The sequence below is a fragment of the Suncus etruscus genome, assembly GCF_024139225.1.
Source record: "Suncus etruscus isolate mSunEtr1 chromosome X unlocalized genomic scaffold, mSunEtr1.pri.cur SUPER_X_unloc_2, whole genome shotgun sequence".
NCBI lineage: Eukaryota > Metazoa > Chordata > Mammalia > Eulipotyphla > Soricidae > Suncus > Suncus etruscus.
In genome coordinates, this window is record NW_026060315.1 from 322,656 (window position 1) to 393,572 (window position 70,917).

The following is a 70,917-nucleotide window of genomic DNA, read 5'->3' on the forward strand; positions in this document are numbered from 1 at the left end:
CATTCATCCTTCCATCTATCTATCATCTCTCTACCTATCCATCCACCATCAATATATTTATCTCTTTCTGGATCCCATTCTATTTAAAATTAAATAAACATTGATTGTTAGATTAATCACACCATACAGATACATACTTAGATACATAGATAACATGTGATGAGTGAGTGAGATGGAAACCTATACATATGTGGGTGAGTAGATAATGATTGATGGATAGATAATGGATGAATGGATGCACTGGTGAATAAATGGGTGGATGGATTGAATGGATAGATTGATGGGTGAGTTGGTGGGAGATGGGTGAATAAATAAATAAATGGATGTTTGGATGGATAGATGAATAGATGGATGGATGAATAAATGAATGGATGGATAGTTGGATAAATGGATAGATGGATGGATGAATAGATGGATGGATGGGTGGTGGATGGGTGGATAGTTGGATGGTTAGATGAATAGATGAATGGATGGGTGGATGGATAAATGGATGGGTGGATGGATAGTTGGATAAATGGATAGATGGATGGATGAATAGATGGGTGGATGGGTGGGTAGATGGATGGATGAATGGATGGGTGAATGGATGGTTGATGGATAGTTGGATGGATGGATGAATAGATGGATGGATGGGTGGATAGATGGTTGAAAGGATGGGTGAGTGGATGGATGGATGATTGGATGGATGACGAATAAGTGGATGAATAGATGGATGGGTGAATGAGTGAATGGACAAATGGATGGATAGATGGATGGACAGGTAGATGGACAGATGGATGGATGGGTGTATGATGGATGGAAAAATGCATACTACAAGGCTAGAGATACAACAGCAGGTATGGTGCATGTCTTACACAAATACAACTCAGATTTGATCCCTGAAGTGGGTTCGATCCTGACACCCCAGAGGGTCTCCCGCGCCCCAACAGGAGAGATTCCTAAATGCAGAGCCAGGAGTAAGCCCTGAGCACCAGGCTTAAGCCCTAAGCTGGGTGTGGACCAAAATCCAAAAGGATATATTGAATAATAGAAGCACGAATCATTTCTGGAACAGTGTTGTACGCCCACGTTATATTAGGAACAGGTGGTAGTAGACTCACAAAACAGTGCTCAGGGATGCTTCCGATAAAGTACTCAGTAATACCCCCAGTACTGTGCTGACAGCTTCTCCTGGCGACATTTCTGCCCCCCTTAGGCCACATCTGTTGATTTTTCTTGACTCAAATTTCTGCTTCTATTCACAGAACCCACCAAGAAACCAAGTTCAGGTGAGTGATGGATCGGGGTGCTAGAACAGGGTGGGTTTGGTGACCCTCTACGGAGTTGGGGTCCAGGGCTGGTTGGCAACAAGGGTGTCAGGGGGTGGGCGGAAATGGGAACAGGTTGGTAAGGGTCTTCCCAGAAGGACATCGAAGGAGTCTGCCAAGGGTTAATGTTATTTGGAGAGAGAGGAAGGAAGGAAAAAAAGAATCAATGGAATGAAGCATAGAAGGAACGAAGAAGGAAGGAAAATAGTTTGAAGGAAGGAAGGAGAGGAGGAAGCGTGAAAGGAAGAAAGGAGAGATGAAAAAGGATGGAAGGGGGAAAGATAAAGGATGGAAGAAAGGAAAGAGGAAAAAGAAAGAAGGAAGGAAGAAAAGGAAGGATAGAGGAAAAGAAGAAAGAAAGAAAGAAAGAAAGAAAGAAAGAAAGAAAGAAAGAAAGAAAGAAAGAAAGAAAGAAAGAAAGAAAGAAAGAAAGAAAGAAAGAAAGAAAGAAAGAAAGAAAGAGGGCCCGGAGAGATAGCACAGCAGCTTTTGCCTTGCAAGCAGCCGATCCAGGACCAAAGGTGGTTGGTTTGAATCCCGGTGCCCCCTATGGTCCCTCGTGCCTGCCAGGAGCTATTTCTGAGCAGACAGCCAGGAGGAACCCCTGAGCACCGCCGGGTGTGGCCCAAAAACAAAAACAAAAAGAAAGAAAAAAATGGAAGGAAGAAAAGAGGAAAGGAAAGGAAAGGAAAGGAGGAAGAAAAAGGAAGGGAAGATAATTGGATGGGAGAAGGCAGGGGAAGGAAGAATTGAAGGAAGAAAGTAAATAAAAGAAAGAAGGAAGGAAATAGGAAAGAGAAAAAAGAAAGGAAGGAGGGAAGAGGGAGGAAGAATGAAAAAAGAAGGGGAATAAAAGAAAGATGAAAGAAGTAAAGAAAGAAGGAATAATATAGGAATGGAAGGAAGGAAAGAAGGCAGAAGATAAGAAAGGGAGGAAGGAAGGAGAAAGGAAAGAAGAAAGGAAATAAGGAAGAAAGGAAGAAAAGAAAGAAATAAGGAAATAGGAAGGAAGGAAAGAAGAAAAGAAAGAAAAGGAGGAAGAAAAGATAGAAGGAAAGAAGAAAGGATATAGGAAGGAAGAAAAGAAAGAAGGAAAGAAGAAAGGAAATAGGAAAGAAGAAAAGAAAGAAGGAAAGAAAAAAGGAAATAGGAAGGGAGGAAGCAAAGAAAGAAGGAGGAAAATAGGAAGGGAAAAGGATGGAGGAAGGAAAGAAAGAAGGGGAAAGAAAGGAAAGATGAAGGAAGGACAGAAAGAGGGGAAAAGACCGTGACCTCTCACCTGTGCTGACCTCTGACCCTCACCCCATTTCACTTTTCTTCCTTCCTACAGACATCTACCCCCGACCCAAGCCACCCCCTGTCCACCCCAATCCCGGAGGTTCCGAGGGAGGAGGTAAGTGGAGTGAGACAAGGACTCACTTGGGGGGGGGCCCATTTTTGGGGTTCCTGCTATGAATTCATGATTTCTAAGGTCCCTGCCAAAAAAGGGGGGGGAAGCCGCCTCTTAGAATACAAAGTACTTATGTGTCTGTCTTCTTGTGTCTGTATACATGAGGCCTTCTATTTATTTATTCATTTATTTATTTATTTATTTATTATTTTTGGGTTTTGGGGGTCCCAACCGAGGACTGTCAGGGGTTCCTTCCTCCTGACTCTGTACTCAAAAATCACTCTTAGCTTTTTGGGGGGAACCATAGAGAAGGCCAGAAATCGAACCCAGGTCTTGTAGGAAGAATTATTTGAACGAGTTTCATGAGAATAAATTTTTTTTATTATTATTAAGATGAAAATTTGAGGGGCCAGAGAGATAGCAAGGAGGTAGGGCGTTTTTTGCCTTGCATGCAGAAGGATTGGAGTTCGATCCCCGGCATCCCATATATATATATATATATATATATATATATAAAATCCCCCCGAGTCTGCCGGGAGCTATTTCTGAGCGCAGAGCTGGGAGGAACCCCCCCTGAACACAGCCGGGTGTGACCCCAAAAAAACCAAAACACAAAATTTATGAAAATCTGAGAGATGTCCTCTCATCAAAATGGAGCCGTCCCAGGGTCACCAGAGATGTCTCATCTCAGGGTCTCTGTACAAGCCTTTTTCACCCCAAATCCTTTTCGTCTCTTTCCTCAGGACTGTACCCCAACCTGCCCAGGCCACAGCCAGACCGTCCGGACAATGGGGGAAGTGAGTGTCCCCCCCCAAAAAAAACCCTCAACCCCTCACCAGTCACTTCTCAGGAGCAGAGCAGAGCCGCAGGGCTGAGTTCTGAGTTTCTGGGCTTCCTCCTTCCCCCAATTTTAGGGATAAACGGATAGATAGCACCCATGGCCAGGAAGGGGGCAGAAAACTTGGGGTTCACCCCCCAAAACTCAGGTCTTTGTAAGAGTTTGATGTGGCCCAGAGCTGCTCCTTTATGTGCTCAGAATCCAGGAATTTGGGGCTTTGGGGGTAGGGGAAAGGGAGAGATGGGAAGGGGGAGAGAGTAGGGTGGAGGGAGGGAAGGAAGGAAGGAAGGAAGGAAGGAAGGAAGGAAGGAAGGAAGGAAGGAAGGAAGGAAGGAAGGAAGGAAGGAAGGAAGGGAGGAAGGGAGGAAGAGAGAGAAGTAGAGGTAGGGTAGGATGAGGAAGGAGAGGAGGAAGGAAAGAAGGAAAAATAAAGAAAAAGAAGAAAAAGGAAAAAGAAAAAAGAAATGGAAAAAGAAAGAAAGGGAAAAGAATGAAAAAGAAAGGAAGAGAGAAAGGGAAGGAAGGAAATAAAATAAGAAGGCATGAAAGAACATAAAGGTAAAAGAAAGATGAAAAGAGGGCCCGGAGAGATAGCACAGTGGCGTTTGCCTTGCAAGCAGCCGATCCAAGGACCAAAGGTGGTTGGTTCGAATCCCGGTGTCCCATAGGGTCCTCCGTGCCTGCCAGGAGCTATTTCTGAGCAGACAGCCAGGGGTAACCCCTGAGCAATGCCGGGTGTGGCCCAAAAACCAAAAAAAAAAAAAAAAAAAAAGAAGGAAGGAAGGAAAGAAAAGAAAGGAAAGGAATGAAGGAAGAAAGGAAGAAAAGGGAAGAGACTGAGAGATGGAGGGTAGAAGAGAAAGAAGGAAAAAAGGGAAAAAGAGGAAGGGGGAAAGAAATGGAAGGAAATAAGAAGGAAGGAAAGAAAAGAAAGAGCAAGAAAGGGAAAAGAAAGAAAGAAGGAAAGGCAGATAGAGAAAGGGAGAAAACAGAAAGAAAAAGGAAGGTAGGGGCCGGGCGGTGGCGCTGGAGGTAAGGTGCCTGCCTTACCTGCGCTAGCCTAGGAGACGGACCGCGGTTCGATCCCCCGGCGTCCCATATGGTCCCCCAAGCCAGGAGCGACTTCTGAGCGCATAGCCAGGAGTAACCCCTGAGCGTCACCGGGTGTGGCCCAAAAACCAAAAAAAAAAAAAAAAAAAAAAAAAAAAAAAAAAAAAAAGAAAAAGGAAGGGAAGAAAAAAGAAGGAAGGAAAGAAAAAGAAAGGAAAAGAATGAGAGATGGAGGGTGAAAGAAAGAAAGAAAGAAAGAAAGAAAGAAAGAAAGAAAGAAAGAAAGAAAGAAAGAAAGAAAGAAAGAAAGAAAGAAAGAAAGAAAAGAAAGGAAGGAAGGAAGGAAGTAAAGGGAAAACAAGGAAGGAAGATGAAAGAAAGAAGAAAAGGAATAAAGAAAAAATGAAGAAAGGAAAGAAAAAGAAAAGGAAGAAAAGTTAAAAATAAATTAAAAAACGCAAGGGAAGAAAGGAAGGAGAAAGGAAGAGAGGAAGAAAGGAAGAAAAAAGAGAGGGAAGGAAGAAGGAGGCCGTGACCTGTGACCTGTGCTGACCTCTGACCTCACCCCTACACCCCCTTTTTTTTTCCTTGCAGACATCTACCCCAGACCCAAGCCGCCCCCTGCACACCCCCAGCCCGGAGGTTCCGACGGTGGAGGTGAGAGAAAGCTAGTGGGTCAGAAATGGGGGACAGACCTTGAGGGGTTGGTTTTGGGGTTCCTTGCTGGCTTTTGGGGTCACCCCTTCTCTGCTCTGGGTCCTCACCCCAGCTCCCAGAACCTCCAGAAACAACCCCTCAAACTCTAACAAGTTCAGGGCCTGAGAAAACCCCCATTTTCTGGGACCCCCAATTCTCTTTCTGCCCCGGAGGAAATGATCTATAGAATCTCTTTGAACAAATTATGGGGGGCCAGGGATGAAATCTCACCTATTTTTTTGGGGGGGGGCTTCGGGAACCATAGTGTGGGCTGAGAACTTCTCAAGCTCCCTAACCATTGCACTAACTTTCTGGCCCCTGGGAAATTTCTTCCTTTTTATTTTATTTTTGGGGGGCTCTGTTTTGTTTCGAAGCCACGCCCGGCACTGCTCAGGGGTTCCTCCTGCTAGCTTGAGACCCCCCCCAACCTGTGGTCCCCAATGTCAAATTTTCTCCCTAACCACTGTACTATCTCTGTGGCCCCCGCAGGTTACTATCATGATGGCCATGACGATGGCCGCTACCCGCCTAGGCCCAGGCCGCCGTCAGGTATGTGCAAAGGGGTACAGCCAGGTGTGACCCCAAAACTAACAACAACAACAACAACAACAATAAAAGCTTTATAATAGGGGCCAGAGAGATAGTCTAGTGGGTAGCGCGTTTGCCTTGCAGGCGGCAGACCCGGGTTCCATCCCCGGCATCCCACAGGGTCCCCCAAAGTCTGTGAGTCCCCCCCAGACTCATTTTCCTTTTAGGGGTGTTTATACCCCAAAATTTCTTCATCTGTATTTGGGCATTTGGGGGATTTCTATATCTAGATTATTTGCAGAAGATTAGAAGCTATAAAGTAATTTTATTCTGCTTTTTGGGGGGTCCTGGACCCCAGAAACTTTATGGACATTCTATTCGAATTTTGTGGGAGCAATTTTAGAAGCTTTGGGGTAATTTTATTCTGATATTTTTGGGGTCCTGAACCCCAGAAACTTTATGGAAAATTTATTCTACTTATTGGGGAGCAATCTCAGAAACTTTGAGGTCACTCTGTTCTGATATTTTTGGGGTTCAACCCCAGAAACTTTATGGAAATTCTATTCTAATTTTGGGGAGCAACTTAGTCATTTTATTCTGATTTTTGGGGGGGTCCTGAACCCCAGAAACTTTATGGAAAATCTATTCTACTTATTGGGGAGCAATCTCAGAAACTTTGAGGTCATTCTATTCTGATATTTTTTGGGGTTCAACCTCAGAAGCTTTACGGAAATTCTATTCTAATTTTGGGGAGCAATCTTAGTCATTTTATTCTGCTTTTTTGGGGGGTCCCGAACCCCAGAAACTTTATGGACATTCTATTCTGATTTGGGGGGATCAATCTTAGAAGCTTTGTGGGTCTCTTAGTCCGATTTTTGGGGTGCGCTCTCCAAATCCCATTCCACACGATCTGCTTTGTTTGGAGGGCTTTTGGGGTCTGCCCCCCCCCCAGTTAACTACCATCGCACCCCCAAACCAACTCAATCCACATGTTTATCTCTACCGCAGGCGGCGGAGGAGGCGGCGGCTATCATAACCCAGGACATGACGGTTACGGGAATACGCACGGTATGTGGGGTGCTCGGGATGGAGAGGGAGAAAGACAGAGACACAGAGAGATGGAGACAGAGAGACACAGACACAGAGACACAGAGACAGAGAGATAAACACAGAGAGACAGAACGAGAAAGACAGAGACACAGAGACAGAAAGAGACAGACACAGAGACAGAGACAGAGAGATAGACAGAGAGATGGAGACACAGAGAGATAGAGACAGAGAGACACAGAGACAGAGAGATAGACACAGAGAGACAGAACGAGAAAGACAGAGACAGAAAGAGAAGGACACAGAGACAGACAGACAGACAGACACAGAGAGAGAGACAGAGAGATGGAGAGACAGAGATACAGAGATAGAGACAGAGAGACACAGAGACAGAGAGATAGACACAGAGAGACAGAACGAGAAAGACAGAAACACAGAGACAGAGATAGACACAGAGACAGACAGAGACAGACAGAGACAGAGAAAGACAGAGACACACACAGAGACAGAGAGAGACAGAGAGACACAGAAGCAGAGACAGAGAGAGACAGAGTCAGAAAGAGACACACAGAGACAGAGAGAGACAGACAGAGGCAGAGAGACACAGAAGCAGAGACAGAGAGACAGACACAGAGACAGAGAGACACAGAAGCAGAGACAGAGAGACAGACACAGAGACAGAGAGACACACATAGACAGAAACATAGAGACAGAGACAGAGAGATACAGAGAGACAGAAACAGATTGAGACAAAGTCAGAGAAAGACAGAGACAGAGAGAGATAGAGAGAGATAGAGACAGAGAGATAGAAACACAGAGACAGATACAGAGACAGAGATAGAGAGAAACACAGAAATACAGAGACAGAGAGACAGACATAGAGACAGAGACACAAACATAGAGACAGAGACAGAGAGACAGATACAGAAAGACACAGAGAGACATGGAGGCAGAGAGATAGACACAGAGACACAAAGACAGAGACAGACACAGAAACAGAGAGAGACACAGAGAGACAGATGGAGAGACATTGGGAGGAGAGAGAGGAGGAGACGCAGAGACAGAGACAAAGAGAGAGACAGAAAGAGAGAGAGTGTGCAAGAAGAAAGAGATATCAAACCTATCTGAAAAGGAATCTTAAAAACGGGGAACGTTCCCAACACCCCAAAATTTGGGGGGACACTTCCTCAAAGCAGCCCCCCAAAGCCTTCATGAAACGCACCCAAACTCTGTCCCTTGTAGCATGTCATGGCATGCCAGAGCATGTCAGAGCATGTCTGGGCATTGTGCATGGAGTTGAATGGCTCGACCCCTTGTAGTATGTCGGGGCATGTCACAGCATGTCAAAACATGTCAGAATATGTCAGGACACAGTGCGTGGAGTTGAATGGCTCGGTCCCTTGTAGCATGTCGGGGCATGTCAGAACATGCCAGGCTGTTATGCTTGCAAATTTAATGTTTCTGTCCCATGTAGCATGGTCAGGGCGTGTCAGAGCATGCCAGGACATTGTTCATGCGAGTTGAATGGCTTGTCCCTCGTGGCATGTCAGGACATGTCAGAGCATGTCAGGGTCTAGAGTATGAAGTTGAATGGCCCAGTCCCTTGTTGCATGTCAGGGGCATGTCAGAACATGTCGGGGCATGTCAGGCTGTTATGCTTGCAAATTCAATATTTCTGTCCCATGTAGCATGTCAGGGCATGTCAGAGCATGCCAGGACATTGTGTGTGTCAGTTCAATGACTCTGTCCCGTGTAGCATGTCAGGGCATGTCATAGCATGTTAGGGCATTATGTGTGTTTAATGGCTCTATCCCTTGTAGCATGTCAGGGCATGTCAGAGCATGTCAGGGCCTTTTGCGTGCGAGTTGAACAGCCCTGTCCCTTGTAGCATGTCAGGGCATGTTAGGACATTGGGGGCCGAGCCAGTCCTTAAACGAGGGGGGGTTTCTCTGCTTCCCCCCCCTCCACAGGAGACGGATATGCGACCTACGGAGACCAACATGGTAAGGCCTGGGGGTGACGCTCGCATACCCCTTGGGGGTCTTATGCAGATGGGGCCCCCGAAACAGTCGCTCTCAGGGGGTCCCCCCAAAATATTGGCTATTTGGGATGCCCTAAAACAGATGCTGTAGAAAGGTCCCCCAGAATAATTTCTCTCTAGGGCCCCCCAAAAAGCAGTTTTTTATGGGGTCTTCAGAACTGACAAGCTATAGGGGTTCCCCAGAAAAATTGTTCTCGGGGTACCCTAAAGCAATTTCTTGATAGGGGTTCCCCAGAACCAGTTGTTTATGGGGGTATTTCACCTGCCAGGCATCTGGATGGTGGGGACCCAACACCCCAAAACATCCTCCTTCCTTCCTCCCCTCCCTCACCCCTTCTCCCGTCTCCACCCCGCAGGCGGCAACACGGTGGCTAAGGTGGTCTCCCCTATCGTGTCCATGGTGGTGGTGACTCTCGTCGGGGCGGCCGTCGGCTACTACAACCGGAGGGGCGGCGCCGCCTGCTGCCGGAGGAACTCAGGTTCGATCCCCGGCATCCCACATGAGAAGGCCCGATTTTGGGGTACAAAGGAGGGAAACCGGGCCCCCCCAATACAGTCATTCCAACCCTTGCCTTGGCTTCGAGCCCTAACAAGCACCCCCAAACACCCCTGAATGTACCCCCCAAAAATAGCAGAAAAAAATGAAACCCCCCCAAAAAATCCCAGTTCATATTTCTATAAAATCTTTCATTTCTTTTATTTTCTGATTTTTATTCCTCCCTTATCTTGCAGCCCCAGAAAACGTCTGAAAACAATTCGTGGAGATAAAATGACCCTGGCCGGAGCCTTTTGGGGTCCTATGTGGGTGGCAAGGGGTCCGACTCCTGGGTCTCGAGGTTGATGGTTACAGTACTCCTCGACACAGTGCTCCGGAAACGGAGAAGGCCGGCAGGGTGGTGAGACTTCGTGTCAGTTGGGCCCCCACAAATCATTACTTCTCTCTCCCCTATGTGACTAAGAATATTTTTGGGGGGGTATGGAGGAGGGAGTTTGGGGTGAAGGGTCATGTATCGGGGTTGACTCCTGGCTCAGTGCTCGGGGAGGACTCTTGCCTCAGTGCTCCAAGTTTACAAGATCATATGAGATGCCAGGCATCGAACCCGAGTCCTCCTGCAAAAAAAGCAAAAATGCTTTTTCTCAGTCCAGTTTTTTATTTTATTTTATTTTTGTGGCAGTTTTTATTTTATTTTTTAATTCGCTTTATTTTGGGGGGGGAGATTTGTTTTATTTTTTTTTTCTGCCTAATACATTTTTTTGTTTTTACCCCCCCCCAAAAAAAAAACTGACTGGCTTGGGGGGAGTTGGAGGGGTTGTAAATATCTCAATAATTCTGTATTTTTCCCCCAGGGAAAGTTTAAATTTTGGTATTTTCAAAAAAATATATAAATAAATAAAAATAAACTGGCCCCCAAAAATCATGATGATGTTTGTAATTGCGGTGTTTGAATTTTTTTTATTTATTTAAATAAATTTAAAATATTTTTTAAATGATTTATTGGAATAAATTTTATCTTCGAAATTAAAAGGAAAGAATGATTTGAAATTGCAAATGTGAAGAAATACATTTAAGAGATTTTAATTCGATTTAAAATCACTTGAAATTGCAAATATAAGCCCACGCCAGCACTGAATTTTGAGCATCTCTGTCTCTTTCTCTCTGTCTCTTTCTCTTCATCTGTCTTTTTCTCTCTGTCTTTCTCTCTGTCTCTTTCTCTCTATGTCTCTCTTTCTCTTTGTCTGTCTCTGTCTTTTTCTGTCTCTTTCTCTGTCTCTGTTTCTTTTTCTGTCTCTGTCTGTCTCTCTTTCTCTTTTTCTCTCTGTCTCTCATTGTCTCTGTTTCTCTTTGTGTCTCTTTCTGTTTTCTCTCTGTCTGTCTTTCTCTGTTTCTCTTTCTGTCTTTCTCTCTGTCTCTGTCTCTTTCTGTCTTTCTCTCTTTCTCTGTCTTTTTCTCTGTCTCTTTGTCTCTGTCCCTTTTTCTCTCTGTCTCTGTCTCATTTTATGTCTCTGTCTCTGTCTTTCTTTTTCTCTCTTTCTCTTTGTGTCTCTCTGTTTCTCTGTCTCTTTCTGTCTGTCTTTGTCTTTTTCTGTCTCTTTCTCTGTCTCTGTCTCTTTTTCTCTCTGTCTCTCTCTTTCTCTTTTTCTCTCTCTTTGTCTCTTTTTCTCTTTGTGTCTCTTTCTCTGTTTCTCTGTCTCTCTTTTTCTCATTCTCTCTGTTTCTCTCTGTCTCTCTTTTTCTCTGTCTCTATCTCTCTCCAAATATTTTATTTGCTGCTTCAATGCACAAAATCTAGCCTCCACTTATCCAAAGTGCAGCCTAGGCAGATGGGCTAGGACTGTGTGATTTTCACAAATAAAAATGATGATTTTCACAAATGAAAATTGTGATTTTCACAAATGAAAATCGTGATTTTTCACAAATGAAAACTGTGATTTTCACAAATTGAAAATTGTGATTTTCACAAATGAAAATTGTGATTTTTCACAAATGAAAACTGTGATTTTCACAAATAAAAATGATGATTTTCACACATGAACATTGTGGTTTTTCAGAAATAAAAGTCACAATATCCAGAAATAAAAAAAAAAAACAATGATTTTCACAAATGAGTGGAGGAAAAGAAATGAAATCCAACAGAAATAAATGTTTAGACAATTTGGGGATGAATTCTGGGTCAGGGAAGGAAAATCTGGGTGACTCTGGAGATGAACTCTGGGTCAAGAAAATTCTGGGGCCAAAAAACAAACAAACAAAAAAAAGGCCTTTTCTGGTTTCTGCCAATTTTTGAACTTTGTGCAAAAGAAACTCAGCTAGATTTTGCAGGTAAAGGCCCCACAAGCAATTTTTCTGGGGGGACCCCACTTTTCTCACCAGCGTACCCAAAAAGACAGAAGAAAAAAGTTGAAAAATTTGAAAAAGAAAGAAGGAAACTGCATATTTGGGAATGAATGAATGAATGAATGGATGAAGTCATTGAAATACTGGTAAAAGGTTTACTAGGGCATATAAGAGTCTGGTTGCTAAGGCAGATAAGAGTCTTGTTGCTAGGGGAGTAGGATGTCGTTGCTAGGATACACATAACAGTCCTGTTGCTAGGACAGATAAAAGTCCTGTTGCTCGAGGACATAAGCATCCTGTTGCTAGGATGCAGGCTCTTGTTGCTAGGATACATAAAAGTCCTGTTGCTAGGATACATAAGAGTCCTGTTGCTAAGATGCATATGAGTCCATTGCTAGGATACATAAGAGCCCGTTGCTAGGAGACAAAAAGAGTGCCGTTGCTAGGATATGTGTCCTGTTGCTAGGATACATAAGAGTCCCGTTACTAAAATACAAGAGTCCCGTTGCTAAAATACATAGGAGTCCTGTTGCTAGGATACATAGGAGTCCTGTTGCTAGGATACATAAGAGTCCTGAGACTAGGATACATAAGAGTCCTGAGACTAGGATACATAAGAGTCCTGAGGCCAGGATACATGAGTCCTGTTGCTAGGATACATAGAGTCCCTTGCCAGGATACAAATGAGTTCTGTTGCTAGGATACAAGTGTCCTCTTGCTAGGCTACATAAGAGTCCTGTTGCTAGGATACATGAGTCCCGTTACTAGAATACAAGAGTCCTGTTGCTAGGATACATAGGAGTCCAGTTGCTAGGATACATAGAAGTCCTGTTGCTAGGATACATAAGAGTCCTGAGGCTAGGATACATAAGAGTCCTGTTGCTAAGATACAAGAGTCCTGTTGCTAGGATACATGAGAGTCCCATTGGTAGGGCACATAAGAGTCCTGTTGCTGTTGCTAGGATACAAGAGTTCTATTGCTAGGATACATAAGAGTCCTGTTGCTAGGATATATAGACTCCATTGCTAGAATACATAAGAGTCCTGAGGCTGGGACACATAAGAGTCCTGTTGCTAAGATACAACAGTCATGTTGCTAGGATACAAAAGAGTCCTGTTGCTAGGATACATAAGATTCCTATTGCTAGAATACAAAAGAAACCTGCTGTTAGGACATAGAAGAGTCCTGTTGCCAAGGCAGATAAGGATCTTGTTGCCTGGACAGGTAAGAGTCCTGTTGCTACGATGAGAATACTGTTGCTAGGATACAGGACTTCCATTGCTAGGATACATAAGAGTCTCGTTGGTAGGATACATAAAAGTCCTGTTGCTAGGATACATAAGAGTCGCATTGGTAGGTCACAGAAGAGTCCTATTGCTGTTGCTAAGATACAAGAGTTCCATTGCTAGGTTACATAGGAGTCCCATTGGTAGGATACATAAAAGTCCTGTTGCTAGGATACAAGTTCCTGTTGCTAGGATACATAAAAGTCCCATTGGTAGGATACATAAGAGTCCTGTTGCTGTTGCTAGGATACAAGTTTTGTTGCTACGATACATAAGAGTCCATTGGTAGGATATATAAAAGTCCTGTTGCTAGGATGCATAAGAGTTTTGTTGCTGCAATACGAAAGAGTCCTGTTGCTAGGATACAAGTGTCCTGTTGCTAGGCTACATAAGAGTCCTGTTGCTAGGATACATGAGTCCCGTTAGTAGGATTCATAAAAGTGCTGTTGCTAGGATACAAGTTCCTGTTGCTAGGATACATAAGAGTCTCCTTGGTAGAGCACATAAGAGTCCTATTATTGTTGCTAGGATACTAGAGTTCTGTTGCTAGGATACATAAGAGTCCCATTGCTAGAACATAAGCATCCAGTTTCCTAAATTATCTCTCTCCTTATTCCTTAAGAATGCTTATTGTTATTATTTTTATTATTATTACTATTATTGTTTGGGTTTTGGGGCTTTACTCCTGGCTCTGTGCTCAGGAGTCATTCCTAGCAGGCCTGGGGGATCATATGGGATGCCAGGGATCGAACCGGGGTCCTCCGGCTCCAACTTTACATTTTTGTTTTTTATTTCATTTCATTTATTTATTTGGTTTTGGGGGGGTCACACCTGGTGGTGCTCAGGGGTTACTCCTAGCTCTGCTCTCAGAAATCGCTCCTGGCAGGCTCGGGGAGGACCATATAGGATGTCGGGGATCGAACCCCGGTCCATCCTGGGTCGGCCGTGTGCAAGGCAAACACCCTACCGCTGTGCTATTGCTCTGGCCCCAGAATCTCTCTTCTAAATGCAAGCTTGGGAGTTGAGGCTGGGTATTTTCCTTCTGTACTATGACTCCCATCTCCAGTGCTCCCTCGGGGACAAAGTCCCACCTCTCTGCTCCCCCCAGTCCTGCTAAGACAGCTGTGGATCAGACACTGTGATTTTGGGGTTCACGTCTTCTTGGCAGGAGCAGAAAGGGAAAATTCCACAGCACGGCTGCAGCCACGGCTTCCAGGCGATATTACCGGGGGAAAATTGTGGGGGGACGGGGGTTCTCGTTCTCTGGTGCTCGGCCACCGCTTGGGCCACCCGGTCCAGCACGGTGTGAAAGCGAGGCTCAGAAGTGGGGGACAGAGGCCGGGCCTCAGCCGGGTCGCCGGTGAGCTCGAAGAGCAGAGGGGGCTTGTGATGAGAAACCCCGTCCCCCGAACAAGGGCAGACGCCAAGGCCGTAGCAGGCACCGGCTCCTTGAGGCTGGAACCGTGGGGTTGTGTAGTGCAGTTTCCAGAGTTTTCCGCCTTGTGGGAGAAGGAAAAAAGGGGGAGTCGGTCAGGGTGGGGTGCAGGGAGGTGGGTGACGCCCCCTGATGCCAGCATGCAGCCATCTCTGTGGATGTTCCAGCTGTCCGTCCGCCATCTATGAAGACATCTGTCCATCCATCCATATATGCATTGGTCCTTCCATCCACCCATCCTTCATCGAATCTGCATCCTATCAATACATCTCTCCATCTTTCTATCTATCATCTATCTATCTATCTCTCCATCTTTCTATCTATATATCACCCACCCCTCCATCCATCTATGTATCTATCTATTCATCCATCCATCCATCCATCCATCTATCTATCTACACACCAACCCACCCATCCATTATCCATCCATCTTTTCATACAAATATCATCCATCTGCTTATACACACAATATCTGTCTATCAATCTATCTTTCTATCCATCCATCCATCTACCCACTTATCCACCATCCATCCATCTGTCTATCTCTCTATCCATACATCGGTCTTTCTTTATATCTGTCTTTTCATCCATCCATTCATCCATCCAACCATCTATCTACCCATCCACCTACCCATCCATCCATTCATCCATCTATCTCTCTATCCATCCATCCACCAACTCACCCACTCACACATCTATTCACCCATCTATCTCTCTATCCATCACCCATCCATCTACCCACCCATCCATTCACCCCTCCATACAGCATCCTTCCATCTATCTCTCTACCCATCCATCCATCGATCTACCCACCCACCCATCCATCTACCCACCCATCCATTCACCCCTCCATACAGCATCCATCCATCTCTCTATCCATCCATCCATCGATCTACCCACCCACCCATCCATCTATCTCTCTATCCATCCACACACCCATCCATCCACCCATTCCCCCATCCAACCATCTATCTACCCACTCACCCATCTATCCATCTCTCTATCTCTGTATCTATCCATCCATCCACCCACTCACCCACACAACCATCTATCCATCCATCTTTCTATCCATCCACCCATCCATCTACCCACTCATCCAAACATCTACACACCCCTCCATCTAGCAAATATCTATCAATCAACCCATCTACCCACCCAACCATTCATCCATTTCTCTGTCCGTCTATCCACCCACTCATCCATCCATCCATCCCATCTATCCACCCTCCACCCAGCATCTATCTATCTATCTATCTATCTATCTATCTATCTATCTATCTATCTAATCTATCTCTATCTATCTCTCTATCCATCTACCCACCCATCCATTCAACAGTCTATATGTTTATCTCTCCATCCATCCATCCGCCCATCCATCTCTCTATCCATCTATCCACCCATCTACCCATCCACCCATCCATTCATTTATCCATCTATCTGTCTATCTCTCTATCTCTCCATCCATCCATCCAAAGTCCATCACTCCCTACCGCCATCATACATCGCACTAACATTCTCCTTCCATCCATGTGAGACCCTCTTCTCTCCTGGTTCCCCATCGTAACCCTCCCTCCCTTTACCCGGGTCCTTGTGCACTCACTATCCTTCTCATGCCAGCGGGCCGCGTGCAGGTGGTGTCCGCAGTAATGGAAGAGAAACTCGTGGTCTGAGTGTTGCGTGTCTCCTTTCAGCAGAGGTAGCAGACTGCGGCCATCTATCACCCTGAGGCGGGGAAGGAGCACAGCCCGTTGGGGGCCTACCCACCTACTCTGTTTGTAGTTGGCAGGGTTCCCAGGAACTCTCTGCCCCTGCCATCCTCAAGTGCCTGGGGCAGAGGGTGGAAACTCCAGCTTTTCTGAGTAAGAATGTGGGGCTGTGTGGGGAGATAGGATCGTTTGAACTCTGAAGTGCAGTATAGACCTGTTTGGGGAATGTAGTTCAGCAGGAAAATTTGGCCAAGGGCAGTGTTTTGGAGCAGTTGGGGTAGTTGTTGGGTGTGTGCTGAGACTGAATTTTCTTCTTGAACATCCATCAGTCGGGGAGAGAAAAGGAGAATTCTCTTTTAAGAGGATGGATGGATGGATGGATGGATGGATGGATGGATGGATGGATGGGTGGGTGGATGAATGGATGATGGATGGATAGATGGGTGGGTCAATGGATGGATGGATGGGTGGATGGATGGGTGGGTGGGTGGATGGGTGGGTGGGTGGGTGAGTGGACTGATGAATGGATGGGTGGATGGATGGATAGATGGGTGGGTGGATGGGAGGGTAGATGGATGGATGGGTGGGTAGATGGATGGATGGGTGGCTGAGCAGATGAATCGGTGGGTTGATGGGTGAGTGGATGGATGGGTGGGTAGGTGGATGGATGGATGGGTGAGTGGGTGGATGGATGGGTGGGTGGGTGGATAGGTGGGTAGATGGATGAGTGGGTGGGTGGATGGGTAGGTGGGTGGATGGATGAGTGGGTGGGTGGATGGGTGGAAGGATGGGTGGGTGGATGGGTAGATGGGTGGATGGATGGATGAATGGATGGGTGGATGAATGGGTGGATGGATGGATAGGTGGGTGGGTGAAAGGATGGATGGGTGGGTGGGTGGATGGATGAATGGATGGGTGGATGAATGGGTGGATGGATGGATAGGTGGAGGGGTCAATGGGTGGGTGAATGGATGAGTGGGTAGGTAGATGGATGGGTGGGTGGATGGATGAAGGGTTGGGTGGGTGGATGAATGAGTGGGTGGGTGGATGAATGGGTGAGTGGAAGAAAGGGTGGGTGGATGGAGTGTCTGGCTGGCTGAATGAGTGGGTGGATGGGTGGTTGGATGGATGGGTGGGTAGGTGGATGTGTGGGTAGGTGGATGGATGGATGGTGGGTGGGTGAATAGATGATAGGTGAATGGATAATGGGTGGTTGGATGAAAGAATATATAGAAGGATGAATAAATGATGCAATGATTTGAATGGAAGGATTATGGCATGTTTGATCGAACTATGGATGAAGGAAGGATGGATGGTTGAATGGAAGTATGCATGATGAGATGTTTGATGGGAGGATGGAGGGATGGTTGGATGGATGGATGATGGGATGATTGGATGAAGGATGGATAGATGATATAATGGTTGAATGGGGTTGATGATGGAGGATGGGATGGTTCAATGGAAGCATGGGGGATGAGAGGATTGGATGTTTGGATGGAAGGATAGATGGAGGATTGGATGTTTGGATGGAAGGATAGATGGAGGATTGGATGTTTGGATGGAAGGATGGATAGATGGAGGATTAGATGTTTGGATGGAGGGATGGATAGATGGAGGATTGGATGTTTGGATGGAAGGATGGATAGATGGAGGATTAGATGTTTGGATGGAGGGATGGATAGATGGAGGATTGGATGTTTGGATGGAAGGATGGATAGATGGAAAATGGGATAGTTGGTTGGATAGAGAATGGGATGGTTAGATAGATGGAGGATTGGATGTTGGATGGAAGGATGGATAGATGGAGGATTGGATGTTTGGATGGAAGGATGGATAGATGGAGGATTGGATGTTTGGATGGAAGGATGGATAGATGGAAGATGGGATAGTTGGTTGGATAGAGAATGGGATGGTTAGATGGATGGAGGATGGCACAGTTGGATGGGAGGTTGGATAGATGAGGGCTGGTTAGACGGAAGGACAAATGGATGATTGGATGATTAGATGGACAGATGGATGGACGATGGAATACTTGGAAAATGGATGGATGGACAGTGAGATGGTTGGATGGAAGAATGTATGATGAGATGTGTGATGGAAGAATAGAGGATGGGATGAGCGGAAGAAGGATGAAGGATTGGATGTTTGGATGGAAGGATAGATAGATGGAAGATGGGATGGTTGGATGGATGGAAGATAGGATGGTTAGATGAAAGGGTGGATAGATGATGGTTGGTTATATGAAAGGACGAATGGATGATGGGATAGTTAGATGGACGATGGATCGATGATGGAATACTTGGAAAATGGATGGAAGGACAGTGGAATGGTTGGATGGAAGGATGGATGATGAGATGTTTGATGGAAGAATAGAGGATGGGATGAATGGAATAAGGATGAATGGAGGGTTGGATGTTTGGATGAATGGATGGATAGATAGAAGATGGAATAATTGGATGAAATGGGGATGGGATGATTGGATGGATGGAGGATGGGATGGTTGGATGGTAGGGTGGATAGATGATGATTGGTTAGATGGAAGGATTAATGGATGATGGGATGGTTAGATGGACAGATGGATGGATGATGGAATACTTGGAAAATGGATGGATGGAGAGTGGGATGGTTGGATGGAAGGACGAATGATGGAATGTTTGATGGAAGAATGGGGATGGGATGGTTGGAAGAAGGGTGGATGAAGGGTTGGATGTTTGGGTGGATAGATGGAAGATGGGATGGTCGAATGGAGGAAAGATGGGATAGTTGGATAGTGACTGGGATGGATATAGAATGGGATAACTTAGATGGAGGGATTTTTGACAAAATGGTGGATGAAGATGGGATGTGAGGGAATGAATAAATGGGTGGACGGATGATTGGATGGATAAGTGGATGAGTGGATGTTTGGAGGGGAGAATGGACGGATGGACGAATAATGGATGAATTAGTTGATGGTTGGATATATGGATGGAGGGATGCACAGATGGTTGCATGGACTGATGCATGGGATGATTGATGGAATGAGACTGTGCCCCGATGCAAACACAGTAAGGATGAAGGGACTGGGAGAGGAACTGAGGGTTGGATGGAAGGATGGATGGATGAATGGAGGATGAGATGTTGGAAGGATAGATGGATGGATGATGGCATGGTTGGAAGGATGGATAGATGTATGGAAGACGGGATAGTTCGATGAAAGGATGGATGGAGGATGAGATGGTTGGTTGGATGGATTGAGGGTATTAGCTCTCCATGACTGTACAACTACCGTCCTCTTGACAATTTTCTGCCTTTTTTCTCCAGCTCTGTTGTAATACACCTCTGTCTTTGCCCTCTGAGGATATTTGCAGGCAAAGTACTTTGCAGACATTTCTTCACACAAGGTCAACGTATACCCCACACAGACGCTTAGAGGAGCATATGTCCCACGGTAACGACAGGTAGTAAGACATCCCTACCTGTCCTGAGGCACCTGGCCACCCCCCAGGTGCGCCACGGTGGGGAGGATGTCCATAAGGCTGGTGGGTTCTGAGATCACTCGGCCGGCGGGCAGCACCCCGGGCCACCGGAATATACCTGGCACGCGGATGCCACCTTCCCAGCCACCCATGCCTTTGCCACCTGGAAAACAAGAAACTCGGGTGATTTGGGAAATTTTGGAGCAGCTGAGGAGACTTGGGTGCCCAGTGACACTGAGTTTTCTATTTGAATATAAATCAGTGGTGGAGAGGCAAGGATACGTCTTCTCAATGGGGATGGATGAATGGATGGCTGTTGGGATGGTTGGATGAAAGACTGGAGGATGGGATGGTTGGTGGAAGGATGAATGGATAAAGGATAGAATGGCTGGATAGAAGGATTGATGAATGGAAGGATGGATGAGTGTTGGGATAGTTGGATGGAAGAATGGATGGATGGAGGATAAGATGGTTGGATGGATGGATAAATGGAGGATGGGACGTTGGAAGGATAGATGGATGACGGCATGCTTGGAAGGATGGATAGATGTATGGGATATGGGATGGATAGATGAAAGGATGGATGGATGATGAGATGGTTGGCTGGATGGATGATGGGATGGTTGGATGGATGGATGGAGGATAGGATGATTGGATGAATGGATTTAGGATGGTTGGATGAAAAGGTGGATGGATAGATCGAGGATAGGATGGATAGATAGATGGAAAGATGGATAGAATTTAGGATGGTTTACTGGAAAGATAGATGGTGGCATGGCTGGATGGAAAGAAGGATGAATGGAGAATGGGATGGTTGGATGAAAAAATGGATGGATGAGTGGATAGTTAGATGGAAGGATGGATGGATGGAGTTTGGGATGGTTAGATGGAAGGATGGAGGTTGGAATAGTTGTATGAAAAGATAGATAAAAATGGAATGGTTGAATGGAAGGATGGATGGGTAATTGATTGGATTGGGTGGTCATAATCTGTAAGCTTTCCATACGGGCTACCCAGTGCTGGACATCTCAGAATCAACGCAAGCCTCCCTCTCACTCAGGACTTTGATGATGGCTGAGGGGGGTCTAGTACCCCCTTTCCTGGGCCCCCATGGCCTGCCCGCCTCACCTCTGTAGACCCCGTTCCAGCCACCCAACTGGCCGCCTTCGCCTTGTGCCTCAAGGTGACCCCCGTGGTCAGATGTGAAGTAGGTAAATGTCGTGTTCTTCAGGCCCCTCTCTTCCAAGGCATTCAGAACCTCGCCTGGGAGAGAGAGAGAGACAGAGACAGACAGAGACAGAGAGACAGAGAAGGGTAAGAGAGAAGGTTTGTGTCATCGTTGAAGGTTTGTGTCAGTTCCTTAGACAGTGTCAAATACACACACACACACACACACACACACGAGTTAAAAGGGTAAGTACCCCGTTTTTGGGGGGGCCCACATCTGGCATAGTTTTATAGGAAATGATTTCCCTATTCAATCATTTCGATGATTTCTATACCTGAAATACGCCTAGAATTGGGGAACACGCAACACACCCATCGAATATATATGACCTGCATCCGTAATACCAACTTCTAAATTCCCTTTGGTCACGATGAAGGCATTTCGGGTCAGCACCATGCAGAAGGCGTGCAAAAATTTCATGCCTAACATGTGTGTGTCATGGGCATTCATGGCATGGCAGTTGCGTGGTCATTGTCGGGGCCAGGACTCACCCACTAACCAATCCATCTCTTCCACGTTGTCTCCGTACGCGCCGTGTTGGCTTTTCCCCGAAAAGGCCGCAGTGCTGACCAGGGGAATATGGACATGAAGCAGAGAGAGAAACAGGAGGAACGGGCCGTGTTTATTCCTAGAAGAAACAATCCGGGCTGTAGAGACATCCGCAAAGGCACCCCAACCCCTCTCTCTCCTCCTTGTCCATCCTTAGACACCCCCCAAAATAGCCTCCCAGAGTGGAAACTGAGTCTGAAGAGATAGGCCCACCCTGGTCCAGCCCAGAAGTGCAAAGTCTGGGATTCGCTGTTCTATTGCTTGCTTGTGTGTTTTGGAGACTCCTTCAACAGTGCTCTGAGGTGACTCTTGGCTCAGTGCTCAGGAATCACTCCTGGGGGGCTCTGGGGATTCTACGGGATGCCTGAGATCGAACCCGGGTTAGCCGCGTGCAAGGCCAACGGCCTTGTACTATCGCTCTCTGGCTTCCTTAGTTCTTCCTTTTTTTCTTGGGATAAAAAGTGTGCTCCACGGAGCTGGAGCCTTAGCACAGAGCGGGGGGCACATGGCTGATCTGGGTTTGATCCCCGGCGTCCCATAGGGTACCCCAAAAGCCTTTCAAGAGTGATATCTGATATACAGAGTCAGGAGGCAGCTCTGAGCATCACTGAGTGTGGCCCAAAAGCCAAAAAACAGAAAAGAAAAGAAAAGGCAAAAAGAAAAAAAAAAAAGGAAAGAAAAGAAATAAAAAGAAAAAAAGAAAAGGATAGGAAAGAAGAGAAAAAAGAAGAGAGAAAGAAAAGTAATAAAAATGGTCCGATGGAAAGAAGATAAAAAAGAAAATGAAGAGAAAAAGGAAAGAAAAATAAAAACAAAAGAAAAGGAAAGGAAAAATGAAAAAAGAAGAGAAAAATAAAAATAAAAGAAAAAAGACAGAGAAAAAGATAAAAGAGAAGAAAAGAGAAAAATAAAATGGAAAGAAAAGGAAAGAAAAGAGAAAAAAGAAAAAGGAAAAAAGAAAAGCAAAGAAGAGGAAAAGAAAAAAAGAGAAGAAAAGAAAGAAAAAAATGAGGGCCCGGAGAGATAGCACAGCGGCATTTCCCTTGCAAGCAGCCGATCCAGGACCAAAGGTGGTTGGTTCGAATCCCGGTGTCCCACATGGTCCCCCGTGCCTGCCAGGAGCTGTTTCTGAGCAGACAGCCAGGAGTAACCCCTGAGCACCGCAGGGTGTGGCCCAAAAACAAACAAACAAAAAAAAAAACAAACAAAAAAATGAAATGGAAAAAAGAAGAAAAAAGAAAAGAAAAATAGGGAAAAAAAGAAGAGAAAAAGAATAAAAGAAAAATGAAATTAAAAGGAAAGAAAAGAAAAAGGAAACAAACAGAAAAGGAAAGGAAAGAGAAGGAAAAAGGCAAAGTGAAAAAAAGAAAAAAATGATTTTTGGCCAGCACGGGCGGGCAGCTGGCAGGCCTCCGCATGTGCCAGCGGCCTCTGGGCCCGGCTTAGGATAGGGGGGCTCGGACATGGGTCACCCGACCCCCCTCTCCCCCTTTCCTCCGGATCTCCAGGTGGGTTTCTGGAAGGAGCTGATGGGGCACCCTGGGTTTTCCCCACTCCTAGGCTGGCTACAGAGGTTGGCTAAGGGGGTGGAGATTGATCTGGGGGGTAGCAGATAGCTGCTCAGCTATACTCAGGCTGTCACTGGCAATTTCATACCAGTCTACATTTTGCAAACCGCGCGGGGGCTAGTGCCCCCGCGCGAACATATGCTCCTCCCTACCATTAGTATCCCAGATTTACTCTTCTTAACTTCAGTAACACACAGTTCTATTCTCTAACCAAAGACATACAGTAGATCTAACAAATCCCAGAACTACTTAGAAGGACAGAAATTGAACACATATTGAACACATATATCTTTTGAATATTTTATGGGTATTTTCTTTAACTGATGTAACTCTCTATATATTCTTCTACTATGATGTTTCTATCTACTTTTCATCTTGTCTGTTCTTTGTAATTTGTTCAGTAAGGATTGTTGGTGGAACTGTCCCTCAGTTTGATGCCTATGATTGAACTCTGTCATGGAAATTGCTGGTCTTGTTCCCATTGCCTCCAGATGCACCAATAACGCTTCATGGCATTGATCCTTGTTTGCATAGACACATTAAAATGGGAAAACACCATACATACAGATAAATTCTTATCTAATAAATCTCAGTACAATGTACCTTACACCCTGAACATTGATATAACGACCTGGCACAGGCCTCAGAAGAATGGGCATCCTCCATTCACCCCTGATATAGAGAAGACATCTACAAAACATCCAAGGTCTTTTATAGCAACAGCTGGAAGCAGTCCTCTACCAGGAAAGACTCTACCAAGGGACTGACATCGACCTCCTAAAAAGAGACTTCTGTTTACACTGAGAAGACTTGACAACAACAATGACCTGCTCTACAGGACATGGTTCTCTCTATTGCCCCATAAGTGTGAGGTGAAATGAGAGGATGCTCAGCACCATCCTGACTACAATATGGGATACGCAGACTCCAGGATCTTTAATATAGAAGCAAGATACCAACAACAACAGAGACTAAGTGAGGAATGGAGGTGTATTGCCACTACAGAGGATGACTTGAATTGGACAAACTAGTGTGCCTGGAGCCTAGAGTCAGTCCTGTGCCAGGAAACTTCAGGGGTAGGGTCTCCTTGTATTTAGACCATAATTTGCCTTTCCATATTCCTTATGTTTTGGTGGGCCTATGCAAACAAATGCCACTTTAATACTATGTCCCCTTGACTCCAATCCTTAAGAAAAACAACACACTAAAACTTTTGAGGCTAACTTAAACTAGTAAGCATGTGCATGGAACTAGAGAAATGTACTTTTCCCTCAATGTTTAAGGAGTTACATAAGTCTAATGTCTTTAGATTATATTGTGTGCTGCTAAGAAATAGTATGTACTACAACTGGGGATTTGAGGGACAAAGTAATTGTATTGTACATGGGTTCAGTTTTGTTTTAATGTTCTTTGGCTGAAAGTTCAAGGCTGGGATATCATCGATGGGACTACCGAGAATTCTGTTTATGGGTGATTGGGCTTCCACTGTAACTTTACCCTGTCTTCTTTCTTTGCATCTTTGTTGTCATAATTAAAATTAAAAAAAAAATTATCAAAAAAAAAAAAAGAAAAAAAGAAAAAAATGAAACAAAAGGAAAGAGGAAGAAGAAAAGAAAAAGAAATGGACAGAAAAGAAAAAAGAAAAGGAAAGAAGAAAAGAAAAATGAAGCAGAAAGAAAAGAAAAGAAAAGAAAAAAAGAATGAAAAGAAAAGAAAAAAGAAAAAGAAAACAAGAAAAAAAGAAAAAAGAAAAGGAAAGAAAATAAAAGAAAATAGAAAAGGAAAGAAAAGAAAAATGAAAAAGTAAAAAGAAGAGACAAGCGAATCAGGCAGATGAAGAGTTAAGAGTGTTGTGTGTCTGTGTTTGTGTGTGTGTGTGTCTGTTTCTTTATGTGTCCGTGTGAGTCTGTGTATCCTTGGGTCATTATTTTTGAATAATATCTTTATTTAAAAATGTGCCGTGATCACAAATATGTTTTGATGATCACAAATATGTTTTGATGTTATGATTTCTGTTGAAAAAAAAAGTCTGTGTCTCTCTCTGCATTTGTGTGTCTTTGTGCGTCTGTCTTGGCTGTTTGTGTCTTTGTGTCCGTCTTTATGTGTCTTTGTGTATCTCTGTGTCTGTGTATGGTTTCCATTTGCGTCTGCATGTCTGTTTGCGTGCGTTTGTGTGTCTGTGTTTGTATGTCTGTCTACATCTTTGTGTCTCTGTCTTTGTGTATCTCTGTGTCTTTCTGTTGTGTCTCTGCATGTTTGTCTCAGTGTATTGTGTGTCTTTGTGTATTTCTGTGTCTTATATATATGTTGTGTGTCCCTGGATGTATTTCTGTGTCCGCATCTCTTTGTGTCTTTGTCTAAATGTGTCTCTGCGTCTCTCTCTGTCTGATTGTGTGTCCGTCTCAGCGTCTTTCTTTGCGTGTCTCTGTCTGTGTGTTTGTTTCAGTGTGTCTGCATGTCTCTGCATATTTCTGTGTGTCTCTGTGTTTCCGTGTGTCTGTTTGTATGTTGTGTGTCCCTGGATGTGCTTCTGTGTCCACATCTCTTTGTGTCTTTGTCTAAATGTGTCTCTGTGTCTCTCTCTGCCTCCTGTGTGTCTGTCTTGGTGTCTTTCTTTGTGTGTCTCTGTGTTTATGTTTGTGTGTGTTTTATGCATCTCTGTGTGTCTGTCGCAGTGTGTCTTTGTGTATCTCTGTGTGTGTCTATGGTTTACATTTGCGCCTGCGGTTCTGTTTGCGTGCGTTTGTCTGTCCGTGTTTGTATGTCTGTCTGCATCTCTTTGTGTCTCTGTCTCTGTGTGTCTGTCTGTGTCTTTCTGTGTGTCTCTCTGTGTGTGTCTCTGTCTGTCTGCGTGTTTGTCTCAGTGTGTTGTGTGTCTTTCTCTATTTCTGTGTCTTATATATGTTGTGTGTGTCTAGATGTATTTCTGTGTCCGCATCTATTTGTGTCTTTGTCTAAATGCGTCTCTGTGTCTCTCTCTGCCTGCTTGTGTGTGTCCATCTCAGCGTCTTTCTTTGCGTGTCTCTGTCTGTGTGTTTGCTTCAGTGAGTCTGCATGTTTTTGCATATTTCTGTGTGTCTCTGTGTTTCTGTGTGTCTGTTTGTATGTTGTGTGTCCCTGGATGTGTTTCTGCGTCCGCATCTCTTTGTGTCTTTGTCCAAATGTGTCTCTGTGTCTCTCTCTGCCTCCTTGTGTGTCTGTCTTGGTGTCTTTGTGTGTCTCTGTGTTTATGTTTGTGTGTGTTTTATGTGTCTCTGTGTGTCTGTGTGTCTTGGTCCCTATGTGTTTTTGTGTGAATTTGTGTGTCTGTCTCAAAATATTTGTGTGTCTCTTTCTCTGTGTGTACCTGTGTTTGTGTGTCTGTGTATCTCTTGGTCTCTGTGTCTCTGTGCCTATCTGTCTGTGTGTCTGTCTCGGTGTGTCTTTGTGTATCTCTGTGTGTGTCTATGGTTTACATTTGCGTCTGCGTGTCTGTTTGCGTGCGTTTGTGCGTCCGTGTTTGTATGTCTGTCTGCATCTCTTTGTGTCTCTGTCTCTGTGTGTCTGTCTGTGTCTCTCTGTGTGTCCCTCTGTGTGTCTCTGTCTGTCTGTATGTTTGTGTCAGTGTGTTGTGTGTCTTTGTGTATTTCTGTGTCTTATATATGTTGTGTGTGTCTAGATGTATTTCTGTGTCCGCATCTATTTGTGTCTTTGTCTAAATGTGTCTCTGTGTCTCTCTCTGCCTGCTTGTGTGTCCGTCTCAGCATCTTTCTTTGTGTGTCTCTGTCTGTCTGTGTGTTTGCTTCAGTGTGTGTGCGTGTTTTTGCATATTTCTTTGTGTCTTTGTGTGTATTTCTGTGTGTCTTATATATGTTGTGTGCTCCTAGACGTGTTTCTGTGTCCGCATCTATTTGTGTCTTTCTCTTAGTGTGTCTGTCTCTTTGCTTGTGTGTCTGTCTTGGTGTCTTTCTTTGTGTGTCTCTGTGTTAATGTTTGTGTGTGTTTTATGCGTCTCTGTGTGTCTGTCTGTGTGTCTCAGTCCCTGTGTGTTGTTGTGTACATTTGTGTGTCTGTCTCTATATATTTGTGTGTTTCTTTCTCTGTGTGCACCTCTGCATTTGTGTATCTGTGCATCTCTTGGTCTCTGTGTCTATCTGTGTGTCTGTCGCAGTGTGTCTTTGTGTATTTCTGTGTGTGTCTATGGTTTACGTTTGCGTCTGCATGTTGGTTTGTGTGCGTTTGTGTGTCCGTGTTTGTATGTCTGCCTGCATCTCTTTATGTCTCTGTCTTTGTGTGTCCTCTGTGTCTTTTTGTTGTGTCTCTGCGTGTTTGTCCATTTTTGTGTCTTATATATGTTGTGTTTCTAGATGTATTTTTGTGTCTTTGTCTAAATGTGTCTCTGCGTCTGATTGTGTGTCTGTCTCAGCGTCTTTATTTGTGTGTCTCTGTCTGTCTGTGTGTTTGCTTCAGTGTGTGTGTGCATGTCTCTGCATATTTCTGTGTGTCTCTGTGTTTCCGATGTCTGTTTGTATGTTGTGTGTCCCTGGATGTGTTTCTGTGTCCGCATCTCTTTGTGTCTTTGTCCAAATGTGTCTCTGTGTCTCACTTTGTCTCCTTGTATGTCCGTCTCAGTGTGTTTCTCTGTGTGTCTCTGTGTTTATGTTTGTGTGTGTTTTATGCATCTCTGTGTGTCTGTCTGTGTGTCTGTCGCAGTGTGTCTTTGTGTATTTCTGTGTGTGTCTATGGTTTACGTTTGCGTCTGCGTGTCTGTTTGCGTGCTTTTGTGCGTCCGTGTTTGTATGTCTGTCTGCATCTCTTTGTGTCTCTGTCTCTGTGTGTTTGTCTGTGTCTCTCTGTGTGTGTCTCTGTCTGTCTGCATGTTTGTCTCAGTGTGTTGTGTGTCTTTGTGTATTTCTGTGTCTTATATATGTTTTGTGTGTCTAGATGTATTTCTGTGTCGCCTCTCTTTGTGTCTTTGTCTAAATGTGTCTCTGCGTCTCTCTCTGCCTGATTGTGTGTCCGTCTCAGCGTCTTTCTTTGCGTGTCTGTCTGTCTGTGTGTTTGCTTCAGTGTGTGTGCGTGTCTCTGAGTATTTCTGTGTGTCTCTGTGTTTGTATGTTGTGTGTCCCTGGATGTGTTTCTGTGTCCACATCTCTTTGTGTCTCTGTCTAAATGTGTCTCTGTGTCTCTCTCTGCCTCCTTGTGTGTCTGTCTCGGTGTCTTTCTTTGTGTGTCTCTGTGTTTATGTTTGTGTGTGTTTTATGTGTCTGTGTGTGTGTCTGTATGTCTTAGTCCCTATGTGTTTTTGTGTAAATTTGTGTGTCTGTCTCTATATATTTGTGTGTCTCTTTCTCTGTGTGTACCTGTGTGTTTGTGTGTCTGTGTATCTTTCCGTCTCTGTGTCTCTGTGTCTGTCTGTGTGTCTGTCTCAGTGTGTCTTTGTGTATTTCTGTGTGTGTCTATGGTTTACATTTGTGTCTACGTGTCTGTTTGCGTGCGTTTGTGCGTCCGTGTTTGTATGTCTGTCTGCATCTCTTTGTGTCTCTGTCTCTGTGTGTGTGTCTGTGTCTTTCTGTGTGTGTCTCTCTGTGTGTGTCTCTGTCTGTCTGCATGTTTGTCTCAGTGTGTTGTGTGCCTTTGTGTATTTCTGTGTCTTATATATGTTGTGTGTGTCTAGATGTATTTCTGTGTTGCCTCTCTTTGTGTCTTTGTCTAAATGCGTCTCTGCGTCTCTCTCTGCCTGCTTGTGTGTCCATCTCAGTGTCTTTCTTTGCGTGTCTCTGTCTGTCTGTGTGTTTGCTTCACTGTGTCTGCATGTCTTTGCGTATTTCTGTGTGTCTCTGTGTTTCCATGTGTCTGTTTGTATGTTGTATGTCCCTGGATGTATTTCTGTGTCCGCATCTCTTTGTGTCTTTGTCCAAATGTGTCTCTGTGTCTCTCTCTGCCTCCTTGTGTGTCCGTCTCAATGTCTTTCTCTGTGTGAATGTGTGTTTACGTTTGTATGTGTTTTTATGTGTCTCTGTGTGTCTGTCTCTATATATTTGTGTGTCTCTTATAAACCATAGACACACACAGAAATATACAAAGACACACTAAGACAGACACACAGACAGACACAGAGACACAGAGACCAAGAGATGCACAGACACACAAACGCAGAGGTACACACAGAGAAAGAGACACACAAATATACCTCTGCGTTTGTGTGTCTGTGCATCTCTTGGTCTCTGTGTCTCTGTGTCTGTCTCAGTGTGTCTTTGTGTATTTCTGTGTGTGTCTATGGTTTATGTTTGCGTCTGCGTGTTGGTTTCTGTGCGTTTGTGTGTCCGTGTTTGTATGTCTGTCTGCATCTCTTTGTGTCTCTGTCTTTGTGTGTCTTCTGTGTCTTTCTGTTGTGTCTCTGCATGTTTGTCTCAGTGTGTTGTGTGTCTTTGTGTATTTCTGTGTTTATATATGTTGTGTGTGTCTAGATGTATGTATTTCTGTGTCGCCTCTCTTTGTGCCTCTGCGTCTCTCTCTGCCTGCTTGTGTGTCTGTCTCAGCGTCTTTCTTTGTGTGTCTCTGTCTGTGTGTTTGCTTCAGTGTGTCTGCGTCTCTGCATATTTCTGTGTGTCTCTGTGTTTCCGTGTGTCTGTTTGTATGTTGTGTGTCCCTGGATGTGTTTCTGTGTCCGTATCACTTTGTGTCTTTGTCTAAATGTGTCTCTGTGTCTCTCTCTGTCTCTTTGTGTGTCCGTCTCAGTGTCTTTCTCTGTGTGTCTCTGTGTTTATGTTTGTGTGTGTTTTATGTGTCTCTGTGTGTCTGTCTGTGTGTCTGTCGCAGTGTGTCTTTGTGTATTTCTGTGTGTGTCTACGGTTTACATTTGTGTCTGCATGTCTGTTTGCGTGCGTTTGTGCATCTGTGTTTGTGTGTCTGTCTGCATCTCTTTGTGTCTCTGTCTCTGTGTGTCTGTCTGTGTCTTTCTGTGTGTGTCTCTCTGTGTGTGTCTCTGTCTGTCTGCGTATTTGTCTCAGTGTGTCGTGTCTTTGTGTATTTCTGTGTCTTATATATGTAGTGTGTGTCAAGATGTATTTCTGTGTCTGAATCTCTTTGTGTCTTTGTCTAAATGTGTCTCTGTGTCTCTCTCTGCCTGATTGTGTGTCCATCTCAGCGTCTTTCTTTGCGTGTCTCTGTCTGTCTGTGTGTTTGCTTCAGTGTGCCTGCATGTCTCTTTGTGTATTTCTGTGTGTGTCTATGGTTTACATTTGTGTCTGCATGTCCGTTTGCGTGCCTTTGTGCGTCCGTGTTTGTATGTCTGTCTGCATCTCTTTGTGTCTCTGTCTCTGTGTGTGTCTCTCTGTGTGTGTCTCTGTGTTTGTTTCAGTGTGTCGTGTATTTCTTTGTCTTATACATGTTGTGTGTGTCTAGATGTACTTCTGTGTCGCCTCTCTTTGTGTCTTTGTCTAAATGTCTCTGCATTACTCTCTGCTTGATTGTGTGTCCGTCTCAGCGTCTTTCTTTGCGTGTCTCTGTCTGTCTGTGTGTTTGCTTCAGTGTGTCTGTGTGTCTTTGCGTATTTCTGTGTGTCTCTGTGTTTCCATGTGTCTGTTTGTATGTTGTGTGTCCCTGGATGTGTTTCTGTGTCCGCACCTCTTTGTGTCTTTGTCCAAATGTGTCTCTGCGTCTCTCTCTGTCTCCTTGTGTGTCTGTCTGTGTCTTTCTCTGTGTGAATGTGTGTTTATGTTTGTGTGTGTTTTATGCGTCTCTGTGTGTGTGTCTGTGTGTCTTAGTCCCTATGTGTTTTTGTGTAAATTTGTGTGTCTATCTCTATATATTTGTGTGTCTCTTTCTCTGTGTGTACCTGTGCGTTTGTGTGTCTGTGCATCTCTTGGTCTCTGTGTCTATCTGTCTGTGTGTCTGTCTCAGTGTGTCTTTGTGTATCTCTGTGTGTGTCTATGGTTTTCATTTGCGTCTGCGTGTCTGTTTGCGTGCGTTTGTGTGTCCGTGTTTGTATGTCTGTCTGCATCTCTTTGTGTCTCTGTCTCTGTGTGTCTGTCTGTGTCTTTCTGTGTGTGTCTCTCTGTGTGTGTCTCTGTCTGTCTGCGTATTTGTCTCAGTGTGTCGTGTCTTTGTGTATTTCTGTGTCTTATACATGTTGTGTGTGTCTAGATGTACTTCTGTGTCGCCTCTCTTTGTGTCTTTGTCTAAATGTCTCTCTGCGTCTCTCTCTGCCTGATTGTGTGTCCGTCTCAGCATCTTTCTTTGCTTGTCTCTGTCTGTGTGTTTGCTTCAGTGTGTCTGCGTGTCTCTGCGTATTTCTGTGTGTCTCTGTGTTTCCGTGTGTCTGTTTGTATGTTGTGTGTCCCTGGATGTGCTTCTGTGTCCACATCTCTTTGTGTCTTTGTCCAAATGTGTCTCTGTGTCTCTCTCTGCCTCCTTGTGTGTCTGTCTCGGTGTCTTTTTTTGTGTGTCTCTGTGTTTATGTTTGTGTGTGTTTTATGCATCTCTGTGTGTCTGTGTGTCTGTCGCAGTGTGTCTTTGTGTATTTTTGTGTGTGTCTATGGTTTACATTTGCATCTGCGTGTCTGTTTGCGTGTGTTTGTGCGTCCGTGTTTGTATGTCTGTCTGCATCTCTTTGTGTCTCTGTCTCTGTGTCTTTCTGTTGTGTCTCTGTCTGTGTGTTTGTCTCATGTGTCTTTGTGTATTTCTGTGTGTCTTATATATATGTTGTGTGTCCCTGGATGTATTTCTGTATCACCTCTCTTTGTGTCTTTGTCTAAATGTGTCTCTGCGTCTCTCTCTGCCTGATCGTGTGTCCGTCTCAACGTCTTTCTTTGCGTGTCTCTGTCTGTCTGTGTGTTTGCTTCACTGTGTCTGCGTGTCTTTGCGTATTTCTGTGTGTCTCTGTGTTTCCATGTGTCTGTTTGTATGTTGTGTGTCCCTGGATGTATTTCTGTGTCCGCACCTCTTTGTGTCTTTGTCCAAATGTGTCTCTGCGTCTCTCTCTGTCTCCTTGTGTGTCTGTCTGTGTCTTTCTCTGTGTGAATGTGTGTTTATGTTTGTGTGTGTTTTATGTGTCTCTGTGTGTGTGTGTCTGTGTGTCTTAGTCCCTATGTGTTTTTGTGTAAATTTGTGTGTCTGTCTCTATATATTTGTGTGTCTCTTTCTCTGTGTATACCTGTGTGTTTGTGTGTCTGTGTATCTCTTGGTCTCTGTGTCTCTGTGCCTATCTGTCTGTGTGTCTGTCTCAGTGTGTCTTTGTGTATTTCTGTGTGTGTCTATGGTTTTCATTTGCGTCTGCGTGTCTGTTTGTGTGCGTTTGTGCGTCCGTGTTTGTATGTCTGTCTGCATTTCTTTGTGTCTCTGTCTCTGTGTGTCTGTTTGTGTCTCTCTGTGTGTGTCCCTCTGTGTGTGTCTCTGTCTGCGTGTTTGTCTCAGTGTGTCGTGTCTTTGTGTATTTCTGTGTCTTATATATGTTGTGTGTGTCTAGATGTATTTCTGTGTCCGCATCTATTTGTTTCTTTGTCTAAATGTGTCTCTGCGTCTCTCTCTGCCTGTTTGTGTGTCTGTCTCTGCATCTTCCTTTGTGTCTCTGTCTGTGTGTTTGCTTCAGTGTGTGTGTGTGTCTTTGCATTATTTCTGTGTGTCTTATATATGTTGTGCGTTCCTAGACGTGTTTCTGCAACCGCATCTGTTTGTGTCTTTCTCTTAGTCTGTGTCTGTCTCTTTGCTTGTGTGTCTGTCTTGGTGTCTTTCTTTGTGTGTCTCTGTATTAATGTTTGTGCGTGTTTTATGCATCTCTGTGTGTCTGTGCGTCTCAGTCCCTGTGTGTTTTTGTGTGTCTGTCTCTTTATGTTTGCGTGTGTCTCCATGTGTCTTTGTGAGTCTTGTATCGGCGCCTTTTTGTGCTTCCATCTGTGTGTTTGCGTACATGTATATTGCATCCTTACCTCTCTATGAACGCCACGGCCTCCCTCCTCATCTTCACGGGAGCCGAGTTCAAGTCCAGCGGCTGCTCCACCACCGAGGGCCCACGCATGACCAGGCAATTCCAGCGTCGCACAAACCCAAAACTGCAGTACCAAGCCCCGAAGAAAAGCAGTACCAAGCTGGCCGCCACGGTCACCAGGGTCCAGGACACGGGTGCGAGGCCCCAGGCCCTGCAGGCCGCCAGGGTTAGCACTGCGAGCACTGCGGCGCGAGTATAGAGCCACAGGCGGGCCCGGAGGGCAGCGTCCACTTCAGGTGGCCGGGCCGGGTGGCAGTCGTTGACCAGGGTGAAGGGCAGCCCGTAGAAGGAGTCGAACCCGTGCCGTAGGGGGTGGTGGCACAGGTCGTCACGGTGGGCACAATTTACGCCTTGGTGCCATTTTCCTGCGGAGACCGGGGTGACTCCGAGCTCAGTGCTCGGACGTGACTTCTGGCTCTGCACTTAGGTCTTACTCCTGGCTCTGCGTTTAGGAATTCCCTCCTGGCAGAGCTCGGGGGGAGCCTATGGGATGCCGGGGATCGAACCCGGGTCAGCTGCGTGCAAGGCAGACGCCCTCTTTGAATGCGGTAGATGGATTTAGGTTCTAACGGACACTAACAGAAAGCCAAGAGCACTGGATTTGGAGTCCTCAGCCCATGGGAGGAAGTTTCCCGACTTCAACTCGAATCCGGGGCCTGTAGACGCTCAATGAGAAACTCATGCGTCCCGAAAGTCATGCCTTGCACGCCCCCGAGCCCTGCCAGGAGGGATTCCAGAGCACTGATCCGGGAGTCCGCCCAGAGCACTGTTGGGGGAGTCCCAAAGATTAAAAATATAAAAGAATACATTGACTCTATCCCGTCCCGCCGTATGTCACCCACCTATGATCCCGGTGACGTAACCTTGCTCCTGAAGGATGCGTGCAAAGGTGGTCTCGTTTTGGGGGAGGCCCCCCGAACCTGCGTTCCACTGGAGGGCCCGGTATCCGTCCGTGGCGTCCATGCCTGTGAGAGGACGGAGCAGAATTCAGAGATCTCTCTCTCTCTCTGTCAGGGAGGCAGAGCTGGGTTGGTGTGGGCACATCTGGGGAGGTTGAGGCACGGTGATAGAGTTTGACGCGTGGATGAGATTTTATCAATGCAACATCCATGTTATTGATATGGGATCGATATTTTGACTCAATGGTCCAAATGTTGACTTCTGTTTATATGATGTATTCATTCATTTATCCATCCATTATCCAATCACTTGCCCATCCAAGGGAACATGGATGTATCTATCTATCTATCTATCTATCTATCTATCTATCTATCTATCTATCTATCTATCTATCTATCAATCATCTATCTATCTCTATCTATCATCTATCTATCTATAATCTATCTCTGTCTATCTCTCTACCTACCTACCTATCAATCAATCAATCAATCTATCTATCTATCTATCTATCTACCTACCTATCTATCTTCCTTCTTATCTACCTATCCATCCTTCTATTTATCCATTAATCCATCTATTCATTTATATATCAACCTTTCTTCCTATCTATCTATCTATCTATCTATCTATCTATCTATCTATCTATCTATCTATCTATCATCTATCATCTATTATTCATTCACCTACCTATCCACCCATCCATCTATCCTTCTGTCATCTGTCTATCCATTCATCCACCTATCTATATATCCACCCATCCTTCTATCCATCCATCTATGTATTTATCCATCCATCCACCCATATATCCTTCTGTCTGTCTACCTACCTATGTATTCATCCACTCACCCACCCACCCATCCATCTATCCACCAATGCAACCACCACCATCCACCAACCCATCCACCCACCCATCCATCCATTCATCCACTCATCCATCCATCCACCTACCCACAAACCCGTCCACCCACCTACCCATCCATCCATCAGTTCATCCATCCACCTGCCCACCCACCCACCTATCCGTCCACACACCCACCCATTCATCCATCCACACATCTACCCACCCACCCATCCATACACCCATCCATCCATCCACCCATCCATCCATCCACCCATCCTTCCATCCATCCACCCATCTATCTATCCACCCACCCATCCACCCACCCATCCATCCATCCATCCATCCATCCACCCACCCACCCACCCACCCATCCATCTATCCACCAATCCACCCACCACTCACCCACCAACCCATCCACCCACCCATCCACCCACCCACCCATCCATCCACATATCTACCCACCCATCCATCCATCCATCCATCCACCCATCCATCCATCCATCTACCCATCCATCCACCTACCCACCCACCCATCCATCCACATATCTACCCACCACCCATCCATCCACCCATCCACCATCCATTCATCCATTCTTCCATCCATCCATTCAACCATCCATCCATCCACCCACCCACCCATCCATCCATTTATCTACCCACCCACCCACCCATCAATCCACCCATCCATCCATCCACCCATCCACCCATCCATCTCTGTATACCTCTGTCTGTATATATATACGATTGGGGTTACTCCTGGCTCTGCACTCAGAAATCGCTGCCAGCTCAGGGGACCCTATGGGACTCCAGGGGGATCAAACCGCGGTCCGTCCTAGGTTAGCGCGTGCAAGGCAGACACCCTACCGCTTGAGCCACTGCTCCGGCCCCTGCATCTAACTATTAAAACCCAGAAACCAGCCGCATCTTGGACTTCTGGAATGTTGTAGCCATCTGAAACCCCAATAATCCTGTTTTTGCGTGAGTCTGAAACACTAAAATGCATAAGATAAAATAAAAATAATAAAAATAAAATGCACCTTGGCTTTACCCAGTACCCCGGTTTTCCCCCACTTTCACGATCTGTGATGGAGAGAAAAGAAAACTCATCTCACCCGAACGGAAAGCATGTCTTCCTGTCAGGAATGCAGCTCGACTTGGGGTACAGAGGGGCGCAGCAGCCAGATGCTGAGTAAGCATCACCCCTTCCTCTGCAAGCCGGTCGATATTGGGGGTCCTGGACAGAGAGACAGAGACACAGAGACAGAGACAAGAGAGAATGCAAGAGTTGGCATGGCTGGGACAACTTCTTTTTTTTTTTTAATGTTCTTTTCTTTTATTTTATTTTGGAGGGTTTTTTTTGGGGGGTCACACCGACATCTTTGGAGCTCAGACATATAAATACAAATTTTCTTCCTGTCCAGCTCTCAGAAAGAGACACAGAAATAAAGCATGAAATAAAATAAAAAGACAATATTTCCGTGAAGGTCACCGGAGAACTGGGACAAATTCATTATTCACCGAATTTTTCTGGGATTTGCCTGGGATGTCGGAGACCGAGCCAGATGTGTGGGCGACTTTGAGGCCAAATTATAAGAGGAAATCATCGATGAGAATAAGTCGATAATAAATTTAATCAATCAATAATAAATCGATGGATTTTATTCTGTGTTTCTTTTTGGAGCTCTGTCTACAGTGCTTGCTCAGTGGACTCCTGGCTTTGTGCTTCGAGCTCTTTCGTAGCACATACACACAACACACAGACACACACAAACACAGACACACACAGACACACAAACATACAGACACACACACAGAGAAACACAGATACACACAAAACACACAGACACACAGACACAAACACACACAGAACAAATAGATAGACACACAGATACACAAACACACATAGAGACACACAGAGAGACATACATACACAGAAACACACAGAGACACACAAACACACATAAAGAGGGACACACAGAGAGACACACAAAACACACAGAGACACACAGACACACAAACACACACAGACACACATAGACACACAAACACACATAAAGAGATACACACAAAACACACAGAGACACACAGACACACAAACACACATAGAGACACAGACACAAAGAAACACACAATCACATACAGACACACACATAGACACACAAACAGAGAGACGCACAGAGAGACACACACAGAGAAACAGAGATACACAGACACACAAACACACATAAAAAGAGACACACAGACACACACAAAACATACAGACACACAAACACACAGAGACACACAGAAACACATAGACACATAACACAGAGAGACACACAGACACACATAAAACACACAGACACACACAAACACATAGAAAGACACACAAACATACACAAAACACACAGACACACAGGCACACAGACACACATAAACACACAGAGAGACACACAGACACACACAAAACACAGACACACAGAGAGACACACAGACACAGAGAAACACACAGAGGCACACAAACACACATAAAGAGAGACACAGAGAGACACACAGAGACACACAAACACACATAGAAAAACACAGAGAGACACACAGACACAGAGAAACACACAGACACACAGACACACAAGCATACATAGACACACAGAGAAACACACAGAGACACACAAACAGACATAAAGAGACACACAGAGAGACACACAGACACAGAGACACACAAACACATATAGAGAAACACAGAGAGACAAGACACACACAAAACACACAGACACACAAAGACACAGAGAGACACACAGAAAGACACACAGACACAGAGAAACACACAGAGACACACAAACACACATAGACACACAGAGAGACACACACAAACACACATAAAGAGAGACACACAGAGACACACAGACACACATAGAGAAACACAGAGAGACACACAGACACAGAGAAACACACAGGCACACAGACACACAAGCACACATAGACACACAGAGAGACACAAAGACACAGAGAAACACACAGAGACACACACAAACACACATAAAGAGAGACACAGACACACAAACACACATAGAGAAACACAGAGTGACACAAAGACACAGAGAAACACACAGACACACACAAACACACACAGACACACACACAGACATACACAGAGTACCTCAAAGTTCGATTTCCATAGCACCCCAAGTCTCCAATTCCCAGGTCATCAGCCATGATCAATAGAATATTTGGTCTTGTTGGCTTATTAGTATTGGCTGCAGGCGTCCTCCAGAGGAAACAGCTGAGAAGCAGCAGGACCCCCCACAAAGGCTGCCTGCAAAGAGAGAAATAAAGTCAAAAGTCCTCCCCAAAAGTCCCCAAGTGTCCCCCAATATCCCCAAGTAGCCCCCCAAATGTTCCCAAGGCCTAAGGCCTACTAGGTCGAGTTTCTAATGCCTTGGTCTCCACTGCTGGTTGGATTGCAAATACCAGGTTTGTTTTTGTTTTTGTTTTTGTGTTTTTTTTGGGGGGATTGGGGTTTTGGGGGTCACACTCAGGGGTTCCTCCTGGCTCTCTGCCCTCAGAAATCCTCGCTCATGTGGGATGCAGGGATTCGAACCAACAGCTTTGCTTTGCCTCTTTGCACAAATCCCACTGGTTGTTTGGAAGAAATGTTGGCTTTTCAGGCTCTCCTAGGCCCCAGTGGTTAGCAAAGTGGGATGCAGGCAGATCCCCCAAAATAGAGGGGTGCAAGGATTTTGCATCAAAAGGGAAGGCGAGCCTGGGGTCTGGGTCTTTAGCCATGCAGTGGGCTTTCTAAATTAGTGCCCAGGCCCATTTTGGGGTCCCCACTGTGCACCCAGGAATATCAGGGGGGTCTCTACTGCAGGTCCAGGATCATTGGGGGGCCACCACTGTGCTTCCAGGCCTATTTTTGGGGGTCCCCACTGTGCTTCCAGGCCCATTTTGGGGTTTCCTCTCTGCACCCCCAAATAACACACTTGGGGACCTGGGGGGTGGGATAAAATGGGAGAGTTGGAAGAATACTGTGGATGCCCTGGATACACTTCTGCACCTAGGGATATTCAAGTTGCATGTTCCAGGCGTCTTAAAATTGGGGTATAGCCAAAAAAAAAATGGGGGGCCAGCATGCTCAGATGGGGCCTAGGGAACTCTAGGTGGGTGGGTGGGTGCAGGATGGGGGTGTCTTACTGAGTGGGGCAGAAAAGTAGGGGTGTCTTGTGCAGGGAGGGTGCAGAATTGGGGGTGTCTTCTGAAATGGGGAAGCAGGACAGGGAGGCAGGACAAGTCCCAGATAAAATGGAGTCAGCCATAATGGTGCAGGCCCAGGGGGCGTGGTCTATGCTAGAGCGGGCGTGACCAACACTATGGGGCGTGGTCTAATATTCAAATAAAGCGTACGTCAGGAAGTGTGAGAGGGGCTTGCATAATAGCCAGGCATAGAGAGTGGAGAGAGGGACTAGGAAAAAAGGATCCAATCAGGAGGATCGGGAGAGGCGGGACTTAGCAGAAACTAACCAATCATGAGGCTGGGAAGGCGGGACTTAGTGGCGAAGGGCCTATCAGAAGGATAGGAAGGCGGGACTAGGCAGAAACGGGCGAGTCATGAGGAGGGAAAGGCGGGACATGGCAGAAAGAGACTTACCATGAAGACTTGGAAGAAAACGGGCGCAGCATGGTGGTGCGAGAGCGGGACTTGGCCAGAAGAATCCCAAAAACCCAAATAAAGGAGCTTATAACAAGAATTGGCAGGCGGGCAGAAATGGAGCAATCAGAAGAAAGGGAGGGCGGGTCTTGATAGGAAGGAGCGAATCAGGAGAGTAGGAGGGCGGGACTTAAGAGAAAGGAGCGAATCATGAGGAAGGGAGGGCGGAACTTAGGAGAAAGGGACGTATCAGGAGAGAGAGCGGAACTTGATGCTAAAGAGCCCATCAGAAGGATTGAAGGGCGGGACTTTAAAGAAATGAGCGAATCATGAGGACGGAGAGGCGGGACTTGGCGGAAACGGAAGTATTGGGATGACGGGAGGGCTGGACTTTGTGGCAATAGGCCTATCAGAAGGTCTAAAGGGCGGGACTTGGTAGAAAAGAGCGAATCACGGGGCTGGACTGGCGGAACTCGGCGAAAACAGAAGTATAGTAAGAATTGGCGGGCAAAAAGGGACGAATCATAAGGGCTCGGAGGCGGGAGTTGGAAGAAAGTGACCTATCGTGATAAAGGGAAGGCGGGACTTGGTGTAATGAACCTATCAGAAGGATTGGAGGGCAGGACTTTACTTGAAAGAGCGAATCATGAGAAAGCGAAGGCGGGACTTGGTAAAAATTGGCCTATCAGAAGCATTGGCAAGCGGAAGTTGACAGGAAAGGGCAAAACATGAGGATGCGAAGGCGGAACTTGGGAGAAAGCGACCTATCGGAAATTCTGGAAGGCGGGACTTGGTAAGAATAGGCCAATCAGAAGGAACAAAGGGCGGGACTTGGCAATAAGGGGCGAATCATGAGGCTACAAAGGCGGGACTTGGCTGTCAATGGCCAATCAGGAGGATTGGCGGGACTTGGCAGAAAGCGACCTATCGTGGTAAACGGAGGGCGGGACTTTGTAAACTAGCGGCCTATCCAAAAGAGCGGCGGGCGGAAGTTGACAAGAAGGAGCGAATCAGGAGGGAGAAAAGGCAGGACTTGGCAGAAACGGACCTATTAGGACGAGTGGGCGTGGCCTAGCGCCAAGGGGCGTGTCTAGGGGGGCTAGTGGGTGTGGCCAGAGCACTGGACCACTTTTTGGGATGCGGAGAAGATGAAGGGAGGAGAGGATGGGATGGATGGATGGATGGATGGATGAATGGGAAAAAGAGGACCAGGGCGAGCACTGCAGGAGCCGCTGGAGGACAAGAACATAAATAAAATAAATTCATAAAAAAAACAAAAATAAATAAATAAAATAAAAAAAACCTAAAATCAAAGACAAACATCATAAAAATGAATAATAAAGAATAAAATATAGAATAAATAAAATATGATATAAAATAAAATGAGAAATGTGAAATAAAATGATACATGGAATAAAAATGAATAGCCAAGACGTATAAAATAATAAAGTGAAATAAAGCAAGAAAGAAAAGAAAATATATAGAATAAAGTAATTCAATAATGAACAGTAAATACATAAAAGTCAATAATAAAGAAATAAAATAAAGTTAAGAAACAATGAAATCGGGGCTGGAGAGATAGCATGGAGGTAAGGCGTTTGCCTTTCATGCAGAAGGTCATCGGTTTGAATCCCGGCGCCCCATATGGTCCCCCGTGCCTGCCAGGAGCAATTTCTGAGCCTGGAGCCAGGAATAACGTCTGAGCACTGCCGGGTGTGACCCAAAAACCACAAAAAAAAAAAAAAAAAAGAAACAATGAAATCATAAAAAATAACAAAGGAAATAAAGATAAAATAAAATAATAGAAAAAATAATAATAAACAGAACACAATAAAATAATAAAGAAATAAAATAAAAACAGAGAAAACCCATAATAAAAATAAAGTAAATTAAATAAAATACCGAATAAATTAAAGCAAAATGCAATAAGATAATAAAATAAATAATAAAATAAACACAAAATAAAGTAAAGTAAATCAATAAGAAAACAAATATATAAAATAAAGGACAATTCAAAGCCATTACTGGCTTTATGCAACGCGCAGGCCACCTTCAAATCCTCTAAAAATCCTAAAAATCCCCTAAAAATCCCCCCTAAAAATCCTCTTCCCAGACCCCACCTTGCACTCCTGGGGGGCGGATTTCCTCTCCCTGCGCCCCTGGGGGGGGGCCCTCTGCACGCCTTGCACCCTTTCCCTGCTTAGAAGCACCCCAGGTTGGAAAATCTGAGGCCCCTAGGCCTGGTTTGGAAAACCCTCCTTCTTGGCCAATTCCAGAAGCACCCCAAATCTGCACGGGGGGGGGGGGGGCAAAAAACACACCTGAGGGTGGGAAATGCATGTCCCGAGGGTGTTGCAGAGACAACAGCGGCTGCCATGGCTGACCTTGGAGGCCCAGCCAGCTGGACTTTGTCCCTAGGGCTTTGTGTCCTAGCCAGGTTTCTCCACCCAGTTGGCAGTGCAAAGGGGTGGGAGGTACCCCAGGGGTGCAAACCTCCCCTCCTGTTTCCCCTATTGTTTTTTTTTTAATCTACTTAAGGCTCTCTGGGATCAAAGGAGAAGTGAAACTGGTTTTTTATTATTTTCCAGCTGGGGCATGCCTGCAAAACAGAATGGCATGCCAGAGATCTCTGGTTGCAGGAGAGATGACAGCTCTCAACACCTCGTTGCTCCTGAGGACTTCTCGGAGGTGGAGTCCAAGGCCTAGGTCTCAGTCCGTATCTCCCTCCCGGTGACACCAACAGAGGGGGAAAGGGCCACAGCACGGCTGGAGCCAGGGCTTCCAGATGTTGCTCCAGCCGTCCAGCTGCAAGGGCACTGGGCTCAGTGTCTTCTTGTGAGCGTCCACAGCCCTCCGGACCTTGTCCATCACCTCCTGGAAACGGGGTTCAGTGTGTGGCGTGAGGACATGAGTCTCCCCGGGGTCTCTGGACAGGTCGAAGAGCAGAGGAGGGTCGTGATGGACCACGCCAGGCCCAGAGCATGGACACACGCCTCGGCCGTAGCAGGCCCCGGCACCCGGGGGGTGGAAAAGTGGGGTGGTGTAGTGGACCTTCCAGACAATGTCTCCTGCACAGATAGACAGACGGACACGGGTTGCACACGGGTGGGTCGTTTTGGGATGGATGGATGAGTGGGTGGGTGAATGGGTGGTTGGATCAATGGATGGATGCTGGATTAATCGATGGGTGGATGGGTGGATGGATGGATGGGTGGATGAATGGGTAGGTAGATGGATGGGTGGGTGAGTGGGTGAATGGATGGGTGGATGGATGGATAGATGGATAGATGGGTGGATGGATGGGTGGATGGGTGGATTAATGGGTGGGTGGGTGGATGAGTGGATGGGAGGATAGATGGATGGGTGGATAGGTGAGTGGGTGGATGGATGGATGGGTGGGTGAGTGGGTGGGTGGAAGGATCGGTGGGTAAATGGACAGGTGGATGGATGGATCAATGGATGGATGGATGGATGGATAGATGGATGGATGAGTGGATGGATGAGTTGGTGGGTGAATGGGTGGTTGGATCAATGGATGGATGGTGGATTAATGGATGAGTGGATGGGTGGATGGATGGATGGATGGATGGGTGGGTGAATGGGTAGGTAGATGGATGGGTGGGTGAGTGGGTGGAAGGATGGGTGGATGGGTGGATTAATGGGTGGGTGGGTGGATGGGTGGATGGATGGATGAATGGATAAATGGATGGATGGGTGGAAGGATGAATGGATGGATGAATGGATGGGTGGATGGATGGATGGGTGGATGGGTGGATTAATGGGTAGGTGGGTGGATGGGTGGGTGGGTAAATGGATAAGTGGATGGATGGGTGGATGGGTGAGTGGGTGGGTACATGGATGGATGGGTCAGTGGGTGGAAGGATCGGTGGGTAAATGGACAGGTGGATGGATGGATCAATGGATGGATGGGTGGATGGATGGATGGATAGATGGATGAGTGGATGGATGGATGGGTGGTGGATTAATGGGTGGGTGGGTGGATGGGTGGGTGGGTGGGTGAATGGATAAGTGGATGGATGGATGGGTGGGTAGATGGATGGATGGGTGGACGGATAGGTGGGTGGACGGGTGGGTGGATGGATGGACAAATGGATGGATGGACGAATAGATGGATAGATGGATGGGTGGATAGAGATGGATAGGTGGATGGGTGGGTGGGTGGATGGATGGATGGGTGGGTGAATGGATAAGTGGATGGATGGGTGGGTGGTTGGGTGGATGCATCAATGGACAGATGGGTGAATTGATGGATGGGTGTTGGATTATACATAGATGGATGGATGGATAGATGGATAAAGAGAGCTCAACAAGTAGGGCATTTGCCTCGCACGTAGCTGACCCAGATCCAATCCCTGGCATCCCATAGGGTCCCCCGAGCACTGCGAGGCGAGATTCCTGAGTGCAGAGCCAGAAGAAAGCCCTGAGCACTACAGGGTGTGGTCCCAAACATAAAAAAAAAATCACTCAGAGACAAACACACAGGCAGACACGTACCAACACAAGTACACTCAAAGGCACAGAGTTCGATCCCCGGCATCCCACATGCTCCCTGAGCCTGCCAGGAGTGATTTCTGAGCGCAGAGCCAGGAGGAACCCCTGAGTGCATCTGGGTGTGACCCCCAAAAGATAAAGAAATCAGGGGGGGGCAGACTGGGCAGGGGGAAGATACTCACCGGCCGCCTCGTACCAACGCACAGCATGTAGTCTGTTCTCGCAGTAATGCATGAGGAATTCGTGGGGGGCGTCCGGGGTGGTGCCCAGTAGCAAAGGCATCAGGTCACGGCCGTCGATGACCCTACGGGGACCAGAGGGAGAAGTTGGGGCGACTTCTGGACCCCCAAAACATCCCTTGAACACACAATTTCCCATGGAATGCAGTAGGTACATAGGAAATCCAGATGACATATTTTATTTCCAGAGCCAGGAGTCAGCCCTGAGCGCAGAGCCAGGAAATAACCCGGAGCACCATCACGGAAGCATGCCCAAATGGATTCAAGAGAAATAAAAAAGGTAAATCAATCTAGAAATGCTCATCAATATATTGGCAACAGGGAGATCAATATAGCAGGCCTTCCGTTGATAGGTCAGTATTGGTTTATATAGATGTAGAAATATGTGGGGAAGGAAGGAATAAAATGAAGGAAGGAAGGAAGGAAGGAAGGATAGAAGGAAAAAATGAAGGAAGGAAGGAAAAAAGGAAAAAGGAAGGAAGGAAAGAAGGAAGGAAGGAAAGAAGGAAGAAAGAAAAAAGGAAGGAAGGAAAAAGGAAGGAAAATGAAAGAAGAAGAAAGGAAAAAAGGAAGGAAAAAGGAAGAAGGAAGGAGGAAGGAAGGGAAGATGAAAGAAAGAAAGGAAGAAGGAAGGAAAGAAAAAAAAAGGAAGAAAGAAAGGCAAGAAGGAAGGGAGGAAGGAATGAAGAAAATAAGAAGGGAAGGAAGGAAAAAGGGAGGGAGGAATGAAGGAAGAAAAGGAAGGGAAGGAGGGAAAGAAGAAAGGAAAAAGGGAAGAAAGGAAAAAGGAAGGAAAAATGAAGGAAGAAGAAAAGGGAAGAAGAAAGGAATAAAGGAAGGAAGGAAAGAAGGAAGGTGGAAGAAGGAAGAAAGGAAAAAAGAAAGGAAGGAAAAGGAAGGAATAATAAAGGAAGGAGGGAAGAAAGGAAGAAGGAAAGGAAGAAAAGAAAAAGGTAGGGAAGAATGAAGGAAGAAAAGGAAAGGAAAAAGGAGGGAAAGAAGAAAGAAAAAGGGAAGGAAGGAAACATGAAGGAGGGAAGAAAGGAAAGAAGGAAGGAAGAAAGGAAGGAAGAAAGGAAGGAAGGAGGAAGGAAGGGAAGACGGAAGAAAGAAAGGAAGAAAATAAGAAAGAAGGAAGGAAAGAAGGAAAAAGGAAGAAAAGAAGGAAGGGAGGAAGAAAGGAAGGAGGAAGGAATGAAAGAAGGAAGAAAGAATGGAAGGAGGAAGGAAGAGAGAAAGAAAGGAAGGAATGAAGGAAGGAAGGGAGGAAGGAAAGAAGGAAGGAATAAAGGAAGAAAGAAGAAAGGAGAAAAGGAAGGAAGGAGGAAGGAAGAGAGAAAGAAAGGGATGAAGGAATGAACGGAGGAAGGAAAGAAGGAAGGAAAAAGGAAGGGAGGAAGAAAGGAAGGAGGAAGGAAGGGATGAAGAAATGAAGGGAGGAAGGAAAGAAGGAAGAAAGGAAGGAAGGAGGAAGGAAGGGAGGAAATAAAGGAAGAAAGAAGGGAAGGAAGCAAAGAAAGAGGGAAGGAAATAAAAGGGAGAAGGAAAGAAGTGAGTGAGAAAGACCAAAAAGAAAACAAACAAGGAGTGAGAAGCCAGAGGACAGGCCCTTCCCCAGGGGGTCCCCACCTGTCTTGGGGTACCCGGGCGCCCCCCAGCCGTGCCAGGGTGGGGAAGACGTCCATGAGGCTGGTGGGGGCCGAGACCACCCGGCCGGGGGGCAGCACCCCGGGCCAGCGGAAGATGCCGGGCACACGGACGCCGCCTTCCCAGCCGCCCATGCCCTTGCCGCCTGCGAGGAATCATAAGAATGATCGTGAAGGACAGAAACACTCCCTGGACCCCCAAAAGTGGGAGAGGCAGGAAGGACCCTCCCTGGACTCCTAAAACTGGGAGAGGCAGGAAAGACCCTCCCTGGACCCCCCAAACTGGGAGAGACAGGAAGGACCCTCCCTGGACCCCCAAACTGGGAGAGGCAGGAAAGACCCTCCCTGGACCCCCAAAACTGGGAGAGGCAGGAAGAACTCTTCCTGAACCCCCAAAACTCAGACAGGCAGGAAGGACCCTCCCTGGACCCCAGGAGCTGAGAGACACAATAAAAAGACCCTCCCTAGACCCCCAGAAACTGGGAGAGGCAGGAAGGACCCTCCCTGGACCCCCAAAGCTGGGAGAGGCAGGAAGGACCCTCCCTGGACCCCCCAATAACTGGGAGAGGCAGAAAAGACCCTCCCTGGACCCCCAAAGATGGGAGAGGCAGGAAGGACCCTCCCTGGACCCCCAATAACTGGGAGAGGCAGGAAAGACCCTCCCTGGACCCCCAAAGATGGGAGAGGCAGGAAGGACCCTCCCTGGACCCCCAATAACTGGGAGAGGCAGGAAAGACCCTCCCTGGACCCCCAAAACTGGGAGAGACAGGAAAGACCCTCCCTGGACCCCAGGAGCTGAGAGACACAATAAAAAGACCCTCCCTAGACCCCCAGAAACTGGGAGAGGCAGGAAGGACCCTCCCTGGACCCCCAAAGCTGGGAGAGGCAGGAAGGACCCTCCCTAGACCCCCAATAACTGGGAGAGGCAGAAAAGACCCTCCCTGGACCCCCAAAGATGGGAGAGGCAGGAAAGACTCTCCCTGGACCCCAAAACTGGGAGAGCCAGGAAGGACCCTCCCTGGACCCCCAAAACTGGGAGAGACAGAAAAGACCCTCCCTGGACCCCCAAAACTGGGAGAGACAGGAAGGACCCTCCCTGGACCCCCAAAACTGGGAGAGACAGGAAGGACCCTCCCTGGACTCCTAAAACTGGGAGAGGCAGGAAAGACCCTCCCTGGACCCCCCAAACTGGGAGAGGCAGGAAGGACCCTCCCTGGACCCCAGGAGCTGAGAGACACAATAAAAAGACCCTCCCTAGACCCCCAGAAACTGGGGGAGAGGCAGGAAGGACCCTCCCCTGGACCCCCAAAGCTGGGAGAGGCAGGAAGGACCCTCCCTAGACCCCCAATAACTGGGAGAGGCAGAAAAGACCCTCCCTGGACCCCCAAAGATGGGAGAGGCAGGAAAGACTCTCCCTGGACCCCAAAGCTGGGAGAGCCAGGAAGGACCCTCCCTGGACCCCCCAAAACTGGGAGAGACAGAAAAGACCCTCCCTGGACCCCCAAAACTGGGAGAGACAGGAAGGACCCTCCCTGGACCCCCAAAACTGGGAGAGACAGGAAGGACCCTCCCTGGACTCCTAAAACTGGGAGAGGCAGGAAAGACCCTCCCTGGACCCCCCAAACTGGGAGAGGCAGGAAGGACCCTCCCTGGACCCCAGGAGCTGAGAGACACAATAAAAAGACCCTCCCTAGACCCCCAGAAACTGGGAGAGGCAGGAAGGACCCTCCCTGGACCCCCAAAGCTGGGAGAGGCAGGAAGGACCCTCCCTAGACCCCCAATAACTGGGAGAGGCAGAAAAGACCCTCCCTGGACCCCAAAGATGGGAGAGGCAGGAAGGACCCTCCCTGGACCCCAAAACTGGGAGAGCCAGGAAGGACCCTCCGTGGACCCCCCAAACTGGGAGAGACAGAAAAGACCCTCCCTGGACCCCCCAATAACTGGGAGAGGCAGGAAGGACCCTCCCTGGACCCCCAATAACTGGGAGAGAAAGGAAAGACCCTCCCTGGACCCCCAAACTGGGAGAAACAGGAAGACCCTCCCTGGACCCCCAAAACTCGAACCCCTGACCTCGGTAAGGCCCGTTCCAGCCTCCAAACTGTCGTCCCCCAAACGCCGCCTCCAGGGAGCCGCCGTGATCCGAGGCGAAGTACACTAGGGTGTTGCGACTCAAACCCAGGACCTCCAGGGTCTCCATCACCTGCCCTGCGAGGGATATCGGGGTTCAGGGTTCGAGGGGCACCGACAGTCAGAACCCCAATTTACTAGGCGGCTGGAAACACATTTCGGGGGGGGGAAATCTTGCTCAAAATGCTCAAGGTGGACTCCTGAAACAGTGCTCAGGGTGGACTCCTAGAACAGTGCTCACAAGGGAGTTTTAGCCATAAATTGGGCTCTGTAGGTCGTGCGTCACCCCAACTTTTTCCTGCGGCCCCCCCACTTGTCCCGTGATGCCCCTGGCGCACCCAGGACCCCCAAGTAACGGTCATAAAGTCGCTCACCAACCATCCAATCCATCTCTTCCACATTGTCTCCGTACAAGCCATGGCGGCTGCGCCCCAGAAAGTCGTCGGTGGTGATTAACGGGGTGTGGACGTGGAGGAAGGAGAGGAAGAGGAGGAAGGGGCCCTGGCGGTGGCTGAACCCCGAAAATCATTAATTATTGATTGATTTATTGATATTGTAATATTGGTTACTATTATTGTTTTTGTTTAGGGTGGACTCCCATTACAGTGCTCACAATGCGATTCAATATTGAAATAAAAATAAATCTTCCTAACAGAACCCAGCACGGACGCCATTTTCCCTCGCACCCAGCGCCTCGAGTTTGATCCCCGGCCTCCCACATGCTCCCCCGTATGATCCCTGAGCGCAGAGCCGGGGAGTCACCCCCGAGCACTGTTCAGTGAGTCTCCTAAACCCCAGACACCCCCAAACCCCAGCCCTGATCCCATTCCTCAAACTTATTTCAGGTATCGCAGACGTCCCGGAGCACTGTGCGAGGAGCACTCACCGTCGCATGAAGGCGGCCGCGTCTCGGAGTAGAAGCCTCGAGGTCCGGGAGAAGTTCATGGGCTGCTCCGAGACGCGGTGGCCCCGCATGAGAAAACAATCCAGCGGGACCAGAACCCGGGTCAGGACTCGGGCCAGAACAACCAGCAAGGCGGCGAGCACTGTAGCAGAGAGCAGAAGAGTCCGGGAAACCCCGAGACCCAGAATCCGATGCCCGGCCGCTAGCGTGAGACAGCCCAAAATCAGGGCCTGCGCCCCGAGTTCCAGTCGCGCCTGAAGGCCGGCCCGGCGCTCCGACAGGCCCCACGGCACGCAGTCGGCCATCATGGAGAAGGGCATCCCAAAAAAGTGCTCGAACCCGTGGCGCAGCGGGTGGTGGCAGTGGTCCGAGGCGGAGTGGCAGTTGAGGCCCAGGTGCCATTTGCCTGAAAAAGCGACACACGGGGCCCGAGGGACCGAGTTGGACGCCCACAGGGAACCCCGACATCAACGGCGACCCGCGAGGACCCGAGTTGGATCCCCGGCGTCCCATATGCGATCTCTGCCTCGAGTTGGATCCCCAACATCCCATATGAGATCTCTGCCCCAAGTTGGATCCCCAGCGATCTCTGCCCCGAGTTGGATCCCCGACATCCCATATGCAATCTTCGCCTCGAGTTGGATCCCCGGCTTCCCATATGCGATCTCTGTCCCCAAGTTGGATCCCCGACGTCCTGTATGCAATCTCCGCCCCGAGTTGGATCCCCGACATCTCATATGTGATCTCTGCCCCAAGTTGGATCCCTGGCATCCCCTATGCGAACTCTGCCTCGAGTTGGATCCCCGGCATCCTGTATGCGATCTCTGCCTTGAGTTGGATCCCCGACATCTCATATGTGATCTCTGCCCCAAGTTGGATCCCCAACATCCCATATGAGATCTCTGCCCCAAGTTGGATCCCCGACATCCTGTATGCAATCTCTGCCTTGAGTTGGATCCCTGACGTCCCATATGCGATCTCTGCCCCGAGTTGGATCCCTGACATCCTATATGTGATTTCTGCCCCGAGTTGGATCCCCGACATCCCATATGCAATCTTCGCCTCGAGTTGGATCCCCGGCTTCCCATATGCGATCTCTGTCCCCAAGTTGGATCCCCGACGTCCTGTATGCAATCTCCGCCCCGAGTTGGATCCCCGACATCTCATATGTGATCTCTGCCCCAAGTTGGATCCCCGGCATCCCATATGTGATCTCCGCCCCGAGTTGGATCCCTTGACATCCCATATGCGATCTCCGCCCCGAGCACTGTCTGGAGGGTTTCCTGAGCACTGGGATGGGGTGCTTCGTACCTATGAGGCCGGTGACGTAGCCTCGGTCTCTCAGTACTTGTGCGAACGTGATCTCAGTGCTCGGGAGTCCGCCCGACGCGGCGGACCACTGGAGGACTCGGTTTCCAGTGCTCGAAACCATCCCTGTGTGTGGGGTGGAGAAAAAGACAGTTTCAAGGATTTCCCTTCCGTCCCCATGAGGAACAAATGAAGTAACAACCCAGAACGCACCTGACCTGACGGCGTATCTCCCCGTCAGAAACGCGGCGCGACTTGGGGTGCAGACGGCAGCTGCGGCCAGATGTTGGGTCAGCCGCACCCCGTCTTCGGCCAGCCGGTCGATGTTGGGGGTCCTGGGGGGAAGAAAGAAAAAAAAAGTCCTGTTGCTAGGATACAAGTGTCCTGTTGCTGAGCTACATAAGAGTCCTGTGTCTAGGATACATGAGTCCCGTTAGTAGGATACATAAAAGGCTGTTGCTAGGAGACAAGTGTCCTGTTGCTAAGCTACATAAGAGTCCTGTGTCTAGGATACATGAGTCCCGTTAGTAGGATACATAAAAGGCCTGTTGCTAGGAGACAAGTGTCCTGTTGCTAAGCTACATAAGAGTCCTGTGTCTAGGATACATGAGTCCCGTTAGTAGGATACATAAAAGGCCTGTTGCTAGGAGACAAGTGTCCTGTTGCTAAGCTACATAAGAGTCCTGTGTCTAGGATACATGAGTCCCGTTAGTAGGATACATAAAAGGCTGTTGCTAGGAGACAAGTGTCCTGTTGCTAAGCTACATAAGAGTCCTGTGTCTAGGATACATGAGTCCCGTTAGTAGGATACATAAAAGGCCTGTTGCTAGGAGACAAGTGTCCTGTTGCTAAGCTTCATAAGAGTCCTGTGTCTAGGATACATGAGTCCCGTTAGTAGGAAACATAAAAGTCTGTTGCTAGGATACATAAAAGTTCCATTGGTAGGATACATAAGAGTCCTGTTCCTGTTGCTCGGATACAAGAGTTTTGTTGCTACGAGACATAAGAGTTCATTGGTAGGATATAGAAAAGTCCTGTTGGGCCGGGAGAGAGAGAGAGAGAGAGCACAGCGGCGTTTGCCTTGCAAGCAGCCGATCCAGGACCCAAGGTGGTGGGTTCGAATCCCGGTGTCCCATAGGGTCCCCCGTGCCTGCCAGGAGCTGTTTCTGAGCATAGAGCCAGGAGGAACCCCTGAGCAACGCCGGGTGTGGCCCAAAAACAAACAAACAAACAAAATCTTCGTTCCTCGAGACGCCCCCACTTTCTCCCCCCTCTGGGTGTCGGCACCCCAAAATAGGCTGAAAATGTGAGATATTGATTTATTTTTGATTTTTCAAAATTCACACCCGGCAGCTCACAGGGGTTCCTCCTGGCTCTGCACTCAGAAATTGCTCCTGGCAAGTCGGGGGATCATGTGGGAGGCTGGGGATCGAACTCGGGTCATCGCGGGACTCTAACAGGGGAGAGAGATACAGAGATAGAGAGAGACAGAGAGACACAGAGAGACAGACACAGAGAGACATGGAGAGACAGACACAGAGAGACATAGACAGAGACATAGAGACAGACACAGAGAGACATAGACAGACGTAGAGAGACAGAGACATAGAGACACAGAGAGACATAGACAGACAGAGAAAAAGAGACAGAGAGAGACAGAGAGACAGAGAGAGACAGAAACAGAGAGACATAGAGAGACAGAGAAAGAGACATAGAGAGACAGACAGAGATACATAGAGACACAGAGAGAAAGGGACAAGGATAGACAGAGACAGAGAGACATAGAGAGACAGAGAGAAAGAGACAGAGACAGACACAGAGAGACATAGACAGAGAAAAAGAGGCATAGAGAGACAGAGAGACAGAAAGAGAGACAGAGAAAGAGACATAGATAGAGAGACATAGAGAGGCACAGAGAAAGAGACAGAGACACAGACACAGAGAAACATAGAGAGACAGAGAGAAAGAGACATTGAGATACAGAGACAAAGAGACAGAGAGACAGAGAGAAAGAGACATAGAGAGACAGACACAGAGAGACATAGAGAAAAAGACAGAGAGAGACAGAGACAGAGAGACATGGAGAGACAGAGAGAAAAAGACATGGAGAGATAGAGACAGAGAGACAGAGAGACAGAGACATAGAGACAGACACAGAGAGACATAGACAGAGAAAAAGAGAGACAGAGAGAGATAGAAACAGAGAGACAGAGAAAAACAGACACAGAGAGAGACAGAGAGAAAGAGACATTGAGAGACAGACACAGAGAGACATAGACAGACAGAGAGAAAGAGACATAGAGACACAGAGAGACAGACACAGAGAGACATAGAGAGACAAAGACAGGGAGACATGGAGACACAGACACAGAGACATAGAGAGACAGAAACAGAGAGACATAGACAGACAGAGAGACATAGAGAGACAGAGACAGAGAGACAGACACAGAGAGACATAGACTGACAGAGAAAAAGAGACATAGAGAGACAGAAGCAGAGACAGAGAGAGACATAGAGACAGAAACAGAGAGAGACGGAGAAAGAGACATAGAGAGACAGAGACAGAGAGACATAGACAGACAGAGAGAAAGAGACATAGAGACACAGGCACAGAGAGACATTGAGAGACAGAGACAGAGAGACAGAGAGAAAGAGACATAGACAGACAGAAAGAGACATAGACAGAGACAGAGAGAAAGAGACATAGAGAGATAGAGAGAAAAAGACATAGAGAGACAGAGACAGAGAGACACAGGCGGAACTTGCCTCAAGCTCTTGTTTCCGTAGCAACCGACGTCCCCGATGCCCAGGTCGTCGGCCAGCAAGAGGAGGAAGTTTGGGGGGGCCCCCGACACGTCCCTTGGGGCCCCCCAGCCCAGGAGCAGACAGACGACGGCCACGGGAGGAAGCGAGCTGTGGAAAGACTCACGCCATGCCCCGGGGGTCGGATTCGGGGTCTTTCGCCTCCCTTTGTTTTCATACACCCATTTTTGAGGACACCCCAAAAAACACCCCTAAAAAAACCATAAAGTCACTCAACAGCCTTCAGGGGTAACTCCTGGCTCAGTGCTCGAAAAATAACTCTTGGGATAGCTCGGGCAGATGTGGGATGCCGGGGATCGAACTTGCGTCTCTCGCGTGCAGGGCCAAAAAAAAACAACCTCTTGAACTAAGCTACGGACTCCAGTTGTGGACAAAAAGAATTGGGGTTCATTTTACAAACGGGGAACGGTCTTATGAGGTCTTGGGGGGTCGCACCCCGTCCCCCCAAAAAAGGACCACCCAGAAAATTGGGGGGGCTTCCCTATGGAAAAGGTGACCCCCCCAAGAGAGATATACTTACCCACGTAGCTTTCTGGGGTTCATATTTTTTCTCTTGTTCCCCCCTGAAAGACATTTTGGGGGGGGAAGAGAGAATTTCGAACCCGTGCGCAAGGAAATTTGAGTCTGGCACAAGGATAACTCGGGGGGGGGGCTGGGGTTATTGTAATAAGTTTTATCAATATGACCGATATTGTGAGTATTGGAATTTTTGTCATTTTATTGAATTGATTGTCAGCATTATGAGATATATAGAGTTGTGTGTGGAAAAAGAAGGAAAGAAAGAAGGAAGGAGGAAGGAAGGAAGGAGAGAAGGAAGGAAGGAAAGAAGGAAGAAAGGAAGAAAGGAAGAAAGAAAAGGAAGGAGGAAGAAAGGAAAGAAGGAAGGAAGGAAGGGAAGAAGGAAGGGAGGAAGAAAAAAGGAAGGAAGAAAAGAAGGAAGGAAGGATGGAAGGAAGAAAGGAAAGAAGAAAGAAGTAAGAAAAGAAGGAAGGAGGAAGAAAGGAGAGAAGGAAAGAAGGAAGGAAAGAAAGAAGAAAGGAAAAAAGGAGAGAAGGAAAGATGGAAGAAAGAAGGAAGGAAACAAAGAAGGAAGGAGGAAGGAAGGAATGAGAGAAGGAAGGAAGGAAAGAAGGAAGAAAGGAAGGAATGAAAAAAGGAAGAAAGGAAGGAGGAAGAAAGGAAAGAAGGGAAGAAGGAAGGGAGGAAGAAAAAAGGAGAAAGGAAGAAAGGAAAGAAAGAACTAAGGAAGTAAAGAAGGAAGGAAAGAAGGGAAGAAGGAAGGAAGAGAGAAAGGAGGAAGAAAAAAGAAGGTAAGAAGGAAGGACAAAGTAATGAGAAAAGGAAGGAAGGGAAAAAGGGGGGAAGGAATGAGAGAACAAAGGAAGAAAAGAAGGAAGGAAAGAAGGAAAGGGGAAGAAAGGGAGAAATGAAACAAAGCAGGGAAGAAGGAGAAAAGAAGGAATGAGAGAAGGAAGGAAAAAAGGAAGGAAGGGATGAGAGAAGGAAGGAAAGAAAGAAGAAAGGAAAAAAGGAAGGAAGAAAGGAGAGAAGGAAAGAAAGAACTAAGGAAGGAAGGAAAGAAGGAAGGAAAGAAGGGAAGAAGGAAGGAAGGAAGAAAGAAAGGAGGAAGAAAAGAGAAGGAAAGAAGAAAGGAGGAAATAATGAGAAAAGGAAGGAAGGGAAAAAGGGAGGAAGGAAAGAAGGAAGGAGAGAAGGAAAGAAGGAAAGAAGAAAGAAGGGAGGAAGGAATGAGAGAACGAAGGAAGAAAAGAAAGAAGAAAGGGAGGAAGGAAGGAAAGAACGAAAGGGGAAGAAAGAGAGAAATGAAACAAAGCAGGGAAAAAGGAAGGAGGAAGGAAGGAATGAGAGAAGAAAGAGGAAAGAAAGAAGAAAGAAATGAAGAAATAAGGAAGGAAAGAAGGGAAAAGAAGAAAGTAGAAAGGAAGGAAAGAAGGAAAGAGAAAAGAAAGAAGGAAGGAAGTAAAGAAGAAAGGAAAGAAAAGAAGGAAGGAAGAAATGAGAGAAAGAAGGAATGAAGGAAAAGGAAGGAAAGAAAGAAGGAAGGAAAGAACGAAGGAAGTAGTAAGGAAGAAATGAAGGAAAGAATGAAGGAAGGAAGAAGGAAAGAGAAAAGAAAGAAGGAAAGAAGTAAAGAAGAAAGAAAAGAAAAGAAGGAAGGAAGAAATGAGAGAAAGAAGGAAGGAAAAGGAAGGAAAGAAAGAAGGAAGGAAAGAACGAAGGAAGTAGTAAGGAAGAAATGAAGGAAAGAATGAAGGAAGGAAGAAGGAAAGAGAAAAGAAAGAAGGAAAGAAGAAGAAGGAAGGAAGGAAGAAAAGAAGGAAGGAAGAAATGAAGGAAGGAAGGAAAGAAAGAATGAAGGAAGGAAAGAAGGAAGAAATGAAGGAAGGAGGGAAGGAAAGAAGGAAGGAAGGAAGGAAGGAAAAGAAGGAAGGAAGGAAGGAAGGATGGAAAGGAAGGAAGGAAAGGAAGGAAGGAAGGAAGAAAGGAAGGAAAGAAGGGAGAAAGGAATTTAAAATTTTTAGGGGTGAACAAGGGGAAAAAGAAGAAAGCAAAAAAAGAGAAAAACTACATTTACATAATTACACATGCTAATTAATTATAATTCATGCAAATTTATTCACACCATTATAATACTCCAACTCCTAAAAAAAAGAAGAAAACCAAACGCATACTTTTCTATTTCTCCCTTTTGCTCCTTTTCCAGTGCTCCTTTTCCTTAACAAAGTCCTGCTGCTTTTTGGAGTATTTTTTTTGGGGGCGGATCCCTGATTTTTGGGGTGCTTCAGGATTTCCAAACTTCCTGCCCCTTCCCTCCCCAAACAGAACTTTGGGCCTGACTGCTCATTGCTCCGAAAACAGTGCTCCGGCTTCATCTCGGAGATTATTATTATTATTATTTTTATCTCTGCTGCTGTGGAGACTGCCAAGTCGCTCAGTTGTGCACATCTGGATTTGGGGTGCTGATTCATGAACCCCAAATTGACCATGATGTACCAGGAGGCAAGGCTCAGGCGGGAGATCATGTGGGATGCCGGGGGTCCAACCCTGGGCGTCGCGTGCAAGGCAAACGCCTTCCCGGCTGGGTTGGATTTTTTAAAATCATTTTCATTGATTTATTATCTATCTATATAAATGTTTATTTATGTAAAATATTATATGGATATATTTATTTATTATATTTATTTATTTTTTTTTACTTTTTCCCCCCAAATCTGAGCACCCCAGAAAACAAAGAAACAAAAAAAAATAAACCCAGAATTCCAAGAAAAATAAAAATAAAAATAAAAACAAACCCAAAATCACAGAACCTCAGGACGTTTTGCAAGGAAATAATGAAAGTTTTGGCAAAAAAATAAAATAAACACAAAGAAAAGAAAATGAATAAATTAAAAAGAAAGTAAAAATAAAGAAAGAACACAAAAATAAAGAAAGTAGAAACAAAATGAAAACAAATGCAAAATAAAATAAAAATAAATAAAATAAACAAAAGAAAATAAAAGTGAATAATAGGAAAAACTAAAAAATAAGGTAAAAGGAAATAAAAAATAAATAAAATAAAAATAAACAAAATAAAATAAAGTGAAAAGAAAAAAATAAGTCAATAAAAATAAAAACTAAATGAAATAAAAATAAAAAAATAAATGAAGATAAAAAAATAGGTCAAATAAAAATAAATAAAACTGGAATAAAAAATAAAGTAAATAAACCAAACAAAATAAAAATAAACAAAACAAGATAAAAATAAATAAAAAATAAAGAGTCCTAAAAATAATAAATAAATGAAGAAAAATAAATCAATATAAGTCAATGCTTATTTTCAGTTTTTTTTGTGTATTTTTGCTTTATTTACAAAAATATTTCTAGAAAAATAGATCTATTTTGGTTGTATATATGCTAGAAGAGGTAAATTCTGTATTTCTATGATTTATTTTAATTTGCATAGGTATGCACGAAAATATTTATATTTTTAGAAATAAATATTCTCTATATTTATACAGAAATATAGATTTTTAGAAGAAAATATTCTATATTTTTATACAAAATATATATTTTTAGAAGAAAATATCCCAATATTTATACAAAATATATATATTTTTAGAAAATATTCTATATATTTATACAGAAATATATATTTTTAGAAGAAAATATTTTCTATCTTTATACAGAAATATATATTTTTAGAAAATATTTTATATATTTATACAGAAATATATATTTTTAGAAGTAAATATTTTCTATCTTTATACAGAAATATATATTTTAGAAGCAAATATTTTATATTTTTATATATAAATCTATTTATATTTTAAGTACATATTTATATATAAGATATTTATATTTTTAGAAGAAAATATTCTCTATATTTATACAGAAATATATATTTTTAGAAGAAAATTTTCTCTCTATTTATATATAAATCTATATTTCTGTAAATGCAGATTTTATCAAATAAACTCGATTTACTTCATTTTTATAGTTCTTTGTATTAATTTCTGTTTCATGTATCAAATATTTATAAATAAGCAGATTTGTGAATCAATAGATTTTGACATAATAGAAACAGGACATGTGAGGGGATCTATTGAATATTCATATATTCATAATTTATGCAAATTAGACACTCGCACTTATAGGAGAGAAAACCAGAGAGACAGAGACAAAGACACAGGCAGAGACAGAGAGACAGAGGAGAGAGTTTAAAAGGGGAAAAGAGAGAGAGAGAGAAAGAGACAGAGACAGAGAGACGGGCAGGCAGAGACAGGGAGACAGAGACAGAGAGACAGAGGAGAGAGATTAAAAGGGGAAAAGATAGAGAGAGACACAGAGAGAGACAGACGGGCAGGCAGAGACAGAGAAAGGAGAGATAGGAGAGAGTTGACATTTATGACAGAGAGGAAAAGAGATGGACAGAGAGACAGGCAGAGAGAGAGACAGACAGAGAGACGGGCAGGCAGAGACAGGGAGAAAGACAGATAGAGACAGAGACAGAGAGAGACAGAGAGAAGGAGAGATAGGAGAGAGTTAACATTTATGACAGAGGAAAAGAGAGGACAGAGAGACAGGCAGAGAGACAAAGAGAGAGACAGAGACAGAGAGACAGGTAGGCAGAGACAGGGAGACAGACAGAGACAGAGAAAGAGACAGAGAAAGGAGAGATAGGAGAGAGCTAACATTTATGACAGAGAGAGAGAGGGAAAGAGATGGACAGAGACAGGCAGAGAGAGAAAGAGAGAGAGACAGAGACAGAGAGATGGACAGGCAGAGACAGGGAGAGAGACAGACAGAGACAGAGAAAGAGACAGAGAGAAAGGAGAGATAGGAGAGAATTATTTATGACAGAGAGAGAGAAAGAGATGGGCAGAGAGACAGAGGGAGACAGAGAGGAGAGAGACACAAGGACAAGAGAGATAACTTTCAGCTGTGTGTGAGAGACGGAGACAGAGAGACAGACAGAGACAGAGATAGAGAGACAATAGACAGAGACATGGAGAAAGACAGACAGAGACACACAAAGACAGAGATAGAGAAAGAGAGAGAAAGGAGAGACAGGAGAGAGTTAACATTTATGACAGAGAGAGGGGGAAAGAGATGGGCAGAGAGACAGAGACAGAGGGAGACAGAGAGGAGAGAGACAAAAGGAGAAGAGAGAGATAACTTTCAGCTGTGTGTGAGAGACAAAGAGACAGAGAGACAGACAGAGACAGAGAGACAGAGGAGAGAGATTAAACAAGGGGGAAAGACAGAGAATAAAATGTTAATATTTATATATGAGACAGAGAGACAGACAGAGACAGAGAGAGACAATAGACAGAGACCAGCAGACAGACAGAGACTCACAAAGACAGAAACAGAGAGAGACAGAGAAAGGAGAGATAGGAGAGAAGAGAGAGTAAACATTTATGACAGAGAAAGGGAAAGAGATGGGCAGAGAGACAGACAGAGACAGAGGGAGACAGAGAGGAGAGAGACAAAAGGAAAAGAGAGATAACTTGCAGCTGTGTGTGAGACAGAGAGACAGAGACAGACAGAGACAGAGGAGAGAGATTAAACAAGGGGGAAAGACAGAGAATAAAATGTTAATATTTATGTGTGAGACAGAGAGACAGAGACAGAGAGAGAGAGACAATAGACAGAGACCAGCAGACAGACAGAGACACACAAAGACAGAGACAGAGAAAGAGACAGAGAGAAAGGAGAGATAGGAGAGAGTTAACATTTATGACACACAGAGAGGGGGAAAGAGATGGGCAGAGAGAGAGACAGAGACAGAGGGAGACAGAGAGGAGAGAGACAAAAGGAGAAGAGAGAGATAACTTTCAGCTGTGTGTGTGAGACAGACAGAGACAGAGAGACAGAGACAGACAGAGACAGACAGACAGAGAGACAGAGAAACTGATAGACACAGAGACAGAGAATGTTGAAACGGGGGACATTCGTGGCAGGAAATGTGTGTGTGTAAGAGACAGAGAGACAGACAGAGACAGATAGAGAGACAGAGATAGATAGAGAGACAGACAGGGACAGACAGAGAGACAGAGACAGACAGAGACAGAAACTGATGAGCACAGAGACAGAGAATGTTGAAACTGGGGACATTAGTGGCAGAAAATGTGTGTGCGAGAGAAAGACAGAGACAGAGAGACAGATAGAGAGACAGAGACAGATAGAGAGACGGACAGGGACAGACAGAGAGACAGACAGAGACAGACAGAGACACAGAGAGACAGAGACAGAAACTGATGAGCACAGAGACAGAGAATGTTGAAGGAAATGTGTGTGTGCGAGAGAGACAGAGACAGAGAGACATATGGAGAGACAGAGACAGATAGAGAGACAGACAGGGACAGACAGAGAGACAGAGAGAGGCAGACAGAGACACAGAGAGACAGAGACAGAAACTGATGGACACAGAGACAGAGAATGCTGAAACTGGGGACATTAGTGGCAGGAAATGTGTGTGCGAGAGAAAGACAGAGAGACAGACAGAGACAGACAGAGAGACAGAGACAGATAGAGAGACAGACAGAGACAGACAGAGACACAGAGAGGCAGAGACAGAAACTGATGATTACAGAGACAGAGAATGTTGAAGAAAATGTGTGTGCGAGAGAAAGACAGAGACAGGGAGACAGATAGAGACAGAGACAGAGAGACAGATGGAGAGAGAAAGACAGAGACAGGGAGACAGATAGAGACAGAGACAGAGAGACAGATGGAGAGAGAAAGACAGAGACAGGGAGACAGATAGAGACAGAGACAGAGAGACAGATGGAGAGACAGAGACAGATAGAGAGACAGACAGGGACAGACAGAGACAGACAGAGACACAGAGAGACAGAGACAGAAACTGATGAACACAGAGACAGAGAAATGTTGAAGGAAATGTGTGTGCGAGAGAAAGACAGAGACAGGGAGACAGACAGAGAGAAACAGAGACAGAGAGACAGATGGAGAGACAGAGACAGATAGAGAGACAGACAGGGACAGACAGAGAGACAGAGAGAGACAGAGACAGACAGAGACACAGAGAGACAGAGACAGAAACTGATGGACACAGAGACAGAGAATGTTGAAACTGGGGACATTAGTGGCAGGAAATGTGTGTGCGAGAGAAAGATAGAGACAGAGAGACAGACAGAGAGACAGAGACAGAGAGACAGACAGGGACAGACAGAGACACAGAGAGGCAGAGACAGAAACTGATGAGCACAGAGACAGAGAACGTTGAAGGAAATGTGTGTGTGCGAGAGAAAGACAGAGACAGAGAGACAGACAGAGAGAGACAGAGACAGAGAGACAGATGGAGAGACAGAGACAGATAGAGAGACAGACAGGGACAGGCAGAGAGACAGACAGAGACAGACAGAGACACAGAGAGACAGAGACAGAAACTGATGGACACAGAGACAGAGAACGTTGAAGGAAATGTGTGTGCGAGAGAAAGACAGAGACAGACAGAAACAGAGAGACAGAGGGAGACAGAGACAGAGAGACAGATGGAGAGACAGAGAGACAGAGAGACAGAGGAGCAAAACCTACCCCCCCCCCTCGAGCCAAGGCCTGCTTCCCGATGCAGAATCCAACTAAGTCTCTCCCCGGTGCCAACTTGCAGCCATCTCCCTGCCCTGCCCTGCCCTGCCCGGTGCCAACCTGGCGGCTTCCCTTCCTCCCAGGGGGTCCCAGCGTGGCCCCCCAACATCTGGGCTGAACCCCAAGTGCTCCCCGAGGTGCTGGGGGGACCTACCTGCCCCTCGCCGCCGACTTGGGGGTCCAGGCAGGGCTGAGGTCGGAGGAGGAGAGTGCCAGGAGAGGGGGGGGCTGGCACGTCCGGTGGTGGTTTCTGGAAGCTGCAGTTTTAAAGACTCTCTGTGTTTCATCCAGAGACACACACAGACACACACAGAGATACACACAGACACACAGAGACACACACAGAGACACACAGACACACACAGAGACACACAGAGACAAAGACACACAGACAGACACCCAAAGCAGCCAACTGGGGGAAATACAGATAAATAAACACACACAAATTTGCTGTATTTCTGTATCCACACTCACACAGACACACAAACACACACACACAGACACACAGAGACACACACAGAGAGACACACAGACACACACAGAGAAAAAGACAGACACTCAACGCAGCCAACTGGGGGAAATACAGATAAATAAACACACACACAAATTTGCTCTGTTTCTGTATTCACACTCACACAGACACACACAGACACACAGACACACACAGACACACACAGAGACACACAGAGACACACAGAGACAAAGACACACAGACAGACACTCAACACAGCCATCTGGGGGAAATACAGATAAATAAACACACACACAAATTTGCTCTATTTCTGTATCCACACTCACACAGACATACAAACACACACAGACACACACAGACACACACAGACACAATCAGAGACACACACAGACACACACAGAGACACACAGAGACAAAGACACACAGACACTCAACACAGCCATCAGGGGAAATACAGATAAATAAACACGCACACAAATTTGCTGTATTTCTGAATCCACACTCACACAGACACACAAACACACACAGACACACACAAGCACACACAGAGACACACAGAGACATACACAGAGACACACAGACACACACAGAGACACACAGAGACAAAGACACACAGACAGACACTCAACGCAGCCAACTGGGGGAAATATAGATAAATAAACACACACACAAATTTGCTGTATTTCTGTATCCACACTCACACAGACACACAAACACACACACAGACACACAGAGACACACAGAGACACACACAGAGAGACACACAGACACACAGAGAAAAAGACACACAGACAGACACTCAACGCAGCCAACTGGGGGAAATACAGATAAATAAACACACACACAAATTTGCTCTGTTTCTGTATTCACACTCACACAGACACACACAGACACACAGACACACACAGACACACACAGACACAATCAGAGACACACACAGACACACACAGACACACACAGAGACACACAGAGACAAAGACACACAGACACTCAACACAGCCATCTAGGGGAAATACAGATAAATAAACACACACACAAATTTGCTGTATTTCTGTATTCACACTCACACAGACACACAAACGCACACACAGAGACACACAGAGACAAAGACACACAGACAGACACTCAACGCAGCCAAGTGGGGGAAATACAGATAAATAAACACACACACACACAAATTTGCTCTGTTTCTGTATTCACACTCACACAGACACACAAACACACACAGAGACACACACAGAGACATACACAGACACACACAGAGACAAAGACACACAACCAGACACTCAACGCAGCCAACTGGGGGAAATACAGATAAATAAACACACACACAAATTTGCTTTTTTTCTGTATCCACACACACAGAGACACACAAACACACACACAGAGACACACAGACACACAGAGACACACAGAGACAAAGACACACAGACAGACACCCAATGCAGCCAACTGGGGGAAATACAGATAAATAAACAGACACAAAAATTTGCTCCATTTTTGTATTCACACTCACACAGACACACAAACGCACACAGAGACACACACAGACACACACAGAGACACACAGAGACAAAGACACACAGACAGACACTCAATGCAGCCAACTGGGGGAAATACAGATAAATAAACACACACAAATTTGCTATATTTCTGTATCTACAGACACACAAACACACACAGAGACACACAGAGACACACACAGACACACACAGAGACACACAGAGACAAAGACACACAGACAGACACTCCACGCAGCCAACTGGGGGAAATACAGATAAATAAACACACACATAAATTTGCTCTGTTTCTGTATCCACACTCACACAGACACACAAACGCACACAGACGCACACAAGCACACACAGAGACACACAGAGACATACACAGAGACACACAGACATACACAGAGACACACAGAGACAAAGACACACAGACAGACACTCAAGGCAGTCAACTGGGGGAAATACAGATAAATAAACAGACACACAAATTTCCTCTATTTCTGTATCCACACTCACACAGACATACAAACACACAGAGACACACATAGAGACACACACAGACACACACAGAGACACACACAGACACACACAGAGACACACAGAGACAAAGACACACAGACAGACACTCAACGCAGCCAACTGGGGGAAATACAGATAAATAAACACACACATAAATTTGCTCTATGTCTATATTCACACTCACACAGGCACACAAACACACAAAGAGACACACAGACACACACAGAGACACACAGAGACAAAGACACACAAACACTCAACGCAGTCAACTGGGGGAAATACAGATAAATAACACACACACAAATTTGCTCCATTTCTGCATCCACACTCACACAGACACACAAACGCACACAGAGACACACAGAGACACACAGAGACACACAGACACACACAGAGACACACAGAGACAAAGACACACAACCAGACACTCAACGCAGCCAACTGGGAGAAATACAGATAAATAAACACACACACAAATATGCTGTATTTCTGTACCCACACTCACACAGACACACAAACAAACACACAGAGACAGGGAGACACACAAACACAGACACACAAGACACACAGAGACAGAGACAGACACACAACAGACATTCCACTCAGCCAACTGGTGGAAATCCAGACAAATAGACACACACAGAAATCTATTGTATTTTTGTACACACACTCACAAAAACACAGAGACACAAAGAGACACACAAACACACAATAGACACTCCACACAGCCAACTGGGGGAAATACAGATAAATAAACACACACAAATTTGCTATATTTCTGTATCCACACACACAGAGACACACAAACACACACAGACACAGAGATAGAGAGACACACAAACACAGACACACAGAGACACACAGAGACAAAGACACACAAACACACACCCAATGCAGCCAACTGGGGGAAATAGAGATAAATAAACACACACACAAATTTGCTCTATTTCTGTATTCACACTCACACAGACACACAGACACACACACAGAGACACACAGAGACAAAGACACACAACCAGACACTCAACGCAGCCATCTCGGGGGAAATACAGATAAATAAACACACAGAAATTTGCTATATTTCTGCATCCACACTCACACAGACACACAAACACACACACAGACAGAGACAGGGAGACACACAAACACAGACACACAAGACACACAGACACAGAGACAGACACACAACAGACATTCCACTCAGCCAACTGGGGGACATCCAGACAAATAGACACACACAGGCATCCGTTGTATTTTTGTCATCACACTCACAAAAACACAGAGACACAGAGAGACAAATACACACACAAACACACAACAGACACTCCATCCAGCCAACTGGGGGAAACACAGATAAATAAACACACACACACAAATTTGCTATATTTCTGTATCCACACTCACACAGACACACAAACACACACAGAGACAGGGAGATACACAAACACAGACACACAGAGACACACAGACACAGAGACAGACACACTAACAGACACACAGACACAGAGACAGACACACAAACACAGAGACACACAAACACAGACACAGAGACACAGAGACAGACACAGAGACACATAGACACAAAGACAAGAGAGACACACAAAGACACACAGAGACACTCAGACACAGAGACAGACACACAAACACAGACACACAGAGACAGACACACAAACACACACAGAGACACACGGACAAAGAGACAGACACACAAACACAGAGACACAGAGACAGACACACAAACACACACAGAGACAGGGAGACACACAAACACAGACGCACAGAGACACACAGACACAAAGACAAGAGAGACACACAAAGACACACAGAGACACAGACACACAAACAAAGACACACAGAGACACACATACACAGAGACAGACACACAAACACAGAGACACAGACACAGAGACAGACACACACAGAGACACACAGACACAGAGAGAGACACACAAACAAAGACACACAGAGACACAGACACACAAAGACGTCACCCAGCCAGCCAGCAGAAATCCAGACAGACGGACACACAAAGAACCTTGCTACGTTTTGTAACACAAACACACACAAACGTACAGGACACACACATCTCTCTGTCTCTCACACACACACACCCAGAAATGAAGACACACAAGATGTACTCACAAAGTTTCTTGAACACACAACTCACGGTGTGGGAAACACAGAGAGACGAACACACCGAGGCTTGCTGTGTGTTTCCACACGCAAACACGCAAACACACACAAAGGACGTGTGTTTCCCGGCGGAATGTCCAGCCCAGGTTCGCTTCAAAGGCCGAAAGCCACACAAAAACAACACAACTTCCTGCACTTTGATCTTTTGTTGTTCTTTGTGGAATATTTTGGGTCCGGGGCGGAGAGAGAGACAGAAATAGGCTCGAACCCAAGACTTTTGTGCAACTGATTTTCCTCCACCCACTCAGTGTTGGACATAAAGTTTCTATGATTTTTTTTAAAAATTAATATTTTTAAGATCTGTCTTTTAAAAATATTTTTTGGAAAAAATATTGTGTTTTTGGCTAAAATGTGTTTTAAGGTGGTTTCGGCCACTTTTTAATTTATTTTTATTTTCTTTCTTTCTTTCTTTCTTTCTTTCTTTCTTTCTTTCTTTCTTTCTTTCTTTCTTTCTTTCTTTCTTTCTTTCTTTCTTTCTTTCTTTCTTTCCTTTCTTCCTTCCTTCCTTCCTTCCTTCCTTCCTTCCTTCCTTCCTTCCTTCCTTCCTTCCTTCTTCCTCCTTCCTTTCTCTCTCTCTCTCTCTCTCTCTCTCTCTTCTTTCTTTCTTTCTTTCTTTCTTTCTTTCTTTCTTTCTTTCTTTCTTTCTTTCTTTCTTTCTTTCTTTCTTTCTTTCTCTCTTTCTTTCTCTCTCCCTTCCTTCCTTCCTTTTTCTTTTTCTTTTTCTTTCTTCCTTGTTGTATTAAATAATTAACAAAGGTGGTGGATGGAGAAGGATGGTGAAGGATGGAGGTGGATGGAGGCCTTTGTCCTTAGGCCCTGGACACATGGCTTCATCCCCCATTTACCGGTGGGTCTGGGGTTCAAGAAAGTGACGGGTCTTGAACTCACTCCCAGGCAGGCATCAGGAAATGGGTCTGGGGTCCAGCTACCCCTGCATCTTAACTCCTTCCCGCCATCTTCCTTTGACCTCCATGCTGGTCAAAGACCAAAAGAGGCCAAAACCTTTCCAAAAGCCAAAAGGGCAAAGGCCAAAAAAGCCAGACAGCCCAGCAGGGCAGAAGCGCCTAATCCCCTGGCTCAAAGGCTTATCTACCTTTGGCAAGACCCCTTCCGGGAATGGGCGGGGTCTTGCAGGGAAGGTCAAGGGACCCAGGAAATATGGGTGGGGGGTGAGGCTACACTTCCTCTATTTTTCTTCTTTCTGCTTTCTTTTTCTTTCTTTCTTTTTCTTTCTTTCTTTCTTTCTTTCTTTCTTTCTTTCTTTCTTTCTTTCTTTCTTTCTTTCTTTCTTTCTTTCTTTCTTTCTTTCTTTCTTTCTTTCTTTCTTTCTTTCTTTCTTTCTTTCTTTCTTTCTTTCTTTCTTTCTGTCTTTTCTTTCTGTCTTTCTTTCTTTCTTTCTTTCTTTCTTTCTTTCTTTCTTTCTTTCTTTCTTTCTTTCTTTCTTTCTTTCTTTCTTTCTTTCTTTCTTTCTGTCTTTCTTTCTTTCTTTCTTTCTTTCTTTCTTTCTTCTTTCTTTCTTTCTTTCTTTCTTTCTTTCTTTCTTTCTTTCTTTCTGTCTTTCTTTCTTTCTTTCTTTCTTTCTTTCTGTCTTTCTTTCTTTCTTCTTTCTTTCTTCTTCTTTCTTTCTTTCTTTCTTTCTTTCTTTCTTCTTTCTTCTTTCTTCTTCTTTCTTTCTTTCTTTCTTTCTGTCTTTCTTTCTTTCTTCTTTCTTTTCTTTCTTTCTTCTTCTTTCTTTCTTTCTTTCTTTCTTTCTTTCTTTCTTTCTTTCTTTCTTTCTTTCTTTCTTTCTTTCTTTCTTTCTTTCTTTCTTTTCTTTCTTTCTTTCTTTCTTTCTTTCTCTCTTTCTTTCTTTCTTTCTTTCTTTCTTTCTCTTTCTCTCTCTTTCTTTCTCTTTCTTGCTTGCCTGCTTTCTTGCTTTCCTTTCTCTTTCATTCTTTTCTTTAATTCTTCCTTTCTTTCTCTTTCTTTCTTTCTTTTTTTTCTCTCTCTTCCTTTCTTTCTCTCCCTTTCTCTTTCTTCCTGCCTTCCTTTCTTTTTCTTTTTCTTTCTTCCTCTTTTTCTTCTTTCTCCTTCCTTTCTTTTTCTTTTTCTTTCTTCCTCTTTTTCTTCTTTCTCCTTCCTTTCTTTTTCTTTCTTTCTTTCTCTCTCTTTCTTTCTTGCTTGCCTGATTTCTTGCTTTTCTTTCTCTTTCTTTTCTTTAAATCTTTCTCTCTTTCTTTCTTTCTTGCTTTTCTCTTTCTTTAATTCTTTCTTTCTCGCTTGCTTGCCTTTCTCTTCCTTTCTTTCTCTCTCTCTTTCTTTCTTTCTTCCTCATTTCTTTCTCTCTCTTTCTTTCTTTCTCTCGCTCTTTCTCTTTCTTTCTCTCTTTCTCTTTCTTTCTTTCTTTCTTTTTCTCTTTCTTTCTTTTCTCTTTCTTTCTCTCTTCCTTCCTTTCTCCCTTTCTCTCTTTCTTTTTCTTTCTTTCTTTCTTTCTTTCTTTCTTTCTTTCTTTCTTTCTTTCTTTCTTTCTTTCTTTCTTTCTTTCTTTCTTTCTTTCTTTCTTTCTTTCTTTCTTTCTTTCTTTCTTTCTTCCTTCCTTCCTTTCTTTTTCTTTTTCCTTCCTTCCTTCCTTCCCCCTTTCTTTCTTTCCTGTCTTTTTTCCTTCTTTCTCTAATTTCTTTTTCTTCCTTCCTTCCTTCCTTCCTTCCTTCCTTCCTTCCTTCCTTCCTTCCTTCCTTCCTTCCTTCCTTCCTTCCTTCCTTCCTTCCTTCCTTCCTTCCTTCCTTCCTTCCTTCCTTCCTTCCTTCCTTCCTTCCTTCCTTCCTTCCTTCCTTCCTTCCTTCCTTCCTTCCTTCCTTTCTTTCTTTCTTTCTCTCTTTCTCTTGTACAATTATATATTTGGGGGAGCCCAGCTGTTGTTGTTCAGAGATTTTATGGTTCTGCGCTCAGGGCTGACTTCTGGCTCTGCGTTTGACCTGTGCTCACCCTCACCCCTCATGGCCTGCTTTCAATTTTAATATTTTTAATCGCTCACAATAAAGCCAGGCGGGGGTGTAATAACCTGTTATTATGTGTCTCAGGCCTCAGATGTTCCCGTACCCTAAAATTGCTTTCGGAGGCCATGAAAAAGGTCATTTTTATGTATTTATTTTTTACAGAAAAGCAGTAGAATAAGCTAGAATTTGGAAAAAAAAACAAACAAAAACCCTGGAAACTAACATTTGTTCAGAGACAAACCAAGATAAAATCATAAATTTATGTTGTATTTATTGTTAGATTTCAAATTTTAAAATAAATTTTTATTTCTTTTTAAATTCAAAGAAATTTAATAAATGCTTATTTATTTTTAAATGGAAAATTAAAAAATTTTAAATACATTTTTATTTAATTTTAAATTTTAAAAATCTAAATAAATTTGTATTTATTTTTAAGGTTTAAATTAAAAAATTTTCAAAATACATTTTTATTTATTTTTAAGTTGTAAACGTAAAATCTGTAAATACATTTTTATTTATTTTTAAATTTAAATTTTAAAATCTTTAAATAAATTTTTGTTTATTTTTAAATGGAACATACTGAGACACAGAGATAAAACAATTTCTGGGCACATGAGAAATGGATCTTATTTATTTATTTTTCTTTGTTTTAGCACCACAATTGGTAATGCTCAGGGGTTACTCCAAGCTCAGTTTCTCTCTCTCTCTCTGTCTCTCTGTCTCTCTCTGTGTCTCTGTCTGTCTCTTGAGGAACCACAGTTTCTCTAAGTCATTTTCTAGATGAAATAGTTTCTCTGTCTCCAAGCTCTCTCTCTCTCTCTCTCTCTCTCTCTCTCTCTCTCTCTCTCATTGTTTCTGTCTCTGTGTCTCTGTCTCTGTGTGTGTCTGTGTCTCTGTGTCTGTCTCTTTGTTTCTCTCTCTCTCATAGTTTCTGTCTCTGTGCCTGTGTCTCTGTGTGTGTCTGTGTCTTTGTGTGTGTCTCTTTGTTTCTCTCTGGCAATTTCTCTCTCTCATAGTTTCTGTCTCTGTGTCTCTGTCTCTGTCTGTGTCTGTCTCTTTGTTTTTCTCTCTCTGGCAATTTCTCTCATAGTTTCTGTCTCTGTGTCTGTCTCTTAGTTTCTCTCTCTCTGGCAATTTCTCTCTCTGTCTCTCATAGTTTTTGTCTCTCTGTCTGTGTCTCTGTCTGTGTCTCTGTGTCTGTCTCTTTGTTTCTCTCTCTGGCAATTTCTCTCATAGTTTCTGTCTCTGTGTCTCTCTCTGTGTCTGTCTTTGTTTCTCTCTCTCTGGCAATTTCTCTCTCTCTCTCATAGTCTCTATCTCTGTGTCTGTGTCTCTGTGTCTGTCTCTTTGTTTCTCTCTCTCTCATAGTTTCTGTCTCTGTGCCTGTGTCTCTGTGTGTGTCTGTGTCTTTGTGTGTGTCTCTTTGTTTCTCTCTGGCAATTTCTCTCTCTCATAGTTTCTGTCTCTGTGTCTCTGTCTCTGTCTGTGTCTGTCTCTTTGTTTTTCTCTCTCTGGCAATTTCTCTCATAGTTTCTGTCTCTGTGTCTCTGTGTCTGTCTCTTAGTTTCTCTCTCTCTGGCAATTTCTCTCTCTGTCTCTCATAGTTTTTGTCTCTCTGTCTGTGTCTCTGTCTGTGTCTCTGTGTCTGTCTCTTTGTTTCTCTCTCTGGCAATTTCTCTCATAGTTTCTGTCTCTGTGTCTCTCTCTGTGTCTGTCTTTGTTTCTCTCTCTCTGGCAATTTCTCTCTCTCTCTCATAGTCTCTATCTCTGTGTCTGTGTCTCTGTGTCTGTCTCTTTGTTTCTCTCTCTCTCTCTGGTAATTTCTCTCTCATAGTTTCTGTCTCTGTGTGTGTCTGTGTCTCTGTCTGTGTCTGTCTCTTTGTTTCTCTCTCTGGCAATTTCTTTCTGTCTCTCCCATAGTTTCTGTCTCTGTGTCTCTGTCTCTGTCTGTGTCTCTGCGTCTGTCTCTTTGTTTCTCTCTCTCTGGCAATTTCTCTCTTTCTCCTCTCTCTCTTTCTCTTGCAGACATTTCTATCTACCACTCTACGGCAGGCAGTTTTTGTCTCTGTCTCTGTCTCTCTTTGTCTCTCTGTCTAGTGAAACCATTTCTATCTACTTCTCTAGGACACCCAGTTTGGCTCTCTCTGTGTCTCTTTGTGTCTGTCTCTGTCTCTCTGTCTGTCTCTTTCTCTTGTAAACCATTTGTCTCTATTGCTTTTGGTCAGATAGTTTCTGTCTCGTCTCTGTGTCTCTGTGTTTGCTTGTCTCTGTTTGTGTATCTCTCTG

At 45.3% G+C, this 70,917-nt stretch overlaps 3 protein-coding genes across 3 annotated transcripts in view; 1 reads left to right on the forward strand and 2 right to left on the reverse strand.

The window, feature by feature from the left end:
* The window catches only part of XG (Xg glycoprotein (Xg blood group)), a 12,496-nt gene extending 2,850 nt beyond the window's left edge, over window positions 1-9,646 (forward strand). Inside the window, exons 3-11 of the mRNA XM_049767803.1 lie at window positions 1,245-1,268; window positions 2,638-2,700; window positions 3,441-3,494; window positions 5,180-5,242; window positions 5,771-5,830; window positions 6,818-6,877; window positions 8,827-8,859; window positions 9,254-9,376; window positions 9,630-9,646. Of these exons, the coding sequence (XP_049623760.1) occupies window positions 1,245-1,268; window positions 2,638-2,700; window positions 3,441-3,494; window positions 5,180-5,242; window positions 5,771-5,830; window positions 6,818-6,877; window positions 8,827-8,859; window positions 9,254-9,376; window positions 9,630-9,646 (497 nt within the window). The remainder of the gene's footprint in view (window positions 1-1,244; window positions 1,269-2,637; window positions 2,701-3,440; window positions 3,495-5,179; window positions 5,243-5,770; window positions 5,831-6,817; window positions 6,878-8,826; window positions 8,860-9,253; window positions 9,377-9,629) is intronic.
* A 4,487-nt stretch (window positions 9,647-14,133) lies between these two features.
* On the reverse strand, window positions 14,134-41,679 carry LOC126000588 (arylsulfatase D-like). Its single transcript, XM_049767804.1, has 10 exons — window positions 41,618-41,679; window positions 37,809-37,964; window positions 35,785-35,906; window positions 33,774-33,896; window positions 32,873-33,296; window positions 21,339-21,475; window positions 20,748-20,882; window positions 19,620-19,782; window positions 16,056-16,177; window positions 14,134-14,519 (listed from the first exon to the last, which is right to left on the reverse strand). The coding sequence occupies exons 1-10, from the start codon at window positions 41,671-41,673 to the stop codon at window positions 14,134-14,136; spliced, it is 1,824 nt and encodes a 607-aa protein (XP_049623761.1). The 5' UTR covers window positions 41,674-41,679.
* A 326-nt stretch (window positions 41,680-42,005) lies between these two features.
* Window positions 42,006-52,966, reverse strand: ARSL (arylsulfatase L). Its single transcript, XM_049767806.1, has 10 exons — window positions 52,962-52,966; window positions 52,799-52,891; window positions 50,246-50,367; window positions 50,036-50,158; window positions 48,707-49,130; window positions 48,195-48,331; window positions 47,764-47,898; window positions 45,677-45,839; window positions 43,991-44,112; window positions 42,006-42,364 (listed from the first exon to the last, which is right to left on the reverse strand). The coding sequence occupies exons 1-10, from the start codon at window positions 52,964-52,966 to the stop codon at window positions 42,006-42,008; spliced, it is 1,683 nt and encodes a 560-aa protein (XP_049623763.1).
* Between the last annotated feature and the right edge of the window lie 17,951 nt (window positions 52,967-70,917).

Bases quoted from the DNA above. Each gene is read 5' to 3' on its own strand.
- LOC126000588 (XM_049767804.1), bottom strand. From the start codon at position 41,673: ATGGCAGCCGCTGTTGTCTCTGCAACACCCTCGGGACATGCATTTCCC. The intron at 21,476-32,872 runs GTAAGGATGCAA...TGTTTCTTCTAG, and splicing joins GCCGTGGCGTTCATAGAGAG to GAATAAACACGGCCCGTTCC. The intron at 16,178-19,619 runs GTAGGGATGTCT...TCCCCGCCTCAG, and splicing joins GGCCAGGTGCCTCAGGACAG to GGTGATAGATGGCCGCAGTC.
- ARSL (XM_049767806.1), bottom strand. The intron at 50,159-50,245 runs GTGCGTTCTGGG...CCCCACACACAG, and splicing joins GAGATACGCCGTCAGGTCAG to GGATGGTTTCGAGCACTGGA. The intron at 48,332-48,706 runs GTGAGTGCTCCT...TTCGGGGTTCAG, and splicing joins GCGGCCGCCTTCATGCGACG to CCACCGCCAGGGCCCCTTCC.